Below are 72089 nucleotides of genomic sequence, written 5' to 3' on the forward strand. Positions count from 1 at the left end.
AGTGCCTGATAACAGTTAGAACATTCATAAAGAAAAAATACTACTTACAACTTACATTTCTTTTCAGAAATATCTTTCTTTTGAAAATATAATGAAAATATTTTCGATCAAGCCTTCGCATTAACAAAATGTTATCAGGCAGATTGAAAGAACAAAAGCAAACATTCACGATAGCTTTTATAGTTGACGCAAATATATTTCATTGATCTTAATTTTTAGATAGATTCATACTGTAATCTTGCTTTGTTCTTCTTTTAACTGTATTTATTGTTTAAATATGACAACGCCTCATCATTTATATAAATTTAAGAGTACTTGAAATTTTAAGTTACCAGAAACTATTTCGAAGATAAATATTTGATATTGACATGCATTATATAATGCTGACATTTGTCAATACATTGCCTGTAGCAAACATTCTCAGCATGGGGAGAATGTAATAAAGAAACTGGAAGGACTGAAAATCCATTTTTCTTGTCAAGATGTTGATTTTTATTCTTAACCAAAAGATATAGGGAAGGTTTTGCGAATAATTAAATGGACTTGTCTGCACGTTAAGTACATAAACCCTCCGGAAACAGACCATAAGGTTTTAATTGCTGTAATAATTTTTGATGAGTTGTGATTTAACAATCTGATTTTCAAAAGCTTAAACCCTTAGATTCTCTCAGAAAACTATTTTCAATCGATAAACGTATCCGTTAGTTTTCCCGGAAGCCCCCGTACACCCGAATATTTATTTTAAATCTAAATCATGAGGAACAATATGCGTAGTTGATTTCGGTTGAGGTAAGGCATATTTTCTTCAAAATCATTCAACATCAAAAAACAAATACACCGGTGATGAAATTGTGGTGGACAATATACTTGTTCAGTTTGCTGGACTGTTTTTTTTATCTTTCAAGAGACAATAGAAATTCCAAAATGTACAATTTTTCATCTGTTCTAACCGATCTGTTTCTGACTCTTACGAGGCTGCTCCTTCAGAGTTTTAAAATGTAACAAAAAGAACGCAGATGAATCCGGTCTTTCAATTTTAGTGTGAATATCTTTATTCTGAAATGAACAATAAAGAAACATTGACAACGATACTCTACGTGATGACATTAAATCTTTCGATTGTCAACTACAAATTTCTATGCATTAACATTCAAAATGCTTCAGCAAATTGATTGTCCATTTCATAGTTGATAGGTTTGAGAAAAAATTATTGTCACTATGCCAATTATTAAGTTAGGGAAAAACAGATTGCACTTATACTATTGGAACAAGGATGTCTAATTTATGTCTCCAAAAGTTTTACACTCATCACCATCTGTTCCCAGAATGACTAATGGATTACATTTGTCGTAGATTTTTTATCCCTCAACCAAACTCAATCAAACAAACTTAGCTTCATCGGGCGACACGGTTGGTGTTTTGCGAGAAGCAGTAACTGCTCGCTCTTTTAGAGCATATGAAATCAATCCTCTTTTTTGTAGTATTTGTGCTGATTGCCTCTGCTTGTATTTATATTTTTGTTTATTTTTATGTATACTGTTTGTTCTCGATCGTGTTTTTAACAAAGCATAAGCAATACTTATTACACATCTGAAAAAACATTGCCGTTGTACTATACTTATTTGCACAAAGAGCCAGAGTTTGATATTGAGTGAGGCAAAGGTGTATAGCTTTGAAATAGCAAATATATATTCTCTGTGGAGGATATTGCTGTGATATTAACTTGGAACATGGTCTTATGTTTAGGCATTTGTTAGTGTTTATAAAAATAGTTTAACAATGTAAATGGATGAATTGTTTCCACTGAATGTCAATAAGCAAGTTAATTTTCTAAAAAATGAGATTATATATCCAAAACCATACAGTATAACTCTTATAGTAATGTAAATTCAGGTAAAGTGTCGGGAAATATAGTACCCATGATACATACATCAAGATGTTGTTCCAAAACTTTAAACCCCGTGCAGGTCCGGGTGTCAAAAGAATAGGCCTGCAGCAGCGCTAAGCTTGTCGTATAAGGCGACTAAATAGTGCTCAGAAACCTAGCCGGGGCTAGGCGCTCTGCCCACAGAGCAACTGGGATGTGTGCCCCAGGTGGTGGAATGGGGTACCCCTGGCATGTTACATGCTGGGGTTGTCAGGCTATAATACGGAAAACCTGACCGCAAATCATAGTGGTGCACCGTGTTGGGGAAAGATGCCACGTTCCTCGCACGTTAAGAACCCTGCAGTGGTATTCGATAGGAGTAGGAACCTTTGCGCTCCGCCACAGGAGGCTAAATTGCCCGGCCTTACCCATCCCCCCTTTTTCTAGTGGCAATCAAAATTTGTCGACCTTATTATCCTTGTGACCCATCTTTTTTTTTATCATTTCATGTTCATTTTATTATCCATTTCATGTTCATTGTCTGAATATAGCTGAAATATTGCTGCTCGGACGTTAAACCCCAACAAACAAACAAACAAACAAACAAAACTTAAAACACAGAGTAAAAACCGCACTTTATAGGTACTATAAAAAACAAACAAACATTTTTTATTTAACCCTACCAAAACAGTAAGTACCGAAAATGGAAAATAAAATAACAAATATGTGACAAGATAACAGTTCAGAGCAAGTTTGTGATGCGAACAACAAAGAACCATGTGTGTTGTGAGTCCAGTCTTATTATATCCTTTGGTACAGCATATACAGCAAGAAAAGTTCAACGCTTAAATTTGAGAGATGACAAAAGAAGAACAAAAAAACAAAAACAAAACTGAATATCATTGGAATACGTATTAAAGGATGCAAGGAATTTTTTGTCCAACAAAATTAGAGTTTTGAAACTCTACCACCTCGAAAGAAACTCATATTCGCAGAGAAAAAATGAATGTATAGAAGAATATGTAAGGGAAATTAACACACAACTCCATATATCGCTGCTATTGTTAGTTTTATTCAAAACAATTAAACTGCACATCATATTAATTCGAGTTTTCTACTGGTTTCAAAAGATCTAGTACTTATGTACGAAGATTAATATCAAAGATTTCATATTAAAACACGTACAATAGTTTTGGTGTTTGAATTGTATGCGAGCTAATAAAAATACATGTCTGTGTATATATAATGCCCCATATTTCATTTTTATTACCCGTTTAAATGTCGTTTTTTTCGTTGGTTGTTTTGTTCGTGCATTCATCCTTTATAAGTTTACATTCAGGTTTAAAATGGTTTAGTCTTGATTTGTTCAAATTATCACATTTATAAAAGATGTCTACAATATTCGTTATATGAAATCCAATCAATTCACAAATTATTTTAATTAAAGCATAATATTTGACAAATTACTATCTTAAATGTGCGAGCAATTTGGATTATGCCTTTCACTATTTTTGTAAGGGATATTTATTCCAACTCCAAGGTTCCCTAATCGCAAAAATCGCAAAAAGAATTTATCATGTATTCAAATTGCCTGTGAATGTTTATAAATTCAACCATTAATTATGTGATAAGAGTATCCGAAGCATCGGTTCACGCTTATCATGAAAATTAACGTGTTTAAAATGTTTAAAAATGTTGTAAATTATCTTTGGTTTTATGTACATTTAACCTAAATATAAGATTGGCTGCTTTAAGGTTCTCCGCTTTTTTAGTTGAGGATTCTTTATGTATTTCATATTGTCGATTAAGTTGATATTGACCTTAGTATTTGCTTAAAATATCAAAATGTATGACTACTGGATATGAAAGAAAGCGTTGTCAATTTTACAAGTCAATCTCTGGATAATTGTATTAGAGAGCATTAATATCTAAAATATTGTCGAATAGGACAGTAAGCGTTTTCGACATCATATCTAAGATGTTTTCATGATATTATTAAGTATTAGATTCTTATTTCTTCCTTTTGGCAGTAATCAACGGAACAAAGATTGTAGCGGAAATCAAACGAATGTATTCCAGGCATGAAGACTAGACAGCGAAAACATACACACACAACAAAGCAACACGTACAATGAAACAAAAGTAAATGAGCAACTCGGACCCCACTAAAAAGTGTGTGCATTGGCACGGTGAGTGTCCTCTGCTCTTCTAATAACACCTACCGAGTTGCTCACAAAAAGTAAATTCCGGGTAGACGAAAGATGAAAGGAAAAATATGTCGCGGGGAATAAATCGGTTCTTATGGTGCAGATGAATACACAGTAACGATCCACGAGTTCATGATGACGACCATGAAACTTCTATACTGATGACTTCAATCTTGTAACAACATAATCATGTTCAAGAAGTCTAATTGTTAGAAGTACAAATTTTCTCTTGCATAACATACGTTAACTCCATACGCAGGTGCTGAAGGGATGTTGCAACAGACGAAAGGAAAATTGACAATATGGAATGAAAAGTCTTTGCCTCTGTCGTATAGTTGTGTCAATAGTTTTCCTTATCGTCGATCTATAAGTGTAGGTAATTTGTATTTGCATTAGGATACAATATGTGTGAATTACAAACTTTTTTTCATTTGAAAATGCTGATCACAGGTAATAAAGTAATTTTGTAAACAAGGATGTAATCTTTTTGCTGAACAAACCTTTTCGTGGAAAAAGTGAAGTGCATTATTACATATTTAATGACATATAACTGTCGGTATAGTTATAAGGACAGTTCCTTTTTTATAATTTTCTGATAATTTGTAATATTAAAATTTTAATTTGACCTTCAGAACTGAATTTGGTGTAAGTCTTTATTCGTCGTAGTAATTCAATGATAACAACAAATACTTCATTTACGAGAATAGAGGTGTTTTAACTCGTAGCGAACGCTCATGACAATGCTTGTTTGTAAATATATGCCTTCAATTGAAGAATGACTCTGTGTTATTTGTATTTTTATTGAAATTCGTAACCTCTTAAATGTTTCTAAACAAGTTCAAGTATATTATTTTGATACCACATATTGTACCTTTACAATTGTGGTAAGGAAACTACTACCCGTAAACTAGAGTGGTTTATACAGTGCAAAATTTTTAAACAGCATAAGTTACATAATGTAAGTTCGGCCAGTGAAAAATTTTATTCGTCGTTTATTTTTTTTCCATAAAAAAACATATTTACTTCTTTATTTCCATCTGAAAGGGATCACTTCTTTTGTAAATGACTGCTATGTTACCATCTTAGTTCGTATATGGCGTTCAAATGTCTTTAGACCACAGCCGTGATGAAACAATGTAAACATATGTCCAACTTTATATGCATGCAATGGTCTTATTTCCAACGTCATAGATAAGTCTAACCAAATTTTAGCGACGACACAGTAGAAATTTCTTCCACAAGGCTCGCCATTTCTTGCAACATAAAAATGACTTTATGAAATTCATTTAACTAGCAATAAGGTGAAATCAGATACTACAAATTTTACCTAAATATCCTGATAGCAATATTGAATACAACATGTTCGGGTGAATTCAAATTCAACTTTTCGAATTATAGGCAGAAAATAAAATTATATTGAAAACCTTGGATTTTCGATAAACTGTTCAAAATCGGGCAATAATTACTGTAATAACTTTTGACAAGTATATTGTGGTCCACCAACTATATGTTTGAAACCACTTATTTTCCCATCGAATAACAATTGTCAATTCCAAACTTAATATGGCTGCAAGCATGTTAATAAATATTCTCCGGATGATTTTCCATAGTTTCAGTTATCGTTTGTTTATATATTATCATACGGCTCATTTAACTGAACGGGTTTTTTCTAATTAGATAACAAAAAACAACAAAATAGTTTTCAGACAATAAGATCTAGTAATGCTATTTATCTTACACAAATAAAAATTTCCTTTTGTGCTTTATTTTCAAGGATTGACGTCGGCGTGTTTCTAAAAATTGTTTCAAAATTTCTGTTTTGTTTTTTTTCGAATTAATTGTATGCAAATTCAAAATTTAAGGACAGTATCATATCTAATAATACCCTACCGGTGCACCTGGTCCATGCTCCCAGTTTTTAGTGGAGTCCGAGTTGCTCATTTGCTTTTGTTACTTTGTATGTATGATTTTAGTTACTTTATGTTCTTTGTTGTGTATGTCTGTTTTCCATGTTTGGTCTTTGTCCCTGGATTACTTTCCTTTGATTTCCGCTATAACCTTAGTTCCCTTGATTACTCTTTCTAACCCAAATATGATATTCAATAATTAGATGCTTTAAATAATCTAATCAGAAAAAGGACCTTACATATTTTATTTCTTAACATTATTCAAACAGCATACATGCAATTAATACTATTGTTTCTTTTTTGTCTAAAATTATTGTATATGTAAAACATTTTCATAAAACTGAAAGCAAATACTACTTTTGTACATCAAATATGCTTATTTACAACGCGATTAAAATTCGGTAAACGAATTGATAGGAGTTTTATCAGCTTATCTGAGTTGTAAAATTATCTTTTCTCTTAGAATAAACAAACACATATTTAGCTTATTTAATGATCCATGCATTAATCAAACGATAAACATAAATAAATTTTAAAGTACACAAGTACATTTCCTTGCCTTAAGACCAAAATATTTTCGGAAAAATGTTATAAACTCATGCTTTTAAGCAAAAAGCATTTGTCAATTCCAAGTATTTTTCTCCAAAAGAATTGTTTTACCTCTTCTTCGACCATTGGAATGTAAATCTGAATCTTTAGGCAATTAGTTGTATTTATAGAAGAATATTGTACAATGCAGAAATACGATTTTGTTCGAAAAAATTAAAACTGTAATACAGAACTCAAACAATCTTTCCATTTAAAAATAAAAAAAAACGTTTTGTAGGAGTTGTTATTTTAACAGCTTGGTAGCATACATTCACTGTTTAAATTATGTAACTATACTATACTATTATGAATAACTTCCTAAAAGACTTGATTCATCACACGACAATCCTAGTCAATGAAATAAGTCATCCCTAAAAGAGAGAGAGAGAGAGAGAGGGAGAGAGAGAGAGAGAGAGAGAGAGATACGAAAATAAGAAAATTAATGGTCTTTGTCACTGGATTACATTCTTTTGATTACCGCTATAACCTTGGTTTCCTTGATTACTTTTGCACAGACAACACAACACTCTGGTAAGTAGGTAGCTTAGAAACCCGGGTAAATTTCAATCGGATCGACCCAACTTGTTTATCTACTTATCAGGAAGGTTTGTATGCAAAAAGCAAATATTATGACTTAAATTCTAAATTCTGATATCATGTATTGTTTTAGACCTCTAAATAAACGTTGTACATGGTAAATAACTAATTCGAATGTAAAATGGGTTCCTACCATGCACGTTAGCTTTGTAAATGCTGTCCTTATATTAAAGTTATTAAGTGTCGGTCTTTGCAAGAATCAGGCAGAGAGTGAAACGTGTAATGAAAAAAATCCATCATTTGACAATTTGCACGATCAGATTCAATGGGAAAAACAAGATTTTCCATATCATGTTGCTGCATTGAGTTATCATTTCATTGAAATGAATTGAAATGTAAATGAACATTTAAAGCGCAAATGACTCTGTCAAAAATCTAATTTTCTAACATTCTATTGAAAAATTTGCAATGAACAAATGCAATGTCTTTTCAAAGAGAGAAAGCATCCTTGAGTGAAATTATATTGTCAGATTGGTGGGGTTTTGACATGAATGTTTTTGATTTTCCCATTTTGCCTGTTTCTAACAAATACTTACACTTAATTACTGAATGGATTTTTTTTCTCAACTAAATGGAATAATCAAGTCGCATATTGAACTGACTGAGTGAGTGCATAACATTCTTTTCCAAAGAAATATGTGGTGTATGACCAACAAGAGAAACATTTGATTATTAAATATTTCACTAAACTATATATGTTTCCATTTTTTTTATTAATTTATTAGGTGATTTTGATCACCGAATGCACTGCATTATGGAAAGTAAAGGCTAAAACAAAACTTTTAGTGGCAGTCAGTCAGCATCATGTAAAAGTATTAAAGCGTTCGTTTTACAACTTTTTTACACTCTGCCCTTGTAAGACTAATTTTGCATTGTATGTTACCTAAGATAGTTTTTTTTTCTTTCGTATGTAAATGCGTTATAAATTTTAATCCTTGGTATCATGATGCGTTGACCTCACGTTCAAGAAGAACTATAATAACTGCTTATTTCTTTTTTAAGACTTGTACATTACATGTACATGTACATTAAAACACTACATGTCGTAGTAAACCTCATTCAATATCAAAATGTCACAAGTGATCATTCCAGCTTCATTAATAAGATTCTGTATAATTTCAATATCAACTCATCGTTTACCATACTTGTATTGAACCAGGAAAACAACTGTACTTTTTGTGAAGTACAAACTCGAGACTTGGTCAAAAATAAAAGTCATCCTCAGATCTCGTCAAAAATCCGAATTCTATACTTTTCAGAATATGGAATCAATGCCCATCAGGAAAGCATAGGTATGAAATTCATTTGTTGCAACGTTTTGATAGACACTTAGCCATATATCGAGGACAGTTTAGATTTCAACTTAGGTGTCAATCTTCATTCGTTGATTAACTTACATTTGTGGTTTTATTCAACATAAATTTAACGTCGTCTCTGTTTTCTCTTTTGGATTTTAATGCCTCTGAATTGTACTTTTATTTTGACGGTATTTTTTTCCGATATTTATCAAATCACATACAGTCATTAATGACTATGGAAAACTGCTAATCTATTTCCACTCAAAGTATTGTAATGTAATTCTTTATTTATGAAAAAGTGAATTTAAACACTTAAAATCTTTCTAAATTAGTTTGTTTTTTCAATCATAGTATCACACACTAAGCCAGTATAGCGTACAACCACCCCGGTTTACGATCAATTCGCGAACCCACATGTTATTACATGTATTTTTTAAAGAATTTTTTTCAAGATTATACACCGGAATACAAGGACTCACCTTTATTAGTGTAACTGTCAATCATAATTACAAATTTTAAATACAATATGCGGCGATTTACTTTCGCGGGCCTTAATGTTTATTGAAGTGATTGAAATGGCGTGGAAAATGCACCCTATTTCTTATAACCTCAATAAATTGGCATTTTCCAAAAAGTGCATTTTTAACAGACATTTTTAAATTTAAAGAATTCAAACAAAACAATTTCAGAATTAAGCCTTCTAAAGCTGTGCAATTTTCAACATTATGCAAAATTAAAAATCAGAATCATTGCGAATACGATATCTTGCCAATTGTAAAATGAAATAAGTGGACATGCTATGTCTGCATATCAAATATCGTATGCTGAAGTCAATACACTCTGACGTTCGTTTTCCTTTCCTGGGGGTATTATCTGTTGTATGGACTACGCAGTATTGAAATGGATGTTGAATTACTATAATTTACTTCGAGCTAGAATCAACAAATATAATGTACTATTTAAATTACAATTAAAAGTCAACCTTTATAAATTATAACACATTCCCTCCCTAATAATATATCTCGAGGTTATCTTAATAATAATAATGATAAGGTTCGTTTCCGTTAGAATTATATCGCCATTCAAAACCTGATGACTTTGTTATGTGTTGTAAATCTATTGTGTTTGAACAAAATTATCCAATTTACAACTTCATTCTTCAAGTACTTCATAGGAGTTATGCATGCAAGGACAGTATATGTATTATTTGAAAGCTTTACAGATTCATTGCCAAATGCGTGCACATAGAGTGACTTCATACATATATTGTATGCAAATGTACCAATACCAAGAATTTTAACGATCTTTTTTAAACTGATGTACATTATAAATACGACAAAAACTGGTTCATGTAGTTTTATTTTGATCTTCTTGTGAAAAGTGGGATTATACGAAGAAAAATAGCACGACAAATTTCAAAAGAATTACAGACTAGACACAGCCCCGAAGCATTGGTTTTTGGGGTTCATTTTAAAGCGCCGGATTTTACTTATAAAGCGCAAATTATCATTAGTCTTCACAAAAGGGATGAGACATATGAAGTCTTTTCCTGCATTGTTAAGATGAGAACATTTATTTTGAAGTATAAAGAAACGGCATCTTTTTTTAAAATATCCAAATAATAAAGTATATTAAAAGGGCCAGTCGTAATAGCCATAACACTTTGATGCATTCATAAACTATTATAATGGAACACTTATTTCCTTTAGGATTTTTCTATTATCGAATATGTACTTTTCATAATTTTTTTTGACATGTCTTAGGTATTTTATAATTTTCATGTTAGTAGTTTTCTATCGAAATTGGCATGTTTTGTTTAAATTTTATTGCATAGTTTTGTATTGTAGGTTTTTGATTCGAGTATGGAATCCTTAACTTACATTAAACCAATCTCCAATCCATGTTAAGATAAATATCTATTATCGATGGATTATTACTTCTCAAAACAGATTAAACAGTTCAATTATAGTCACACGCAAAAAAATATGACGGATTACGTCACCGTGGCAGTTTAACTACTCTCAATTTTTCAATAAAATTCGAAGATAATTTTAATATTAAAATAAATGACAAGGTATAGAGAGCATGAAGGTTGTTGTTGGTAGTTTCGTTGATATCGTCACAGAAACAACTTCAGTCCCATTTTTACTGTTCTATGGTACCAACACAATAGAAAACCAAAAACAATTTGCCTTCAACAAGAATCTCTGACCTAACTTCTTGCTACATAAATGTTTATTTTGTATTGAACAATCTACGCTTTGGCGATAACCTAGGCCGCATCTACCCAAAAGAATTTTTCAAGAAAGGATACTCTCCCTTTTTCGTGTCGTCAATTTTTCATTTTACATCCCTTATATTCAGTAATGAAATTTCATCATTTCAGGGCAAGAAAACAATGATACAAACTTTTAAAATGTACTTTACTCCTTGTAGATTTCAGTTCATTATCACTTCATACTTCATACGATGTACTGTCATTTCAAAATGTCACACTGGTTTTCCGTGGTGCTAATTTCTCAACATAATTTGATCATTATACTCAATCAATTATGATCGGACAAATTATGATCGGACAAATTATGATTCCCACACCATGTATTCTATTGAACAGATATACAGTACCCCCTTAAAGAAATTTGCTAAATTGAATGAATTTTATAATAAGTTGCGGAACTATCGTGTAAAAACTACTAAGTATACAGGAACACTGTTGGATTCTAAATGAAAATAATATAACACAGAATCATAAAAGTCAACAATGGTGAGCATTTTTTATACATTTCCATCTTGATTACACGTTTTGTCCTTCTTTAATAATCAGTAATGGTTAGATTCGTTTCAAATTATTATAACATTATTTGATATTAAGTTGTTTGTAGTCATTTTAAGATTATTAGAAATCAATAATTGAATTTACAAATTTACTTCGCTTTTCCATCCGGTCAAGTAAATTCAAATTTAAACTGATCATGCTCAAGAACAAACAAGTTTTCCGTGTCAACGATAAGACTGCAGGTTTTATGTATACAAAATGAATATCTTGAATAAATATAACAAACTTCATGGTGCCGTATACGTGATGCAAGGCGTAATCTCTCATCATCAACATCGAAGCAAATTATTAGGTACGTATAGATTTAAAAAATGTATACAAGAAGTACTCAAAACCAAAAATGTCGAAATAAAGTTGGTCCATCAGCAGGGGAATCGACCCATTAATTTCGCTTTCTAAATTCAAAGATATCAGTTTTAAACTTATGTTGCAAATTTCGGTATGCTGTTCATGTTTTGTAAAGAGTGAATATGTAAATAGTAGGTTTCTAAAAAGTTTTAACTGTTATGTACAACAAACTTTATATGAGGTTTAAGTGTAAAGTGTCAAAGATTGATTGATTGATTGATTAATTGATTGTTGGAGTTTAACACCCGAGCAGCAACATTTCAACTATATTCAGGCGATGAACATTAAATGGATGATAAAATGAAAATGAAATGATAATCAAATGAAAAATGGGTTGGGACAAAAGGATAATGGGGTCGACAAATTTTGATTGCCACTGGAAATAGGGAGAGGTGGGTAGGGTCGGGCAATTAAACCTCCTGTGTCGGAGTCCTATGGTTCCTATACGGGGAGAATACCACAGAAGGGTTCTTTAACGTGCGAGGAACGTGGCATATTTCCCAACTTTCCTTTCATCTGTGGCAACATCCTCTAAGCATCTGCGTATGGAATGTTCATATCACAACACATACGTTATGCCAGAGCTTGCCGGGACTACACAGACTTTTTGTATGACAATAAAATTCTAACAAATAGGCTTCTGGAGCAGGGTTATGTTGCTACAAGATTGAAGTCATCAATGCAAAAGTTTTTTTTATGGCCGTCATCATGACCTCGTGGATCGTTACGGTGTATCCATCTGCGCCATGAAAACTGATTTGTTCAACGTGTCATAGTTTTCCTCTCCTCTTTCGTCTACACCGGACTTTACTTTCTATGAGCAACTCGGCGGGTGTTTCTAGAAAAGCAGAGGACCCTTACCCTACCGGTGCACCTGGTCCATGCTCCTAGTTTTTAGTGGCGTCCGAGTTGCTTATTTGCTTTTGCTACTATGTATGTATGATTTTAGTTACTCTATGTTCTTTGTTGTATGTGTCTGTTTTCCACGTCTGGTTTTTGTCCCTGGATTACATTCTTTCCATTACCGCTATAACCTTGTTTCCTTGATTGCTCTCTCTCCCAACACGTTGTACAACTATGGTTTGCGGTCAGGCTTTCCGCATTATGGCCTGACGACCCCAGCATGTAGCATGCCAGGGATAGCCCATTCCACCACCTGGTGCACACAACACAGTTGATCTGTGGGCAGAGCGCCCTAGCCACCCCCCCCCTGCCAGGGTTATGAGCACTATTTAGTCGATTTTACGACAGACTTAGCGCTGCTGCGGGCCTATTCTTTTGACACCCTGACCCGCACGGGGCGCAAAGTGTCAAAGAGAACTAACCAATTAGGAGTGCAGACCAACTGAAGTTTATTTTATATCATTGATCGGTCATCTGTAGCTTTTGATCGTATTATTTGCGTCACATCTCCTCATTTGTCAAGCAATCGTAACCACAGGTCAGTACTTTTATTTTACTTTCCTTGCCTAAAAATCTAGTGTTTTATTTATTTATTTATTTTTTGTGGTGTTACCTTTTTAATAATGATTTGATTTGATTTGTAACAAGCTTCCTGATTATTTGGTTCTCTTTTAACAAAGCAGGTTATTGTTGTATAACCTAACCTGGTACTATGACCTCATTTACGTCGGTTGGTCAGCACTCAACGATCCAAATAATCCCCGTCGCAAAAAACTGTCGCAAAATAGGTTATTTGATATAACCTGCTATAAAAATTAGAAACATTCCTTAATTACCTTTTTTATTTTTGTCTATTTGTTGATTTGTATTTAATGCAAATTTTTGGATATACTGTAATATATGGTATATATTTTAGAGATAGATATTGTTGTTTCTTCTTTTTTTATTTTAATTAAGTTCTAATACATATGTTCCTGTTAATGAAATGTTCTTTTCAACATGTAAGATCTACTATGACTTGTGATTTCGATATTTAGATTGGCATGTTTGTTTGTCATCACAGTGGTAAGTATTCCTTTGTGATACTTAACAATGGAGAAGTCTGTCGAGTCATCGAAGTCTACACGCATCGTGTACATCTTAAACGTGGGGTTTTTAGGTGCACAGTTGGGTATTACTAACTTCTCTTCTGCGTCCGAATGGAAAATAAGGTTTCAACACATTACCGTTACCCCCCCCCCTCTGTTTTTGCCTCAAATTGCGTCAATTTCCTCAACTCAGATGTTACAGTTCTTCGCCAGGTGGTGTGTGGGATACCTCTCTTTTTCCTTCCATGTGGTGTCTGGTGAAGTGCTATCTTCTGTGTTCTGTTCTGGGGCATTCTCATTACATGTCTAAGCCATCTCATGTTATTGTGAAATGACTATTTTTCTTATACCAATGTCAATAACACGCCAGCATATAAGAGGAAATATGGAGTTAAAAATGAAACGTGCAGTGTACATGTCTTTAACATTTTTCCTGTGGCGTTGACGTCGGCAAAGTCAAGCTTAACAGTGAATCACTTTATCACCTAATATCGTCTCAATGGTAGTTTTTTGCAGAATATAAAATTTAATTTCAAATATGTCATACGCAGTGGTCAATTGTAGAAAATTCATATTCTAACCTATATTTTTTTAATTTTTTTTCTTTTTAAGAAATCAAAACACGTCATTTGAATGAAGTATGTGTTACGCCATAGAAGGTTTATCTTGACGTTCCTTTACAATCTCATTACAGTTGTGTTCAATGGTTCATAAATTCAGTCATGCATAATATAACAACTTCGCGTTGTGATTTTACTCCTTTTGTTAGCAGCCCTACAGTTAACTGGATTTCTATTTCTGTCTCATCTCTATTTGATTACATAAAAGAGTGGGATTTTTTGCGCAAGTTATGTCATTATAGACTCGACACACTGTTCAATCACATCAGTTGCAGTTATGTAACATGCCTCAATAAGAGGATTATATATTCTTACATTGTTGTCGACAATTGTGTAAAGTTAATAAAATACCTTCAAATTACTTTTAACATCATCAGTATAGTATATTTGTATGTTTTGTAAAGAATTCATATTCTATACATATAAATCTTCAACCCGATAAATGCGCTATGTAGCAAGTTGATCTAACTTTTATACATTTTGTTTTCAATCTAATTTCCAAAATAATGTTTGTGGTCGATGTCTTTGATTAAAAAATTCTTTTCAAAATGAGATTGGTTGGTGACAGCTTCCACAATATAACATTTGAAGTGATTGATTGTTGATTGATTGTTGGGGTTTAACGACCAAGCAGCAATTGTTCAGTTATATCCAGGCGATGAACATGTAATGTATGATAAAATGAACATGAGATGATGATGAAATGGTATGGAACACAAATATAATGGGGTCGACGAATTTTGATTGCCACTTGAAATAGGGAGAGACGGGCAGGGTCGGGTAATTTAGCCCAATGTTTCCTACTCCGAGAGAATACCACAGAAGGGTTCTTTAAAGTGCGAGAGACGTAGCACGCTGCACCACTATGGTTTTTCGTATTATGGCCTGAGACCCCAGCATGCAACATTCCAGGAGTACCCCATTCCACTACCTGGGGCACACAACCCAGTTGCTCTGTGGGCAGAACGCCCTAGCCCCCGGCCAGTGTTCTGAGCATTATTTAGTCGCCTTTTACGACAAGCTTAGCGCTGCTGCGGGCCTATTCTTTTGACACCCAGAACCGCACTGGTTAATTGATTGATTGCAAAACAATAGACCAGTAGTACAATATTCTGGTATTTTGAATTTTTTCTGTATTATATTGCAACAAACTGTAATAATCGATCGCTACCAAATTAAAATCGGTCATATTTTACTTATTAGTCATCGATCATATTATCTATTACCTAATTTAGATTTTCAGATCAATTTTTATCTTTTATTTTAATTTATCTCATAGCGATGTAATTCTTAAATGTGAATCCTCGACTTGATCTCGATTTGTCAACCTATTAGTTTAATTGAAATGACTGGGCTATTCTAGACATGCCACAATTTTTGCGCCTGTCCAAAGTCATTGGTTTCTGACCTCCGTATGTCTTGTTTCGTTATCACTTTCAGTTTACTCTATGTTGCTGGAGTATATAGAGGCAACTTTTTCGCTTTACCTGTGTATAATGTTTTGGGGATCAACAGCAGTCTGCCCAGTGCTGTGAGGGTTTCCTCCTCGTTCATTAAAGACCCATGGGTTGCCTTGAGCTGACATTTTTCATCCCGGTAGGGTTGCTGTCTCTTTAGGCTTCTGGAACAGGGTTATGTTGCTATAAGATTGAAGTCATCACTACAGAAGTTTTATGGTCATCATCATGAACTCGTGGATTGTTATGGTGTGTCCGTCTGCACCATGAAAATTGATTTGTTCAACGGATCATGGTTTTCCTTTCCTCGTTTGTCTACCCCGAACTTGACTTTTTATGAGCAACTCGGTGGGTGTTTCTAGAAAAGCAGAGGACGCTTACCCTACCGGTGCACCTGGTCCATGCTCCCAGTTTTTAGTGGAGTCCGAGTTGCTCATTTGCTTTTGTTGTTTTGTATGTATGATTTTGGTTACTTTGTGTTCTTTGTTGTTTGTGTCTGTTTTCCATGTCTGGTCTTTGTCCCTGGATCGCATTCTTTTGATTATCGCTATAGTCTTTGTTCCCTTGATTGCTCTTTGACATATTCACCATATCCATTCTCCTTATATCAAGCTAACCGCGGTGTCAAAACGTAAAAAAATGCATCATACGCCAAACTATGACTTGGAGAGTGAAAAGTTCACGTCAACATATAGGGGGTTACAGTTTGCTCCCATCTACGTGTGGATTAGCAGTGAAATTGTGCACCATCTTCGGCTACGCTATAAATATATAAAAATCAAGCATTTCATACCCTGTACAATAATACGCTTGGGTCTGATATGGACTTTTTTCATAATGTTTATAACATTTATAACACTTCTCGAGTAACAAGTTTTATATTTTCTGTCGATGCATCTATTTTCTATCTTCATATAGATGAAAATAGTACGCCATTCAAGCAAAGTGTTTGGCAATAAAAGCTTATCTTTGACGTCTCTTATAATCATATTAGATTAATGTTTATCAGAATAATTGTGTAGTCATGCTTAAAATGACTAGTTTGGATTGTGCACTTTTAGCCTTTTGTCATTCTCCCTTAAAGTGGATTAGATTTCTTTTTCTGTTTCGTTACAAGATCATAAAATCGTGGGAGACATTGTGTCACTTCTGGCATCATCTATTTTTAAACTTGACAAAAGTTCAACCACATCAGTTGAAGTTATATGACTTGATTTAGTAAAAACGACTAATAATTTGAATTGTCAAAAAAATGAGTATATGTGTTAGAAATGAATTCGAATTCTTTTAACATATCGCACTTATTTGTCAACGGAACCAATCAAAATCCGAGGACAAAGAGCTGACAAGGAATACAGACACACACAACAAAGAACATAAAATAACCAAAATAATACATACAAAGTAACAAAAGTAAATGAGCAACTTGGAATCCACGAAAAAAAAAATGGGAGCATGAACCAGGTGCACCGGTAGGTATGAAGTTATTTTATGTTCTTGGTTGACTGTGTCTATTTCTTCTGTCTAGTCTTTATCCTTGGAATGAATATTATATACTTTCCGCTTGATTCTTGGTCTCCTTGATTACTATTTCAATTTCATGATACAAGTAATTCCTTATTTAAAACAAATAACTTGTCTAATGATAGAAAGACTGAGAAATGGAAATAGGCTAAATGGTGAATCGGTTCGTTCAGAATTTCGCTTTACTTCAAAAGGCTTTAAAAATTCATCAATGAAGCTCACGGATCGGCCAAGAAGAAAATACACCAGTCGACTAAACTGTATGTTCCTGATTTTCGTAAATATGGAACTTCAATTCTGATTTTATCAATATGTATAGAAATTATGATCGCAAACAGTTATTTTTAGAGTTGACGCAATATGTTATGTAGTGAAAATGACTGTTCCTCAAAAAGACATTGTTTTAAATGACACATCGGACTATGTTTTTCAGTCTACTAGAATTCAACGAAGACATATTCACGTAGTCACAGTCTTTGAATTATTACAAAATGTCGACCTTTGTGTCCTAAAAAAAAAGAACGCAATAACTTCTATGCTACTTACATTCTATGTCAAAGCGTTGGCTGAATTGCATAATATCTATCTCAATCAAACTCAGCATAACTTTGCAGCCTTTAGCTCTAATGTGTATCTTACTAACATTTAAAGTGGATTATATTCATTCTAATGTGTTCATGTAAATGCCTATGGAAACATCCTGACATCATGTACTTATGGTTGTAACAGACCTTTGTGAGTCCCGACATCAGTTGTGGATGTATCACATATTTTCATCAACTCCCGCATGTGCAGTTGGTATTTATTTTTTTCTGTATGTCTGTTAATCCTTTCCTTTGTTTACACATGAATTACATCGCTTAATTTGGAATTTTATACCCTCAATTCAGATTTGATGCAGTGGAAGTAAGACTTAAATAGTGTAGCACTTAATTAGTTAATTTTGTCAGTATTAAGAAACATTAGACGGAGGTAATAATAAACTTGATTGTATAAAAAAGGTCCTTATTGCACTTGTGTAAATACACTGGTCTTTAGCTTTAAATTACATCGATAACAAAGCGGCGTTTTAAGCGAAATTTAAAGCGTTGTAGTTCAAATAAATGGTAATTGCCGTGAAAATTGGCGAAGGTTATTTTTCGTAGAACAGTGTATATGTATTCCAGTCGAGACAATATTTTCAAATACCCATGCAAAAAAAAACGTTATACAAGTCAAAAGTAAAAAATGTAAGATTAACAATAGTTATTTTTGAATGTTTTAAATGTACTAGAAATGGACAGCGTTCAGTTTGTTTCATTTCAGCAACAGAATTTTCTATCCGTACTTGCACCTTACTTTGTTAACTTGGATTTCAACACAAATATCAACCTTTTCAATGACAATTTTCTTTTCTGTCCTCTTTTTTCCTCAAATATTATTATTTATGTCAAATATTTCTGCACAGTTTTCTGCTTCAAACAGAGTCTAGACGTAAATAAATTGCGTCTCTGCATGAAAAACATTTCTGAGCATAAACTACCATAGAATTTTGTAAGCATCAACATAAATGTTACTAAAAGTAGTAATTTATAATCAAGCATGAAGTTTTCATTTATTTGGAAGTAAATTTAAATAATTCAATAATTACGCGTGAAATTAGTTCTTGGTTTCATACATAAAATCTTCTTTTATTCAACTTTGAATCCTAATCTCCATGACATAATTTATTTAGTATATGGTGGTATGTGCGATTTCTAGGTGGTAATAGGTGGTAAACGTAAGTACACGTATTTGTAAGAACAAGGCGACTTAAATAAAATGTTCACATTCTAAAGTGCCACGTATGAGATTTTTTATTTGAAATGTAATACAACTCAGACATGAATCCAGCATGAAATAATGTTGGCACTATTTATATTATGATAATTATGATTGTATTTTAAGATACATATAATTATCATGATTGAATTTTAACTTACATATGATAATCGTGATTGTGTTTCAATTTACAAATGGCACGTATACGTGAGCAAGAAACTAGACTAAGTATTTACCCACTAGAAATACAATGTATGTGTAAATATAACAATTATCATGCGATATATATGAATCATGATTTTACTATTTAAGCATCGATAGGGCAATTTTTTTTACTGAGTTTATATTTATTTTTTGTTCTCTTTCTGCAAACTTTTTGTTCAATTCCACACTGAGAGTTGTGTGAAAAATAAAAGATCACCAGGAAGTTTTGCAAACTCCTCTGGTTTTACATTTGTGGAAGTTGCAATTGTGAACTTGTGAACTTGCCTGTTCGTCTCGCATTTATATACAAATCGATTTTGGACACTGAATTCAAAATTGTTTTAATCAGGTTTCTATGGCTAATGACTCTGTCCTCTTGCAGGTTATACCAGTCTCATATTAGTTTTCCTGTAGAATTGAAATTAGTGGTGAATGTCGTTTTTTTTTTTTTTTTTTTTTTTTTGTTTTTTTTTTTTTGGAGAGCAAGGCATGCTTACCCCACTGGTTCACTGGCTCATTTGTGTCAATCACTAGAATATGTCTGCGTCTCTGTGTTCTACTCCTTCTTAGCTTTCCTTGAATTAATTTGCAAAGCACTTATTCCGCACGTTAAAAAATGTACATTGTATTTAGCCTTTAGAGCTCAATTTAACATATTACGTATCATGCAATGCCTGATCTTTATAGTGACTGGAAGGTAAAACTTCATTTTTATGTATTTTTTTTTCTCTTGCATTTTTTTATAGCTGCAAGCATGGCATACAAACGCAGATGTTCTTTTGTTCGGGTCTGTATTAAAGACAAGACATTAACGAAAGATACCTCATAACATAGCCTGCATTACTGTAAATATTGTTCGCTCTGTCTTGTAGTCTTTTAATCTGAATAATGATCTGCATATGTATACGTGTAAGGAATGTTGTAATCATCATGTGATGTTTACCAGTGTACTTTATAATTTATTTTGGAGAGGTATGACAGTTTGACGTTTGGTTTGGGTTTTTTCCTAAAAAGATAAAGTCTGAATGGTGTCGCTTTTTGTTTTTCCATGGTTCCATGGGCCACTCACACTCTGTTTATACTTTGAAAGTCTTTAGGATTCCATTCCAGGGGTCTTTAAGTTTTAGCAAGAATATTTTATCATAATATACGTTTAAGAATCTGTAAACTTGTTAAAATAATGTTATAAAACTTAGTCTCCAGTTTGCATTAATTAGAAGTAGTCTAGTTTTATTATTGATATATGTACTTAACGAAGTGTCTATAGTGTGATATATTTATGTTGCAGGATTAACCGAAACGAATTATTTTTATTCATTTATTTATTAATGTATATTTGTTTATTTATTTTAATGTATTTTGTTTGTTTATATTTGGTTATATATTTGTTTATTTATTTACCTTTTTTGCTTTATGACGTATGTTGAAGTCGTGTGAATTCAATGCATTTTTTTGCTTTTATCATGAGCATCAAGCATAATTTATTGCCTAATTAAAAGGTAGTTCCTTATAAACATATACATTTGAGATCATGTATTATTATCACACTCTTCATGTTGACGTACTCCCAAACAGTCTGGGAGTAGGCCAAAGCGTCAACAGAGCAGCCCAGCTGATAGTTGGACATACTCTGACTGAGTTCTTCGGTCAGGTATCCCGACGGCTGGGCTTCGCTACCTCAAGCTACTAACAGACATCTACTAACACAATCCCCGCAAGGGACGGTCGCGCGAGATCCACAAGGATAGTCAAGACCGTATAAACCACTAATCGAAAACGTTTTATAATCTTACGTCATTAAAAATCGATATCTACGTCGAGAAAGAATATACACCCAACTAGTTTTCTCTTAATTCGGCTTTGGTGTGATCTGCTCGGGTTGCATTTACTATCAGTAATCAGTAATGAAAATCTATCCTCGATTTTTAAATGCATGGTTTTCCTTTGCATCCGATCTTGTGTTTCATAATATACACACCATTTTTATCAAATGACGACCCTGTAGTTTTTTTATTGTTGTCATTTGTGATGCATGATGGTTTTACTTCTATTAAAAGTTTGGTTTTTTTTTGGTGTATTACAAACATTGTTATATTTCTGTTATTTTATTATTTGTATATGTTTTTCTCTCTACTAATTTTCTTTCGTATGCGAGTTCGTGTGTGTGTGTGTGTCTGTCTGCCCTGCTTTAATATATTTTAGGTATTGTATATGCTGTCGTCGTAATATATATCCGATTCAACATGAACTAATGGATCGTTATGTTGTATCGACCTGCATTATGCGAACCACTTCGAGTCATAGTTTTCCTCTGTCGTTTATTTCGGACGTCACATTACATGAACATTTCTATTAAAGTACGGAACGCTGTTCATCCTGGTGTATCGGTTCGTGCTCCCAGTTTTCAGTGGAGTCCGTGTTGCTTATACTTTAACTATCTATGCAAAATTATAACTCTGATTATAATAAATAAAATATTTTTATTTTCAGCACTGTGTCACAAACTTAACAGCATAAAACTTTACATAGTAACAAAAACATCAACACATTATATTAATATATCCCAGCTTCAATAACTATATACCAAGTCCCAGTAGAATATAAATTGCATTGAAAAGCTATCAAAGCCAGAATTCGGTAAAAAGTTTTTTAATGTGAAAAATCAATACAGTTCTGTCACATTCATCATACGGACAAAAAGTTTTACAAATCTTGTAAGCATTTTCCAGATTGAAGAGAACGTAACCGTTTTAAATGTTGAAACAGTTATCTAATCTTATAAAATAAAATTATTTTTTTATTATTTATGAACAAAAGATCACACAGGTAAGTATTTCATAAAAACGACCTAGGTAAGGAAAATGACACAAATCTATATTGACAGATATCTGACTTCGGACAAATGTTTAAGGACGGATATGAAGAGTAAAACAAGTCAGGGGAGACAGACAGAGCTTTACGGTAACAAAACAAAGTTTTAAGAGCACAAAAACTGAATCAGCAGTTTACTGAAAGCTCTGCATAAATAACTTTAAGACATTAAGCATGTGAGCTTCTTCGAATGAATGACCAACAGGGGTAAATTCAGATGAGAAAGTGAAAGGAAAAGGATAGGAAGAATCTTTGATGGAAGATTAAACAAAAGGAGGAATAAGGAAAGAATACATGGAGGAATGGAAAAACAGGGGAAGAATTTGATTTTAAAGGTCATAATACCTTTTAAACACAACGTAATATTCCCACATATATGCCCTTATTTTATAACCATCAATAAAGTAATTCATCTATAATTCATAGAGCCCTACTAATTCTATCAAAACCTTTGTTTCAAAACTGAGCCAAGTTGTAAATCTTAGATCAATACTAAAAAAAAATTCTTTTATAAGTGTGGTTATGATAGGTTAAATGTAAATGATGGAAAGGAGTAATATCACTCGGGATTGTTTTTGCAAATATTAATACTCAAGATCGATTCCTTCCCATTACTGAACGAGTAGCTATCTGGAGAATATCGATTCGTCTGTTTGAAGACAAGATCAGTAAAAGCCAGGATTTGTATGTTCTATGAAGCACTTTTTACAATATCGTTTAACTGCTCGATACGCATCCACCGTCAAATGACAATCTTGAATATTGAGCTGTTCAAGATGGCGGCATTTCTTGGCAATTGCTTTTATACCCTGATCCGTGATGGAATCACATGATTTCAGGCTAAGTTTTCTCAACTGGGAACAGTTACTTGAAAGAACCTGCAGTCCTTCGTCTGTAACGTCACACTTTCCAATATCTAGAGATTTCAACTTGACACAGTTTCGCGCCAAAACATCCATAGCGTCGTCTGAAACAGCTTCACAGGCTCTTACGTTTAAATAACGTAACTTTCGACAGTTTTTAGCTAATTGTATAACTCCTACATCTGAAACTTTATCACATTTCGCTACACTTAAATATCTTAGATTATCTCCTATTTTTGACAGAGCACAAACTCCGTAGTCGGTAACTTTCCTACAGTCACTAATACTAAGTTCCTTAATGTATGGACAGTTTTCGCCTATGGCTTGTACGCCAGCGTCGCCGATCCGTACACAGCGTCTAAGATACAAATGTTGAAGCTGAGTACAATGTAAACTAAGTACTTGAAGGCCTTCGTCCTCAAGCGCGTAGCAATCTGTCATGTCCAGGTAGCGGAGGTAGATTTGTCGCAGGTGGTGTGCTGTGGCTTGTGCTAAAACTTGGTTTGTCAGGCTTACACTAGTTATGCATGGGCATCCTATAAACAAAAAGAGAAAATCTTTTCTAAAAATTGAACAAAAACATGGTTTTAAGTTCACAAATAATTTCATTTTATAATTAACCAGAAATTCCGTATTTTTCATATATTACATTTACAAAACATTACATTACATTTTTATGCTTTTTTTCAGTTTTTGTTGCCTATTTGTTTGTTCGTATTTTTGTTATTTTTCCAAGTTGTAGATAATGAGATATAAGTAAGCCTAAGACTATATTTATTGCATCATTTATTCACTTCAAGTTGAAAAAATGTGTAAGTTACGAAAACCCGGAAGTTTTATTTCTTTGGAACTGCACTGAGCATGATATATTCTATTAATAAAAAATCTTTTTAAATGAAGCTTTTTCTGTGACATAAATTGGCGATAAATCACACATGTTGGCATCTCAAAGTCAATATTTATAAACGGAGATTAAAAATGGCCGTCAGTACTTGTAAACTGTGTCACAGTGTTTGTTTCTTTACAGATAATTCATACAGTTTTCTGCTCACAGTGCCTTACCAATTCATTTTCGCGAGAGGCAATCAATTTAACGACAAAATCATCATTTAATGCTGGATTAAGGCATAATTTTCTCTTTTGAAATAGTACGTCCTGCTATGATCTAAATCCCCAGAAAATGTTACGCGATCGTGTACACTATTTTTGGTTTCTGATTGGTATAAGTGTATTTCCATGCAGAAAATTAATTTGTTTGTCTCCGTATTAATTTTTTTATTTTGGGAAAAAAGACACTCAGCAGTCGCAGCGTTTCAAAAAGTGTATGCAATGAATTTAAAAAGCTAAATATACTCCAGATAAACTTTAAATAGAATTTCGACATATTTTTACATCAATGTCACTACCAAGATTCAGCCTAAAAAGAAAGTGCCCACTTAAACTTTTTGTGAATAATTTGAATATTATATTTTCGTTATAAGATGAATTTTCATGTTTCATGAAAGCAATTGTAGCCATCATTTTTCGTTGCATATTTCCACCATTTTGTTTGTTTGTTTTTGTTTTGTGTTTTTGTATTGTTTTGTTTTGTTTTCTTTTCTTTTCTTTTCTTTTTTTGTTTTTTTTTTTTTGTTTTTTTTTTGTATTTTTTAATTTGGCCCATTCTATAGCAAAAACGTTAAACTTTACTATCCCTGAGGTCAATAGACAATTTCTTTTATGCAACGCCCCCAAATCTGAAAACCTGATATTACTCACCTGTAGCATCTAAATATTCCAGATTGACGCAATATGAAGCTATTTCAAACAGCGAATCATTGGTAACATTCGCACAACCTTGGATTTCCAAGTGCCGTAACTCTGGGCAGCGTTTTGCAATTGTATGTAACCCTTTATTTGACAGTCGCTCACAACCACTCAGAATAATCCTTTCCACGATAACACAGACTGTTGGAGTATTGTAACTTAGACGTTTTGTCAAATATTTTAATGCTTTGTCTACATTTATTTTGTCACTATTTATCACAATTCGTTTCCATAACAACGGGTCCCATGACAGCCGATACCATCGGCTACAAACACGGGAACATCGACATAGTTGATCCGTTGGCAAGTTCGAAAATATATTTACAATGACGTCATCCGTCAAGAGGTCAAAAACAGAAGACTTCAAGTGTCGCAACTTTCCAGATTTTGATGAAACGCTCTTTTGAGAATCTTGCAGTTCCATCCGTTTAATATTGTACTGAATTTCTTCAATCACTTTGTCCAACTGATATTCATAGGCAGGATTTTTGTAGCTGATCACAGGCGGTGGGGTGGGTTTATGAGATGATGACATCTGGGATGATTTTGATGATGACTGTTGAGATGATATTGTTTTTACTGATGACGATGATTTATGAGACATAGGTGACGGCGTCGACATGCGATATTGCATTTTCAAGTCACGAGGGTTATAATGAGTTGGCTCCCTTTGTGGTCCAGTTCTTGTTCCTGACCATGGCGGTTCTCTACAGGAGGCGCCACGTCCTGACTCGCTGCTGTCTGAAAAGCTGCCTTTGAAGGTGGACATACTCGTTTTCGAGTAAGTGTGGCTCGGAGCATCTGAGGCAAATCCCGAGGACGAATCATGAGTCGAATCTGCACAGGTTTGATTAGGATCTGTAAATAGAAACAAAATCGTGAATATATTCAAGTCAAGAAACGACAAAATAGCACTAAATACGCCTTGAAGATGTAAAAAACTTAAATGCAACAAACATAAATCCAAAAACAAATTGTTTAAAAGATGACGAATTACAATTTCCTTCAGTACCAGTTAAGATCACAAACAAGATTATGCTTGGTCACCATTCCAATTTAAAGTACACTTTCTAAAAACATTTTATCGACTTAAAAACAACAAAACACTTGAAATTCTTTCTCACAGAAACAGAAAGTTATAAACAAGTGATAAACTTGCAATGTCAACAAGCACCATTAAAATGACATTTTCCATTTATCATAACCTCGCATAGTTTCTAATATACCATCTCTTTTTCAATTAGACTAATCATTAAAATGGGTCGTATAAATTCAATTTACCAGCCATGTAAAAGGAATAAATTCTATATTTATATAGATAAGAGTCCTATGTTTGATCCTTCTCCAATTTAAGTAGCTAATCAATGAGGTTATAGATAGTGGTCCAATCTGGTCATTATCTAAATGTTCAAAGTTTCCTCAGTCAGAACAAACTGTTGATAAAACTACATGAAATATAGATGGTAATTTTGAACATTTAGCCACTGTTTTATTGTGAGCGTTTTTTAAAACTTAATATGGTTTTTTTTTACTTTTGGGTACAGAAAACCTTCACCTTGTAAGTGAACCCGACCACCAGGATGCAATGCGGATTTTTTAGTGGCACTATAAAAGGCAGAGTATTTCAAAGGTTGTGTCATTTAATTTACCTAGTACATAAAAATATTTTAACGCTTTTCAGCTAGTTAAGCAACTTTATGAATGAACCAATTTTAATAAAATTTAAAAAAGAAAAACATCATTCTTAATGCACAGTTTTTGACAAATCTCCTGTGCAGAGGGAATATTCGTTACTTCAAAGCTTTACCCTATAAGCTAGCGGAGTTGTGTGTAGTAATTCAGGAAGCGATTATAGGTCTGTGGAGGAGATTGAGTTTTTGACATATGTAGTTCCTAGGATTTGTAACTATGCTCCCTAAAGAGGGAACCTACAGAAAACCTTGAATGTATAGGCTTAGAATTGGAAAAGATCAAGCATGTTTTCAAAATTTGAAAAAAAAATAGGTTTTGAAACAAGGTTTAGATTTTTTTGGAATGGGTTATATCATGAACTTATTTGGAAATGAGCTCATCTTTTTGATTTTTTCACTTCTAATTACACCAAGTAAATACGTCGAAAGGTTTTAAAATCAATGAACATTCCATGTACATTGTACATTGATATTATATCCGTCACATGGAGTATAAACAATCGAACAGTAATTTACACAAGACATAGTATCTGTACTAAGAACGGCCTAAAACATGGTTCCGTATACCGCGCTAGCAGTTCATAAAAGATTCTTTTATTACCACGTTTAAAAAACGTTAGATATTGACAGTATTATCTACACGTAAGTGCTATTATGTCTCCGTCGAAACTTGCTTAATGTTGTATTGTCGATAATCACTTCAGCTTTAACGATTTGCATGTAAAATATGCTCAAACTATAGAAAAGGCTCTTGACACCATTTTGAATTTTATATCAGTGAGATGGCTTTTCACTTCTGGACAATTTATTTCTTTTTTGACTTTGAGACAGTATTGTGACTTACAAATGTAAATTACTGTCAAAAATCTATAGTTATTGAATATTCTTTAGCCCCGTTTAATATTTTTGTTCAACTAAACCTTTCAACGTTGCAAAATTGACAAGGGTTTTATTCTGATCGTTCATAAATCCTATCAATTCTGGGGCATAGTAGTAAATGGAAACCACTCAAGGGCTTGGAATTCTATACTTCCAATTTATATTGTAGATTATTTACTTCGACAATGACTTTTGCCTAGGGGCTGAAAGGGGAATCTGGAATAACATTTTCCAAATCTTTACTAGATATCCATGTAAAAATTCTTACTTTTGTAACAAATCTATGCATTGTGTCAAGTGTGAAACGGGATTCGGGAGAGTTATCGGCTTTTCTTGTCTCCAGAGTAAGAAATACCACCCTGCAATAAGCAAAGGTTCGCGTTAAATGTACGCACGTATACCCAAATCACGATTAGGATTATTGAGTAACGTGGTAATGGGATAATTATACAATATTTCATGCTTTTAGATGAGAACATAGTAGATAGGTCGGCAAAACAATGTCGTATAAACTTTTTCTTAATAAACGGCTGACCCGGAGAGAAATAACCCCATACTGAAATTTCCAGAAAAAAAAACAAAGGAGGCTAAGTCTCAAAGCGTTTTGGTCAGCCAAAAAATACAAGTTCTTAAATCACTTTTCGGCTCGTTATTATTGCTTATTTATCGTCCCAGTCGAACCAATTATCGACACTAAATCACAGTTTTAATAAGGTAATAAGAATAACAAGCCCGGAGGGTCCAGTTAGGTCAATGGTAATTTTACAAAATTAAACGAAAGGAACGAAACTATCGGAAGTCCGTTAGAGTATGTTACTGTAAGTATCCTTTTGACAAAGAAGTATCGTGAATGTTGTGTAGGAAAAAATACAAATATCATGTACATGTATAGAAAAAAGATTAACCCGGCACCTTAGTTTTATATTATACTATTCATAGAATGTGTTTTATAAACATGCATACAATATTCATAAAATATTGTCCACTGAAATTGATCTGCATTAGACTTTCGGGTACACCAAACCACAAAAAATACATGTAAAATACTAGTCGCCAAACTTAATAAATCAATAAACCTAGAATCAGAAAAAGGGAGAGTAAGTTCAATATCCGACCGAGTATCTACTTTATTTGTCACACCGAGCAAACTTGGTAAATACTGCAATAACATTTATGTCAAAATTATTCAAACAGACCGCACAATGACAGCTTTACAGTTATTATCTTAAATTACCCTTCAATGACAGATATTGAATCTTATAATTAAATATCAAAAACGAAATGCATGTATGGGGTGATATAAACACAAAGCACTCAAAAAGCCAGAAACGCAAACAACCAAATATTAAACGAATAAAATTGATATATGGACATTTTTTTGAATGGGCACATATGAAAACGAACGTAATTGAATATATTTACGTGGAAAGGGATGAAAGTATATCTTGTATTAAATACACATAAATTTTGTCTTATCTTTGTCTCATTGTAAAGTTCAGGTTTGTGTATAAAATGGCTTACTCTTCATTAAGCCATTCGGAAACTCCTATCTTTTTCCCATTAATCCGAGAAAAAGTAATCAGAATTGCACCTGTATAAAGATTTGTACATTGTATAATTTGTTCAACATATCAACACGAAAATTTGCATGTTAGTTCCCCTTTTGAAGTAGTAGATTATAGTTACAAAGATTTTCGACAATATTGAAATTTTTAGCTGGTAATAAATTTTCTCTGTCAAGATAAATGATATGAGCCACTTTTTCGTCACGCACAGTCCCTATTTGGGTCATTATATCATTGTTATGGAAAATAACGGGTGTATCATTCAGACAGACAGTTGTAAATAATCGAAACTCAAACTAGCATTTTCTCACGAATCTGGAAATGAAAAGATTGTTCAGAACTCAAAGTGCAAAGGGGTTAAAATATGACAACTCTTGGTTTTCTTGGAGATTGTCAAGCTTGTTGTAACCAAATCGTACGAAACCATGCATTCGGCAACTTAATGAGTTAAATCAATAAAGAAAAAAAAATAATACAGTCTTCAAGATAATGAGTAAAAGAATATCCTGAATCATTAAAATTTTATGCAAGGAACACCTTTACATATAACAAGGGCTCATTAGAGTTAATTGTAGATGTGCATCCAAATAGTCGGGATCCCAAGTCTCAAGCCTTTAAGGAGCTAGACAGGCCACGGGGCAAGCCTCACGGGAGCTTGAGTTTACGAAATCACCGAGTCGAAAAACCTTTAACTAACGAAAAACTGTTTTGTGCTTTCAGATTTTTAAAGAATTTTACAACAAATCCTGCAAAATTTACGGTAATCAAACATAAAGACCCCATCCAGCACAAAGAATATCTGCTTACATTATTTACATATATATGTACTTACTAAAAACTGGCACTATACGCAAGAATTGACAAAAATGTCAGTAAACCATGATTTAAAGGCACTCACCATAGAAGATAACATCATGCTGTGGGAAACACCATTGTTTATACTGACTATCAGTGTAAATTTCTAGCATTGTCATTTCATATAAAGTCATAAATATTCCAAATCCAAATTTATTTTAACAAATCTGTATTCGTTCCAGCGCAAGCACTTTTTATGCCAAGAAGTCTGAGTTAAATCAGTTTCTTTATTAGTGGTTCTATTTTTTTTTTAGTCTGAGACTCCAAATTACTTTGTGTATTTTTTCAGTAGTATTCACAGAATCGAAAACACAAACAAACAAAAAACAATCGTCACAATTTCCTAACATGCAGTGTCAAATATATTCTAATTGAAAATCGTGCCACGTGCACTAGTCGAACAGAAATAAAGAATAAAATGTTGTGTCCAGGCAAGAAACTTGCTAAACCTGCGGTCAGATAAAGGCAAAAATACTAAATCCTCTGATCAATACGTCAAGCTAATACTGTTATACTATCAAATCACACGCAGGCGAACCTTTAAATATACAGAGGCCAGCCATTTAAAGTATTTCACTGATAACTACGTTTCAATATCATATATACTTTCTTTAAGTTACTCAATTGGAAGTCTATTTTAATATAGTTAAAAATATTTGTTTGCAACTAAGCGATTGAATCAATGGAGTATTTTCTCTCGAATAAGTAACAAGTAACTCCCAGATTATCTATGTGCCACTTGATCAAGGGTCAATTTTCACTCTGTTGCCATTTAAAAATTTATTTTTAGAAACACCACTTTTGTATTGGCGGTTTTCCGAACAGTGGCTGTTATGTATATTACTCAGTGTGGTTTAAATATTTTGTCAATAAAAGAATTTCAATTTTTCATTTGTTGTTTTAATTGGCAATCCTAAAATATCCGAACAAGTTAGGGTTGGCATGTGAATAAATATTTGTCGAATGTTTATAAAAGGAAGTTGAAACAGTTGCAGGTCGAATATAAAAGCGTGACCTTATTTAACTTCTGAAACAATAGAAAGTGTACGATGAAATTTAGACCCAGTTCGATTAATATTATAATATTTTTTTTTAATAAAAACTTTTCAATTCAGGGACAAAACAAAATAAGACTTTAGATTGTCTATGAAACATTAACTAGTTGATATCACTATTAATTGTCTTGAACCTCAAGAGTTCTGTCAAATAGAGTGTCATGTTTCATAACACGAAAAGTTAGTTAATAAACATGTGTATTTCGGTTCACATTTTTCAAATTGGCTATTTGTGTGCATATGTGTTGTATTTTAGGGATTGATTGCGATTTTTGTGTTCGTTCGGTGTTCTGAAGATCGCTCGTTCCATAATTTTCTTTAATATCACTTTCAAATTGGAAGTTCATGGCCCCTAAAGATGAACTAACCTTACACTTCAATATCTACATTGATTAATATCGATATAAAGTTGTTGCAAAATATGTCTGGTATTTTCATTGATTCATAATCAATAGTCTCTCAATCGATGAGCAATTCCATACTAATCGTTTTAGCTTAAATCGGGACCGCAAAACAGGCTGGTTACGCAAGTCATGTTACAGACAAAGAAAAAAACGTAACAATTTCGCACTGAACATCTGTTTTCCAATGCAGTAAATCTGGACTATAGTAGTCCACTGGTCTTGAAAATCCTTGAAATATACACAAATAGACAAGATACAAAGAAAAAGGCGTGATCATTTTTCCAAAGAAATTTTGTTTTCGATAATTGCATTTCTAACTGATACCAAACATATAGATAGCGTGCTGCAAACTAATTTTAATTTCCAATTACCCATTTCCGGTTTAAAATTATTTTGTAAATAATGGCGCAGTTAAGTGAAATGGCTGTGGTATCAATTATTCAAGAGAATGTTCACGGTTGAGACGATTATTGGTATTATGTGTTGCATTTATAGACATGTGAATATTACACATTTTAATATGGTCATATATAGCAACATTTCGGTATACTGTTTCTATTTTTAGAGTTGAAGACCATGGGACAGGTTTCATGGTCCTATGTGAAAGTGTACGTTTAAGAACAGTGACATTCCCAACAGAGTACCATTCTAACAATACTCCTATATTATCAGTCACGTTCGCATGTTCCTAACTTTGATACATGTACAATATAAATTTATTTGAGATTTGAATCTTTGTTACCCCTTTTTTCTTTACAAGAATAAATTAATTCTCTAAAAATTTGTGTGAATGCCGCGGTAACGCCACATAAAAAGTACATTAAAGTTATTCATCTTTAACTGGGATAAAACGACGAAGGATTATATTCCATAAGAAAAATGCCCTTATTTTCATGTCATTCCAAACGCCATTCAAAAAGTAAACCGCGGAGAATTTCATCATTAACATGTAAATTTATCTTTTTCTGACAAATTAAACATCCAGTATTGCACCATTCAGGAATGTTCTTAATCATTTATGCGATTAACTACACCCGAATTACTGTCGTCAATACACAAGTTAAATTAAAAATGGTCACATCAAAGAAGAGCTGTTATGGCGACGTCCCGCTGTCACCGACCACACCATCATCATTCTTTCCTACGTTTAATCCTATTACAGCTTTTGAAATTTTAAAATAACTTGAGTGACGAATGACAGTCGTCAGGAAAAGATCAACCCATAAGAAAATATTGGGATTTCTGTTTAACTTCCATTTCCGGGTGTTACATGTATATATGGAAATTTTTATAACTAAAAGTGATAAGAAAGGTACATGAATTACAAAATATGGATTCCATAGACGTTTATAGTGCTACTAACTGGTACAGTTCATTGAAAATAGGAGTTACTTTCTCTGATAAAGCCCAGCTCATAGTAGTACATACCATGGTGTTCCATAATGTTTACATCGAAATAATTTGCAAACTTTAGAGTGTCGACGTGCAGATGAGAACAGTAGTAGTTCATATGAACGTATATCGTCTAAAGTGTCATTTACAATAGGACACTTTCATTACATGTACGTACATGAGTAAAGTTGATAAGAAAGGCTTAAAGTCTAGTACTTTAGAGATCATTATGAATAATGTGAATTAAAAAATACACATTAACATTGTACATATTATATACAAAAATGTATGTCAGTGGTATCAAACCACGGGCTTTCTTAACCACTCTAAAAAACGAGACAGTCAACTATTCAGACTCGTTAATCAACAAAGGCCTATGTACTACAGTATATGAATGTGTACATTCCTGCACATCAAAAGTAGATAATAAAATAAAGCTTAATTTTCAGTAATGATCATGCATGTGACAAATCCATTAATAAGCAGTAAATATGGTAGCCAGGTGAGACAATACCTGGCAATAAACGTCCGGCAATACACAAATTTACTGCTTGTCATGTCTTAAGTGTTCTTACTAACTAGTATATTATACTAGACACCTGACAAAAACTAAACATTTACGTGTGTACAACATATGTTTTGTTGAAGTGCATATGAACACGGTTCTCCTGTGTGTTAAATGACAAATGGAACATTGACATGGTGTGCAAATACGGTACACGGGTAATTGAAACAAATGGGTCAGTTATAATAGCTTAACTAGAAACTTAAAGTGTATTAAGAGTTCCGGAATTAGAGCAGTAGGTCTGATAATACAGAAACGGGTCGATAAATTTACAAAAGAAGGTCCCGAACCACGAATTCATAAAAAAAGTATAGAGTTCTGGGACATCATTTGGCCCAAATTTTCCAACAAAAGAATGGTTCCAACCCCTGGAACCCTCGATCTGAGTCTGCTGGGGACCAACCAAGACACCAGTGACCTGTAAAATACTTAAAGACGACGAATATTACTACCAAGTCAAAATTATGACGCACACTGAACGAACGGTCAATAAAAGTTTTTTTTCTCAAATATCTTATGTGAAGTTAAAAAAAATCAAAGACATTCAGGATTTCCCTTAATGAATGTTATTTTACAAAAAGGATCCGTGCACCTGTAAAATGCATTATTATGTTCAAATATGTATGTCTCAAATGTTTAAGTCATCTGTGAAATTGAATTTGGTAGGTTTCTTTACAGCTTAATAGTTTACAATCTAAATATGAACATTTATATATCAATAAAAAGACGAAATTCTTTTGATCTTTTGATTCAAAATCGAATTTGAAACATTGTATGCATGTAAAGTATTATATATCTGTATTTAGCCTTTTGAGTCACATTAATTTTACCCTATGAAAGCAAAAATTTGAACTTCTGAATACAGCTATCACAGCACCTTACAGATATTAGAATTTGACTATGTTTGAGTTGTAAGAGTTTAAATATTATTCGCATGCTGTTTCAAAAGTTCTTAAACTGGACGCAAAGACGAAAATGTTGTTTCAAAGCTTTCGAACAATCTATCAAAATTTTCATGATCGAACATGTAGTTTTACAGGTGCATGTCAATGCCGTGCTTAATAGGCAGGTGAGCTTAATAGGCAGGTGAGCTTCATCTGTGGACTCGGACCACCAAAAGTATTTAAAAAGCGAATCTTTATATCGTTCTTCGCGTAAACAGTTTTATAATCAAAAACAAATTCAGTTTTTAAATGAAAGTGCCTGGAGTTCAAAGTATGTACAGATCAAAATTATCTTCCACTCAAAAAATAAGAATATTAGTCTTGTGGTTTGTTGTATTAAATCGTGTCAAACTAAAATAACACACGCATTCTCAAATTTTGACAATTTTGTCTAAATATATGTTAACGATATTTAAAACCTGGTAATCTCATGTAAACTCTATTTCTGTAAGTTGTAGTTTAAATAAATAATCTTGAATTGGAAGAAATTGTACCCAGTAATTATAAAAATAATTGCATCTCAAAAATAGATTGACAATCACTGAAATCTATGATAACTATTACAATATGGAAGAAGTGCGCGAAACTTATACCGCCATGAAATAGAAACCCTTAATCAAACAGGGTCAAAGAAAAGCAAAGTAAACATGTTTTGTTACAAGAACACGTGTAACAATATAACACATTGCTGACACCCTAATCAGTCTTGTGGATTAAAGTACTCAAACATTAATCGTATTTTGGCACATATTTTTTTCTCGTTTACTTTGAGAATAAGTATGTAAATGATGTAGTAATTATATTGATATAAATGGATGTTTAGAAAAGAGGTACGGGAAATGTTGATTTCCGAAGGATCCCGGTATTTCCTAAGATGTCTATAAGAACACCATAAGAATATCAGATCATCATGAGCCATTATGATTTATTAAAAGGCAATGCTAAACGAATTTTGAATTACCATCAAATATCACACAGTTTGTTGATAGGTAGCCGAAAACATTTAAAAAATTATAAGTTACGTATGTTAATCGCACTTGACTCAAATATGAATTTGATGTTTTCACCATAATAACAAAGTGTACAAATTAAGGGCCGATTTTGGGGCTGTCAAATATAAACCTTATTGAAGTTAGTTATCCGACATACCTCAACGAATATGCTTGAAAATTGATTTTTACAAGACTACAATAATACTTCAAATTGAGTCCGTCAAAAAATAAATAAATAAAACTACAGTCCGTAAATATGCATATTTCACGTGTTGAGTTACTTTACTATGAAAATCATAGATGGTCGTCGAAAAGGAAAAAAATATGAACATGCAATTTATCTAATACCCAACACTTCATAGTCCTGAGCTAATAAGTGCAATAAATTATCATAGAAAGTCAACAATGTCTCAGTGACACATTCTCTGAACTCGTTTCCCCGTCTTCTTTGACAGTGTTTAATTCTTTGAAGGACTAGTAAAATTCATTCATTTAAAAACTTGAAATTTAATTTCAAAATTTTAAAAATCTTCCTTTTTCAATGACATTTTCAAACAAATACTATCTCCAAATCAACAAATTTTCGAAAGCAGTCGATATAAAAATGAATACAATTACCTTCTCACAAAAGAGTTGTTGAAATAATTGAAATCAACCTTAAAACCATCGGACCGAGGTCTAACAAAAAACAGGACAAAATGGGTTATTGAGAAGGTGACATGACAAAACCGTTTTTCAGGACAAAAGATTTCTCGTTAGCGTCGGAAATTCTACTTTCTTGTCAAAGCATAATGATTTGTTATTGTTGACTCAGTTTTGAATGAACCTAGGGCTGTTGATTTTGTTAATGTGTTTGAATAGATACTTTCTTGATCAATAGTGTGTCTACAGTCTCTCAAATATTGAAAATCTACGTTGCGTTTAGTTTTCAACAGAAATCATAACAGCTTCATACACAATTCATTGCCATTTTCTCTCATTTTGTGCGTTAAAAAAACCAATATGCAAGCTGACACCTGACGCCCAATTTTTTAGCGCGCGTCATAATTTTAGTAATACTATTGAGTATTGTAGTTAATAACAAAAGAGGGTAAATGTAGTTTCCATTTAAATTGAAATAAAATATACGCCCTTCTTTATAAGACAAAGAGCATCATTAACTCTGCAAAAAAACTTTAAAAAACACTTTTCATATATATCCACACTGCCCTTACAAACATGCATTCAAACATCTGTCCTTTTATCTACAATTTGCTTTTTAAAAGCGTGTTGACGCATGTAAGAAGCATGTCATCTTATGAATTACATAAAGACTGCATGTTTAATAACTAACCCAATATCACAATATATCACGAATTACCGAAGAAAACTTGTAAAAGGCAATGTACCAGTAAATTTTCACATACAGAGAAATGAAAAGATGCTTGGAAACACATGTTACACAAATTGATTTCTAGTTAGATTTTTCATTCGCCATTCTGTTACCAAGTTTCCTTCTAATAGGTCAAGTATCGAGAGTCGACACAATTACAATATTCTCTCGTGTTACACCGAAAAGAGTTATTACTTGCTAAACAAGTTTCTAAACAATATTCTTTCTGATAATTACCTAGTACTTTACATGACTTGAAATGTGATATCACCCAGTATGTTACCGTAACATTTTTTCCAATGATGTTTCCGTCCCAAGTAACAGTAAGACGTTTAGTCTTTTTCCCATCTATCTTTTTAATCATCAATCACATGAGTTTAAACAAATAAAGACGCAAATGTTTTATTAAATCCAATTTATTCCTCTTTCAAAGAGGTGCATGTAACTCGAGTATCACGAAAGGTTGGGATAGCAGGCGGCATTCTGGTGCTCTTTATCAATTCATGAGATGTTAAAACTGTGGGCAATGCTCATTTAAGGATACGCCCTCTTCCCATCCCAGAAACTATGGTCAACATATAAACTGGAAGTTGAAGTCGTTTTGTCGAATCCCACGATATAACACAGCTATATAACACAGCTATATAAGATTCTGTCAAAATAGCAAGTTGTTGTGATCAATAGTTGCGTAATAGAAAGCTGTCACCCCAAAAAAAGTGTAGATGGACATAAATGGATGGACGAACGGACAAACGGACACCATGATCATACCATGTACCTCCCGCTTCCAAAGTTGTGGGATAAAAATATTCCATACACCATCAAACAGCGTAGTAAAGACAAGATAACTCAGAAGTACCCGCCTCTCGTTATGAACGAATGACTATACTCTAAACATGTTAGCATATCTAAAAATCTATCAACATTTATATAACACCGCAGATGAAACCACTGTCATTAATTCACATTTAATCAGAATTTAATCTTGTTCTGCGCAAGATGTTAATAAAGAATTGCTGGAGGTATCTGGATGACATAATATTAAATTTTCCCTTTTAAGCCCAAGAGAAAAACGAAGGTTTACTTCTTCAAACAATGATTACACGGTACACATTTTTTCACGCTTATTGTCATATGCACCCAATTTACTTCCCTGCTAAGGGAATGTAGCCAAGTACAATTGAAGTGGGCTTTTGTAGTGCATTTTTCAATTTTGTTTCCTAAATCGTACCTTGAAAACTTCAAACGCATAGAAAATCAAATAGTTTCAAGATTTTAATATGTGAACCTACGAAGGACGCTTAAAGGGACCAAATGTTGTCAATCTATAACACCGTTCTATTGACGAACAGTATGGCAATTGAAAGACTTGCATGTTGCGAGGAGGAAGATGAGGGGTTCCATCGATATTTACATTTAGGGGGTAAGGCATGGAGATTAAAGGCCCTCTTAACCTTTTCAATAGATTCAACTATGTCTGGTAGAATTAAAATTATTGAAATTATTCATATATACATATAGCTTGTTGGTGAGATGAACTGTATTTTCAGATTCAAAGAGATTGTAAAATGTCTTGCGGCTAAATCAGATGATAGTTTTAAAGAGTTATCGTGTGGTTTTCTGTTAACAAAAATAAACACAATGTGAATAGACTTGTACCTTTTCAGCTACATATTTTGTAGTCTGTAATTTAATTAATGGTTTTCTATTGTTGATTACCTCCAGGTGAAACAGACACGTTCATCATGTCCAAATATGCTAAAAATTTATAATTAGATTAAGAAATAGCAGGTGTCATTATAGAAATTATCACAAAAATATGTCAAGTAGTTTGAATAATTTATACCTTTTCCATACTAATGAGATTAAGTGAAACAAGTGCCAATTCACAAAGTATTACTGAAATATGTTAAATTCAATACTCAAAATTACTTACCAATTATATATGACAGTTTGACTGAATGTAAAACAATAGTCATTGTGGAAATTTTCATTGAAAGTAGTCAAATGTGGTCAGTCAAATATACTAAACGGTACTACACCATGCCTCGGTATCAAAACACGATCTATTGTTAATCAATATTTCATAAAAAGTTTCAAAATCAATTTTATTTTGACACGCAGTTTTATAAGCGTAGCAACGGAATAATGAAACAATCGAATATTTATTTCTATTTGATCTTAAAATATTAAAATGATGTCAAATGTTCGCTGCTCTAGCTAAATATCATTGAAAAGTTGAATCAACACCCTCTGTCATGTTGAAAACATTTCACAATTTTACATTTTTGTAGCAATAAATGTCACTACGAAAAATAATTTATTTGATTGTCGCTCAAAACAATAATATTAAACGAAAATATTTATTTGATGAAGGTTTTTGTTTGTTCTCACAGTATTTTCTTGTCTCTTGTCAAGTAAAAAAAAATGCGAGAAAATTGACAAGAAAACCAAGGTCGCTAAAGACAAAATATAAGACATTTCAGGGAATATGATGACACAGTTTGGTTTAGATTTAGTAAACTTTTAAAAAATAAATAAATATACACCCAACTGTACATGAATCTAGCATAAAATGAGATTTAAAATTATTTTTAGCACACATTTAAAGTCGCGAGTACAGATGTGCGTATTTTCAAGTTACCAAATGTACAAAGAAACATTTATTCAGAAAACTTTTTTCTTCAACGCAGAAAGAATAAATACAGAATAGTACATGTACTATATTTGTGGAGATATGCATGTCATTTCTACATGTACATGTACCTACAAATAATTTCAAAAATATGTTTAAGTTTCTAAAGAAATTGTAATCTGGAACTAAATATATTGCATTTGAATAAATATAAAATGATAGTCAAAAACTTTTGAAACCAATACCAAATTCAAAAATTCCGAATAGCGAGGATAATTATTCCTGTATTTTAGTTGGTTTTTTTTTTGGCAAATTTTAACCAAGATATTTCATGTACTATAATAACCATATTAAAACTGTCATAATGACTGCATCTTTCAATTCTAGATACTACAATAATGACGCTTCAGAAAATATCAGGAATTCCAACTTACCAATTCCGAAGAGATCCTCCATAACACCGTCCCAGTCCGTTCTAGGTTTGTTAATTAATTCAGATGGCATGATAAATGTCATAATTGTAAAACAAATAAAATCCAGAAAATTTCACAAATTATTGAAAATCCATTTCATGAATGAAATAACTATATAAGATCCCAATACATAGACAGTTACCTTTACAAATGTAAACTAGACAGCGTGCGTTTACAATAATCTAGACCACGTGATTGATAAAATTAACATATGGACCACCATTTACAGGTGAAAGCAAGGTATTGAAATACCTGAAGAAAATCAATGATCAGATTAAACCGTTTCCGATCGATCATCGGTGATTATGGGGTTTCGGTCTTTTGTATGGTATTTAACGTCCAGTCTATTAAATGTACCCATAAAAGGAAAATATTAATTCTAACAGTTCATTATTGATTTTATGTTTCCCTCAAGGATTTAGAGATAAACTATTAAACGATTACATGCATCAGGTAATTTCTAAATTACCGTTAAAAGTTTCGAATTTCGCTACATGCACTGGTATGTTGTATACTTGAGTCGAAGATCAAAAACCTACATGAAATCCAAACCCTAAATGCAACAAGTGACTTGCCTAAATGAAGACCTCAAACGTATTAATTTTAGAACGATTATGCCAATGAGAGGAAATTTAAAAGAAATTAACGCCGAATAAGTGTAGTATTTTGGTATCAGTTTTTGTTCAATAAGCTAAAAATCTAAAGATGTGTGACAAGTAATTTTCGGAAATTAGCGACCTAACAACTTAAATATATTTTGGTAAGAAGATTAGTATAACTAAAGAAAAAACTGTGGGCCGAATGCTCACTTTACTAATACCCCCACCCCCCATTTCATAACATTTTGACCATAAAATTGATTTAGGTCAATATCTGAAAAAGAGGGTGCATTATGGTAATATGTACAAGTAATAATGATTCTGTGAAAGTTTAATTAAATTCAATTCAAAATTGTGTAGAAGGAGTTACGGATAAGAGATATACGCCCTTCGTCAGGAAATGATAAGAGTTCACATTTGTTGATGTTAGGCTTAAAAAAAACTTTCAAACCAAAATCTAAAATAGGAGGTGAACATATTCAATAATAAATTCAGGATTAATTGAAAATGTATGGTTATTCCCACGTCCCATATTCATAAATGACAAAGCCCATGTTTTGCTAATATATTGAAACCACCCCCACCCCCAAAAGAGTTGGATGAAAATCTGAAATAGGAGATGCACAATGGGAACGTGTACAAAAGACTCTGTGAAAGTGCTCTTAAATTGCATTCAGTGGTGTGTGTGGATTAACAGATAAGAGATGGTACCCCCCCCCCCCATATCCCCATATTCATATGTTTTGGTACATGAAACACAGAAATTGATTCGGATCAAATATGTAATAAATATTTTGTGGAAGTTTCCATTAAATTCCATTCAGCGGTGTATGCGAAATAACGGATAAGAGATTGGCACCGCTCTGTGTAACGGAAAGAAAGAAGAAAGGAAAGAGGAACAGATATTTACAAACTGGGGCATTTAAAAGAAACAGAAAAGTATTATTTAAAAATCCTTTTTAGAAGTGGGACGTTCTTATTTTCACTCCATCAATTGTTTGTTTGTAAATCATAATAAGGCCTTATATAGAACAGACACATGTTGACCTTTGATTTGTACGACTTTGTTGTAAGAACAAGGTTTTGCTGCCAGCAACATTTTAACTCTCAGAAATAAACCCCCTTTTTCACAATCAATCCTATATTTTGGATAATGTAACATGCAAGGACGACATTAAGGTGTGCACTTGATATTCAAGTTATATGGTACTGTTTCGATGAATGGATTCATTATTCGTTCTTTCATGTGCACAGAAAATGTACCCATTTCACTTTATCGTTCTGACTATTTTGAAAGGAATGCGGGTATGACTATGTAATAATTGGCCCGTCTTATCAGGTGTACACACGAAGTGAAAATTGATTTAAATTGATTTATTAAAAGTAAAAATTCATAATTATTTTAATTGCTTAAAAGTGAGCTTATCTATGGTTGTTAGTAAAAACATTTAATTGAAATAGACAAATTAACCTCGCGTAAAATTACGACATAATTCTGATATTATTGACAGCATTTTTTTCTATTTTTAAGCAAATGAAAGAAATGTACTGGCAAACCTACCAGAAATAGCACTAAAATGATATTTGAACAATAACATAACAAACACCTTTATCGGTTTCTATTATGGTGACAAGTCTCCCAGCACCCGAGTATTCTTAATTGAATATTATCTGTTTGTTTAAAAGAAGGTAGGACGAAAGGCACAAAAAGTGCATCAAAAAGTAAGCACATGAAATGTCCTAAAATATGATACTTGGACACACGAGTAGCTAGAAAAGTCAAATTATAACTTCTTATCAAAACAAATCTTTCTTCCTGAAGAGTCTAAGTCCGTGCATGCTTTCTTCCTTAAAAGTCTAAGTCCGTGCATCTTTTCCGCGCGCATCTATGAGTTGTATTGAATAACTTTGAACGGATTCTGTGTAATCCAATAGATACATGTACAAATGGAGATATAGCGAAATTAATATTCGTTTCTAACTGACACAGACAGACTTTAAGAACAGATCAAAATTTCTCCCCTGGATATGTATGAGACATGCATGTTGTAACCGACAAAAATCTGACTCCTATGGCTGTACTCTATACTTGTCCTAGAAATTAGCTTTATCCACTATTCATTAGTTAACTTGAGTAAATCACAAACAGACTGAGCAGAAAATACGTTCAATCCTATGCATACTTTTAATCTTGATTGGAGAAATCCAAATTGAGCAGAAAAAGTAATATAAACCAGACCTACAAACACTTTGATCCTGGCCTTACATTCATTTCGAATTACCTGATTTTGGTCGACTTGACTGTATCAAAATATTGCCTTGATTCAAATATAAACCAGAATCAATCGACCAGCAAACCATATTATCTATAACACCTCTTTTTAGAACTTAACATGATACATCACTTTTTCTGACCTACATCCCTTTGAATAGCTTTTGGTATACAGCAATGTTTGTAATACAAAAAGTTCCGACTACTTTATTATGGTTCATTTCAAGGTGACTACAAACTTGTTGGGGGTAACAAAGAACTCAAATACCCTCACCAAACAATGACGATCTTATTAATTAACATACATTTACGCTTTGTCAAAGTCCTTGGGAGAGTCTGCTCCTTGTATAAACCTATACAGACTATGTACATATATTTGTAATTTATCAAATCGTCATTGGGTACAAGACATCAAGTTTTCAATTCAACTCTTAGACATCTGTACATATTTCAAACGTTATATAATCAATAGTTTTGAAGGTCTTTGTGTCAGTTATAAATAAAAGAATCCTGGAAGTTTTTATATTTTAATGTTCTTTATTGCAATACTGCAATGCATGAATGAATAGTGCGATCATCTTAAATCCTTGTGCATTCCCGTGGTTTACGATCTTAGAATTTATATCGAAGCTTTATCAACGCTCTGATTGGACTTCACCAAAAATCCATAGAAAACACATACATGTAACTTAACAGTGATACTGAAATTAGCAACTCGAAAATTCTTGGTCTCGTTGATGGCCTCTGTAACCACGCAAAATGACAAGTTGTACATCACTTATGATGGATGGTAAATGTATTGCATTAGAACTGGAGCACAGCATAGTACAAAACTATCTCCTATGCTTTTTGAAAAAGTGTAAATGTACATTGTGTGAATCATTAAGTTTGCAAATACATGCAGCTTATATAACTGTACTTAAGATTGATTCTTGTTTTTCGCCAAGGTCATGGAAAATGAACAATCTGAAAATACGCATGTTCGCTTGCCTCTGTTGTCTCATGCTAGTCTGAAACTCTTTTCTTGACTTGATTTAAATATTTACACTGGAGCAAATGTTCTATAATAGAAATATGATTTCTAAATCCTAGATGCTAGATAGTAAACATGGGATTTTAAATATTGATAATACTCATATATCGATTTCATCTGTTTTTTCCTTTGTTCTAAATAAGGAAAGTTTGATCTTTCTATTGTACTTCAATGCAAATCCGATGATATTCCTATATCAAGATTATATTTGGAAGGAATTGTTTATGGTAACACAAAGGGAAGTTTTAATATGCACGCATGAGTGCTCTGCCAAATTATATAGAAAAAGTTCAAGGCAGTATTATAAGAATCAACTTCATATGCAAATATATTTTTAACACATCATAAACCAATGGAATATAATTTGTATATAATTTTATTGTAGGTATGCTGTATTTATGTTATAAAATATAACGTCGGAATGTTACACCTATAGACCACTACACAATTTCCTTGTTCTCTTCGTATTGTCACTTCTTCAATATAGATCTCTGCAGAAATGACACAAGTGATAAATTTTAGAAGCTTTCATTATTTGTCGTTTTTGTGATGTAATTGATCGACAATTACGTAGTTAGCGCTTAACCTAAAGTAACCCTTATCTATAAACCTTAGAAATAATACGTCAGTGTTCATTGTTCCTGTGCCATCGAAGCCATCTTGTCAACTTGGTGTTTGATAATATCTCTTTGGAAAAAAAGGCACATTACTAGTATAGGATACCCGCTTTTGTTAGAAGCTTAGTTTATGTATGTTTTTTTTTTGGTTAGGCCGGGATATGTAAATATGCAAGATAACAAAATGGAATTTAATATAATAGTCAATGGAAGACTGAAAGGAACTGATTATAATCTCCGTATCAACGACATGCAATGGTAAGTTCTAATAAAAGCAAAAAGATGTTCGTTGTTTTGTTTATGTTCCCAGTACATTAATTGGGATTTTAAAGTTGAACCGTGAAAAATGCCGTGTATAGCACGGTTAGAGCGATATCAAAAAGCTCAAAATTCTAGGGATAAAAAAGGCGAAGCAAAAAAAAAAACAAGCTAATACAACAAACAAAACATAGAAACCGGAAGTAAACACTTGAATATTGTAGGATTAATCCGGACTCATATACATGCGAAAATGAACCAGGTGCGCCAATAGAAAATGATTTGACCGAAATTCAAACCTGTTTACCTTATTAAAGTTAAAGAACTCTCAGTAGGCAATATACAAATTTATTACTAGCATCCTGGAGATCTATCGCATAACCAGTCAACATGCACATGTATATGTTGATGAACGCAACTGTATCATTAGTGTTTAAGTTTTTAAAAGATAAGACAAAAAAAATCGGAAGAAATATTTCAGAAGCCAGGACACATTACTAGAACCAAACGTTTAAATAAGAAAAATAGGAAAACGAAAAAAAAATGGTCCAACCACAATCTAGATCTTATGTATACAAATCAATCAATCAATCAATATCCTTCAAACGCTACCTATAAACATCATTCAGCTTTCGGATTACCACACCAGTCAAACTGTTTTCAGTATCCTTAAACTAAATTGAGAATTACTTTGATGACACCGGAGTATTGAACGACGAATTATTGGTTAATACAGCATTGAAAAATTTATTCTTTGATCATGGTGAAAGCGGTGTCATAAATTCAGAGTTTGTACCATCATAAAGTATTAAAATACGATCGAGGACCATAAATCGAGATATAAACCCTTAAAACGATATTAAACTATCTCTCATGTACAAAATAATTCCATTCTGATATGGGGTCCACAGAGGGGAAAACTGACTTCTTTTTTTTTTAAGTACACAAAAGTGTTTGATAACAAGAACGACAACAATTCCATGGACAACACAAAACAAAACATCTGCTCGCAATGTGTTAATTTGACCCCCAAATGTATATTTCTTACTATGACCCTGACCTTTAAATTTTGTGCTAAAATCGTATTGATGTTGCAGGGGATAACTTTTGATAGTCCATTGACAGACGTTGATTTTAAAGAATTACGGACGGACGAACGGTAGCGATCCATGTCACTGTTACAGCATTGTCAGTAGGGGAGTAAAGAAATGATAAATCGATGTTCACCGTAATAATATTCTTCATTAGGCATGTTTTCATTAGCATATATACAAATACAATTTAAACAGAAAAGAAATGCTAATTATTCGTGAACACATGGACCCAAAATCTATACACGTCATATTTTGTCGGTTGCCAAGCTGGAATCCAGTGCTAAAGCACTGATGAAGAAATAACCTAAAACGTCATTCTTAACCGTAGCAAGGCAAGCCAACTGTACAATAATCAAGTTACTTCATAAATATTTAACACTTCACGATAATGATCTGTTCCCAAATACTTCTATCCATAAAGTTAATTCCAGTCAATCAAAGTTTTAATTCAGATTTTACAAGATATACCAGATAAAATATTATGTCATTTTCATAAAAGCATATTATTCACCCATCAAATGGTCCGTTGTATAAGAATGAATAACAGTGAAATAAGTTCTATAAAATTATGAGAATAAGCAGTGTAATATTAAAGACCACCCATACATACTGACAATATTGTATTAGCAACTGCTAAAGGGATGACGAACAGATTATTTTAATAGTACAAGAGGTAAAAGGTAAAATAAGTACTTTCGAAATTTCTTTTTAATTTGGTTCAACATGGAAATTTACACATGTTATTTTCCAATAAAATAGACGTTAACATCGTTAAGTAAATCGATAAGTTATTTATTTTGAGACCACAACCTATCTCGGACCATCTTGGCCTATCAGTGTCTAGCCATGTTAACATCGTTAAGTAAATCGATAAGTTATTTATTTTTGAGACCACAACCTATCTCGGACCATCTTGGGCTATTAGTGTCTAGCCATATTATCTGTTACTTGCGAAACAAATCCCAAAGTTCCATGCGGAAACAACTAGCTTTTTTCGGTCCATAGAAACTTTACTTTCTGAACCTTCCATGGTCTACAAATACTATTGTATACATGCATGGAATTCAAATGAAACAGACCCATACCCCTTTATTTGAATCGAAAGTTGTTTTTTGCTAACTTTTTAATGTGTTTACCTACTCCACAGCCTACAATAACGATACTTAATTCACAGAAAAATGAAAATTCTATAGGAATTAAGCCACTTCAGTATAAAACGAAAACCCTAAACATTGGCGATTTTGGCGAATCTTTGAGCATTAACTAAGGTCATTCGAGCTTTTGACAAGAACATGTTTGCTCTTTATGATAATTGAAACACATTACTGCATTTGTTTTACCAACAAATAACTTAGTGAAAGAGCTTAATGCAAATATTAACAGAATATTAACGCCTACCTCAAATTTCCGATCTCGTATCACATTTTAACCATTGAATGTAAATTAGACTACTAAAACACTGAGTTTCTTGTGTACAAAAATGTAACCTTCGTTTGTGCAGGTGATATATTATGGATCGAAACCCAATCTACTGTACAAGTGTGCCATTGTTTTCAATGTTGTTGTATTTTAAAGCTTACTGAATTAAAAGTTTGCGCAGATTAGATTTCCGGCCTTTGTTCTTGTCCGTGTTAAGTTTTCGTTTTACAATGTTTGACCCATTTCATAGTTATAAATTTTGCAGAGTAATAATTATTATTTCGTATTAGCTTTATGAATGAGTATACGCCAAAAGGGAAATCTTTCAGCTTAATTTAAGTCCGGCGATTAATCGCAGCTGGACTATTACCAAAACCGTGGTACATAAGTTATGTCATTCGCTGTCGGTTGTCGTCTTGCCTCCACTATCAATGTAGATCTCGTTTTATGAGAAGCGAATATCCCGGGCTCACATCGGCCTATGACGTTCTACACAATACACCAAACAAACATAACATCTTTGACATTCTTGAAGCAGACAGACAAAAAAGTTGACGCGTTAATCCAGCAAGCTCTTTCAGATCATACCAATCAGATTTTTATTTTAATTTCTAGATCTCTTTTTCCCAAACCTCAACAAAGTGGTCAAGCGACATATTGGTCATCTAAATGCAACTATTACTAGTGTATTTTATATCGAAGCTCCACCCACGCGACTTACAACATGACGGGCGTCGTAGATATTCCTGATAAGGACTAATGATATGGGGTTCATCTGCCTTTCCGATCTTTATCTCCCCCAAATTACACGATTATCAGTATATTACAGTGATTATCTTGATATGACAGATCATTTAGAGGCTATTTAATGTGTGTCATTTGTAATCTTGTAGACAATTTGTACGCTTCGGTTTACGGCTTGGAGGTAATTGAATATTGACGTTAGAGCAAAAAAAAGGAAAAAGGTCGGACACACTGATTTTAATTTCATTCAGAATTAATGAAGTTCAATGATTTCAGTCTGTTAAATTAGTGAAATTTATTTAAACCATGTTTGAATTCGTAAAATAAGTTTTATTTTTACATTTCAATTGAAGATCGTGCGAACTCGGTTTCAAATCAAATTGACCGTTGGAACGAAAACATACATCAGAAAATTAAATAAAATTAAGCCATTTCGTTATTTTGTGAGAAAACAAATTTAATGCTTGCGCAAATATTAAACAGCGAAATTTAATGGATTTATGTTACTTTAAATAATATATTTTCTTCTATGTAAACACGAAATAATTAAAAGAAAACAGTTTATTTTTCCTGCAGGAACTTTCTGTAATCGCGGTTTTTGTGCCTGGTTATGGTGGACGTTTTATTTACAAGTTGACCAAATATTACAATTTATACCCTATTTGCACAAGTACGTGAATACTTGATGATATCAATTAAGTGTCAGTCCCTGAAAGAATCAGGCAGTAGGTAAAACATGGTATGAATTTTGATAGTGCTATTTGACTACATGTATTTGTACCATCAGAATCAAGGAAAACAGACCATATCATGCTGGACCATTGGGGTGCAATGAAAATGAATATTTCAAGTGCAAATAACTCTGTCAAAAACCTCATTTTTCTAAGATTCTATTGAAAAATTTCTGAGAAAGTATCTTCGAGTGATATTACATTGTCATATCTGGGGGTTTTGACATGCATGTTTCTATTTTTTTCCTATTTTGCATGATTCTTAGAAATACTTACACTTAAAATAGATAAAATAAAAATGAAAGCCAATATTTAAGAATAAAAACAATCTACTTTGCATTACTAATCTAATACATTCGAAATTATTCTTTGCGTAGAATTATAATATCTTTTTGGACTATTTTCATCATGATAATGCAAATTTTATTTGAACATTTTTATTTCTGTCTTGAGCCGCGATAAAAGACCTTTCCCATTAAAGAAATCACCGGAAATGGGGAAAAATATCATTTAAACGTCGCTTTTTTCTCAGAGATAAAATAAAGAATGTTTTTTCAGATGTGCAAGTTTAAATAGAATTAGTTATAATCAATGCATTATTATATTAACAAGATAAAGGCTCCTTGGTTATATAGAGTACTGCAAATAAACACACACACACATATATACACCGTTATGATTAAGTATGAATATACTTTTACATTTTTACTTCAACAAATTGAAATTGCAAAGTAAGAAATATTTCCATGTTTTTACCTCTTATGTTATGTTAATTGAACAGAAAGATATCAATATTATAATAGCTATTTTGAATGATTCGTGCCAGTTATCTTAACCTGACTTACCACTACACGTAAAGCCAAAGAAATCACTTTCGCTCTCCGGCGTACATGTAAATGTCATTGATGAATCTGTGTCCGTCTGACCGTCATCATCAGTTTCAACGAAAAACAATAATCTGTCTTCTTGTAATACCTGTTTGTATTCTAAAGTCATACCTGTTGCCATTTTAATTTTTTTTCGAAATTCTACAATTGCATATTGAAATATTGAATTGTCAACAGTGCCTCAATTCCTTGATCTCGGGTTATCAACGACAAAATTTTATCACAATATTTTGGGTCGATTTCTCAAATTTCTATTTATGTGAAGCTTACAAGTTTTTGTTTTTGTTTTCATTGACACTATAACACACTATTCACATCCTGTTAACAAATATCCGCAATGTCTAGAAAAAAGTCTTTTCGCTCTAGATGCGCTTGGGTAAAATGTTGGAGAAGATGCAAATTTAAAATTCAAATTTTAAATTGTCACAGTTTCCTAGACCTGCATGTCAAATATCTAGGAGTCAGAATTCGGCAACAGTTTCTCATGACCAAATGCAAAAAATGTCCAGATAAAATCTAATTATGTGAATACTTCACATTCATTAAAACGTTAATCCATCTCCTTTCAAGCACTGCCAAAAATTTGAATTATCTTGGGAAAAATTATAACTTACTAACAAGTAGCATTAACTTTCTGCTTGACCGCTACATGTATAGATTTGGAACTCCCACCGACGGGGAACAATAGATGAAGTAATTATTTATTGAAATCTTAATCTAGTCCAAATCTGATTAAAACGGATATCAATGGATTTAGAAAGTTTATGACAGGTAATAAAGGGATAATTTTATTTGGATAAAGGTATATCACACTCGACCCAGAAAAAAATGATTAAAATATGATATAAAATGATTATATAAAATATTCATTACGATAGTACCTATGCTATATTTAGACTGTTTTCATCCAAAGTCGTTGATCTTTGCTGGGATTGTACATGTATTATACCATGCATGGACCTTTCTAATCGGATTCTTTCTGTGTGTGTGTGTTTCATTTATGAGTATCTAGGATTGTTTATTTTAGAATTTGTCCACAATAATACCCAATATGTATATTAACATATAAAAAGGGTATTTATATCAGACCTCCCAAGACTTGATTCATTGTATGAAAACATTGACAAAAGTCAATCAATGCACTGAACGATTTGAAGCTGAGAAGTAAACGATGATTACAATGCATGTAATAGGAAAACCAACAGCATTTACAGGACAGACTTAAATAATAAAAAAAAAGACAAACATCCACAGGAAACAAAAACCGGATTCTCAATTTTCCGTATCTAAATATCTAAATCAAGTGCAGAGGTTTTCCAAACGTAAATCGAGTGCTGAAGACTAAGATACATAAAGGACACCGACCGGATATACTAACTTATCTTTATCTTGTCCAATGGCGGTGAAGGATCGAGAAGCTCGTTAAAAGAGGAGCAATGAATGCTTTCTTGTTGATATTCCCTTTTTACATTGTACTTTGGTTATACATACAATAAAGAATTGGCTCTTGGGGAACCTTCTTAGACCTTGCTTCTTAAGCCAACAATCGTCAAAGCAAGACTGACAATTTACATAATATATAGGAATGAGCATATCAAAATACTCATCTACTAGGGAAAATTCTCAATGTGTATTCGAGTCAAAAACTAAATTTGTCATTCAAATTTCTGGCCTAGATCCAATTTACCCCCGTAACTAACTCGTACGAAAAATAATTCGTAGGAAAAATATCAAACATTCTTTTAATCATAAGCTGACAAAACAATTACGTGGGTTTATGTCAACCGTGTCTTGAGTGGTGTCAAGCGAGTAATCCTAAAACCCTGAAGTGTTCCTAATGAACTCATTCAATACGTCAGTCAATAGCTCTTTTGCATTATCCTAAGAAATAACAATTTTTTATTGTTAAATTGTCAAATATTACATAGAAATTAAGTACTAAAAAAATATACTATCAATGTGTCAAAAGTGCATGATTTGCCTTTAATTCCAATTTCAAATCAGTTGAAGAAGAGCACTGGTGTCGACGGACGCTGACGAGTTGCTGACAGACATATAAATGACGAGTACTTTATTTGTATTAATACTGATTTGGTCAGCCTTATGCACGGACTAGAAACCATACTTCAATACAAAATGCAATAATGATTTATTTGCATAATTATGTTAATTGGAATAGCAAATAACGAAAACATAAACACAGTATGTTCATTGATAAAATTTGAAAAGCCTTCGACCTATGAGGATCCCAGGAACACATATTATAATAAACATCCTTACAGATTAGATGGTATGTATTATTTGATTTTTATGTTGCGCATGAAATAAAAGATGTGATTTTAAATTTAAAAAAAATCTTTCTTTAACAAAGTGATGTGAACAAACGTATAAAGAAACTAGAAAAACTGTAAGCAAAGCTCACTAGGTGATATCCTTCACTCCACCCCAGAAACAATAGGGAAGCCACACTCATTCATATGAGAAAAGGAGTTGCACGATGGCATAATGGGGTTAAGAATTTATAAAAGTTTCATCAAATTCCATTAAGTTATTTTCGAAGAGGCGCGGATTAGAAGATGCCACTCTTTTGTCGACCAATGACAAAGTCTATTTTTTGCATCAGAAACGAAATACAAGGTCACAATTGTGTCTTGCAGTAAATAAATACAATTTGTGAAGGCTGTAGATAAGAATTTGGGACGGACGGACGGACATCATAATCAATATATACCTCCCACTGTGCACAGAGAATAATATGGTAGAGATAGAGTAACTGATCATTGTATGAATTCAAAGCAAAAATGCGTTTCAGTCAAGTTTTGAACAGATCTCTAAATGCAAACTCAATTTTGAATGACAAGAGATTTCCATTTATGAGATTAGCGATGATTTAAATCAATGGTACACATAAACATGCTAGTCACATATTCCCATTAATGTTAAATTTTGTAGAAATGTTCGAATCTTAAAATATCATAATTATTTCCATAACTATGTTTACAGTGGTTCATATAAAGCTTGTTATAATCACGAGATTTATACTGATTTTTATTTACATTAATACATTGCAAATCGCATGAACTTATCTTAAGATCTAAATGCATATTATATACATATGTCTTTTTAAACGATTTGACAGACAGTCTTCAGTCTAGTTTGTGTTTCTTTATTAAAGATTGAAACGATAGTGTTAAAATACAGCTCTTTGTAAGAAAACAGCTGATGGTGCTAATTCTAGGTCGATCGTACGTAAATCATAAAACGGATATGCAACACATGATTATCATTCTTTTAGTATGGATTTGATTATCGCCGTATTATCTTTTCACAATCATTTGTTGATCATATGTTTCCAAGCTAAAATTAACTTGAGAATCATATGATAATCATATGACCATAATAAGTAAATTATCATATGTGTACCTATATCATATGAATCGAGCACCATATAATTATCATAGATCATATATACGTGAATTATATTACCTCGAACTTGAATTTAATCATCAGTTCGGTCGCCATCATGGAATATTCAATCTATAATTTATTACTTTCTCTACAATTCGGAATATTCATTTTCCCCCATACTTATCATTATACCACAAGAAAGATCGATGTACATGATTTTATCAGTTCGGTGATGGTTTCTAAAGTTGCAGGAAAAATTTTGTTTGCGGGTGAATGGTCGTCCATGGTCCCAGTTGTTTGTTTTGTTTTTTTTTTTCGTTATTCGGGTAATTAATGATCGTTTATTCTTTAAATTGCGTTTGAGTTATTTCAATTTTTTAAAATTTTGTCTTCGTAATAGTGCTTCGACTCTGTCGCTTGCTTTTGTGCTTTGAATATCGTTCTGTACAAGGGTATTCCTATTGCAACGAATAACAGTGAATAACAACTAATAAGACGAAAGCAAAACGAATGCTATACGAAGTCCGAACGAACTTGACAAAATGAGCATTCACTAAACGATACTATTACGTGAAACAAAATTGCAGTTCGTTCCCAGTTCTTTTGTCAACTTAATATATTATAAGAGCCCTTAACTTCATTTCAAAAAAACATTCCGAGTTAACTAGAGTATCTTGCATAGTTATAACCGCAGACTAGATAGAAAAAAAACAAAAACAAAAACAAAAAAATACACAATTACCGCATTAAAATCAGATTTGCCCTCTTTCTTTGGTAATATTATTTGTTATACCATTAGCTTTCGAACGCATGTTAGAAACGAACAATGGGTGGGGGGAGTTTGGCAGATAATCCCACCAAAATAGCTAGGATTGATCAATAGTGACAATTTTCCCGTGAAATGTGAAAAATGATCATTTCAAATAGAGAATACTGCTTTGAATTGAATGTAGTTGTATGTACGATTTCTTGATCAAGAAAGATTTTGAGAGTTTTTGCCTGATTCTTTCGAAGAGCTATACTCAAGTATACTGCAGTTGACATAAACATTTTACAACAAGATCTCGTCACTTATTCATTTGGGTGATTTTTTATTTTATTAAGCTTTTACAAAATCCAATAATAAAATGATGTGTTTACGTCGATATATCAAGATACTATCTAAAATTGAATACATAAAAGTGAGAGGAAAATAGCTTATTAAAATAATCATTTCAGCAAGACGAGAAAAATGGATAGAGATAGAAAAGATGAAATGACAGCTAATGATCAAAGAAGAGACGCTATACGTACATTCCGCTAAAGTTAATAGATCTTTCAAGATATTAATCATAACGATTCGACTGTCTATATTTCATCTTTTTCTCTTTAATACTTGACTGGACCGAGCTTAGTTCCCAGATGATTCATAGCATAATTTACATTATAAGAGACTGCAACTTCTAAAGAGGCTACCGCTATGAAGTTGAAAACTTTAACAAGCATATTTTTAATTTTTTTAAATATATTTTCTTATGTCGTCAAAACCAAAATCGGTTTATAGTAGACCTATAAAAACATTGTCAATAAAAATCAACTTGGTCTTAAAAAACATAATTGATATTATAAAAAAAATATCACGGCATTTCAGTTTGTCATCTGTAGAAAAAAAATTAGCTTTCCTTGCTAAAAAATACATTCACAAATCAACTCATTTGGTGGCATTTTGTCATAAATTTATGACTAATTTGCAAGCAGACATAATGTTAAGTCTTTGAGCTATTAGTCGAATCTAGAAATACGCTATTCATTCAGACCTGCAATATGGTTTATTAAAATATGTATACTGTTTATTCCCAAACAATTTACATGGTGAATTGAAGAAGATTCGCTATATAGGAAAATTCCCACTAAAATAAGATTACATTCAGTGTAAGTTTCTTTGGTGTAATTCCCGGACTTTGTGTCTCAATCATCAAACATCAACTATAACTATTATTAGTGTTTCATTATTCATTAAAACAAACAAATAATAAATGACTAATTAATCTTACTTTGTAGTTTCTTCAGCCATAGTAGTTGGGGTCTGGATACTTTGATGTTGACGATGGCAAAGTCTGCACAGTCAGAGGTGAATTGGATGCCATTTTCTACAAAGAAAGGTGGAACTTAAAACTTATTCAGTTATATGACTTTGAAATTATATGATCAGGCAGTAGATGCGTAGTTATAAACCAAAGGTCAAAAACTCTCGTTAATTGGTGCAAAGAAAGTGCTAAGATACCTTGGTTGAGAGAACAAGTTTCACTTGTTAATTAAGTTCTAAATATCGCGGCAAAAATTTGTTGTGCCTTTTAATCAATTATAATTTTTTCATGCTTGGATATGCAGTGTAAAGTTTAAGAATTGTTTCTGTGGCGTTTTGATGCATTTCAGCAATAAAGAGCAAAATGTATTTGATGTACCACCTTTACCATTGAAGCTGTCTAATTCTTATATTGATCAGTACTAAATATCATGGACAGTTTTTCTATAATTATATAGTTGTTTGCTGGTTGTTAGCTACCAATATACCTATGTATCATTCATAAATGGCATCTTCCATACCAGAACGGGTATCAGCCGACCGAAACTATACCCTTTTTCTCTTGTTTAACGATAAAAACTGAGTAGTTCCGATTGGGGAATTAATTTTCGTCTACCCCGCACTTCACTTTTCTATAAGCAACTCGGCGGGTGTTTCTAGTAAAGCAGAGTACGCTTACTCTACCGGTGCACATGGTCCATGCTGCCAGTTTTCAGTGGAGTCCGAGTTGCTCATTTGCTTGTGTTACTCTGTATGTATTATTTTAGTTACGTATGTTCTTTGTTGTGTATGTCTGTTTTCCATGTCTGTTCTTTGTCCCTGGATTACATTCTTTTGATTTCCGCTAGAGCCTTGGTTCCATTGATTACCCTTTTACACCTTGTTGCATGGTATATATTTCATTACTGACTTTTGACGTAAGTGAAAGTATATATTTACGCATTTATCATACTATAAACTATTATAAAGTATATTATATATACTGCTTAATGAACGATGACATTTCGTTGTAAATGAAAATTAAGAAAGTCATTCTTCTCACAGTTGTAGTCCTCTGTTCAGCCTACTCGAAATATGATTTTTCCCGTATTGAATTAATTTAATTTTTAGTTTACATGGTTATAATTATACCAAATGAAAATAATGATGTTTTCAGTATGAGAAAGGGTTAAAACTTTATTTCATAAAGAAATTTAAAGGCAATAAAAATAATGGCTAAATTAGAAATATGTGAACTTTCAAAATATTTAATAGTACAATTAATTAAATTAATGTATTTGCAAAATTTGCAAATTAATGAACTGCTGTTTTCAATTGTTATCTCTCCTGTTCCCCTGCACTAAAATAAGGTTACAATCAATGGAACAGCTAGTAGGAAGGTCGCAAAAAATGAAAAGAATCTTCCTTATTCCATAATCTTCTAGTTATTTAAAGACTTATCCATGCTTTATCATATAAACTCAACGGTACTTGCCTGTGCGCTTCCCTTGCGTTGAACCCATGGTCGTCGTCCAAAATCAGTAAATCCCGACCGCCAGTCCAGATATTTTAACAAAATCAATTATAGAACGCAGTGGAGGTGAAATATCATAGAACAAACACCAACCACCGACACAAAACACGCCAAAAAGGACCTTAAATGATGTTCCATTAACGCTTAATTAGATTTTTAACATGCTTTTTATAGTATGGACATACTTCCATTACATTACAAATCATTTTTGTCATTTGTACATCTAATTGAGTGTATTTTCCTGTAGTAAACATACACCTATTCGATGTATACGTACTAATTAACAAAACAAACACTTAATCTGCTGTTTATACTTATTTTTATCACTATTTGCTATTTGTATTAAATATTTTCTTACTACTTAAGAAGCAATGAATGTTTATTAGAAACATTCCAATTCGGAACATGAAGAGTCAATAGAACACTGATTATTTGCACTTAGTATTTGTACTTCTTGTTTGGTCAGTAATAGAGGTCGGTCAGTCTAACATATCTCCTGGCAGGAATATAATCACAAATTATATATTCCAAAAAATCCAGACTATTCAATACACAATATAATAGCTGTGTAAGTTGACCAGAATTGATCTTTGGTTGACACTTTAACTCCGTTTTTCACGAAGTATTTTCAAGCAGTTATTATGCCTTTTGAATATCTAAAATCTTAATATACATCCCTGACCCTTTTGAATATATAAACTCTTAATATACATTCCTGAAAGTCCGAATCTTTCATTTATTGGCAATACTATTGAAATTGTAACGGTTGATGCACCGCCAAATAAGAAAAATGCAGGTGACACTAACATGAAAAACTTTAGCTGCGCCGACATGACCTGTATAAAGCAAGTAGTAAGTTTTAGAGATCGTTAGCATTCAAATGCAAGAGTCATATGATAAATCGAAGAATTTTATATCTGATGTAATTGATGTTGCATGGGAATTTACTACAGGATTGTGACAGTCTTTTGTGAGGAAGAGCAAAGATTCTATAAACATAAGAATGATATGGACGTTTATTATGCAACTATAGTACATGTATCTCTTTTATGGTAAAAACATTCAAACAGATCAGCATAAAAACTGTTTAAAAAGAACAACAAATCCGTTATAAAATTGGATTACGGATTAGCCAATACTGCCCATTTATTTAAAAGATAGAATGACAAAGCGACATTACTATGACGGTTGTTTGGAATTTATATTTTATAAACATCAGTATTTGTTATGATCACTCATTCAAGTTAATGACAATTTTATGTGTCCTGTTTGAAATAAAACTGTTTCAGTTGATTTAATATATGAGCCATCTGTTACCAAGTTTAAACTTTTAATAACAATGAAGTTAAAATTCGAATAGCCTGTCTATAAGGTTTTCCCATTGGTACACTGTACTGGAATAACAACATGCCTAGATATACTGTATAACATTTTTATGACCATTGAATTTTACTGTCATGTCAGTCATTCAGTGTCCTTTTTTCTTTTTCTTTTCTTTTTTTTTTGATTAACTTTGAAAGTAGTGTGTTTATCATCATATATAATGAATGTCTGAAAAAAAATTCCGATTCATTTTCCAAATTTAGACCATTTTTGAACGGCTATCGTTAATTGTGCGTGTTTTTTTAATACAATTTTAGGCTTTGGCTATGAGGGGCAGAGATATTTCACTTAACCTTATTGATAATTCACATTATGTCGCTATATAGCTGATATTTCGACCAACAGAATATGCAAGAGGTTGTGCCATGCGTAATTTCATAACTGCATACGTCACTTCCGACAGAATATTTCGAGCCATTCTAACTCGAATAATTCAGCGCCCTCTATCGGTCAAAGTCCTCTCAATGGAGCAATCGGAGATCGGCGGAATATAACGACTGATGTTAAAGCTATTCATGTTCTGACATAGGATCTACATATGTAGGACGCTCCGGTCCGTCCCTATTAAGCGTTGAAAAATGTGTTAAAATGTACAAAATACGGTAGCCTGTACGTGCCATTGGGACTTTATTTTAACTCGTAACATAACGACTTAGTTCACTGGTTATAACGGCTAAGACGAACCCGTTATATAACGACTCATATTTTCCGTTGTTATGACTTAGCGAATTGATGTAACGAGTTGCAACTTTATCAAAAATTCCCAATGACACCGACAGGTTTCCATAACAGAACTCAGTACTTTCCATAGACAAATGGCCGTCTTTTTCCAATATATACACGTAATGCACCTGATCGCCTCTAAATATCGAAAAATGATGTCGATTTTCTATTAAATGTTTATATGAACTTAACTTCTCACAGTTCTCGGGAGAAGACTATTTTTTTCTACAAACTAAAATATAGCCATCCAGACATGATTGATGTTACTTTTGTGTAAGTTAGCTTTGTATTACATTGTTCGAGACCTTCCGAGTAATACATGTACCTTTTCAAACAGATATTAGTTGAGAGATCTTTGGTGGAAAATATTCCAATTTAATCAAACAAGATCTTACAAGACCTGAATTGCCGAGTAACATTTCTTTTTTTCCGATTTGATTTAAACATATTTTTTTGATGATTTTTATCTTTTAGTTATTAACAGCCTAATAAGATTTGTTTCTCGTCATATGGCGAAAAATTTCAAATAGCTTAATATTTTGCATGTTAAAGGTGTTGAATACTTCTTGTAAACAGGAATGGAACCACCCCTCCGTAATTACCGATATAATTTTACATGTGGTCAAACGTCGACAACCTGTTTAATCCGCACTTCACTATATCAAGCATTAAATCCAGTATTATAACATCAACAAAAATAAATTTGACTACAAGAATTACACACACACACACACACACACACACACACCGCTTGATCACAGACTTGTAGTTCCAGGTCTTTGGAAAAAAAGAAAGGCTATGGGAGAACGAAACAAACGCATCAGCATATTCTAACTCAATCCAAAATAGAAAATACCAGAAGGTTTTCAACAAGTATAAACATGGTTTACCGCTTAGAAAGCTATGAAACGCCATGTCAACTAAAGTTTTAACAAATCATGGCCAGGGTAACAGAACGATGAACATTCTTAAAAATCAAACTAAAAAGTATTAAAACGAAACATAGACACATTAATGACCAAAATCGTCTTATTGTGGACATGCGCATGAAATATGTGGTGGGGTTAAACTATGTAATTTAGCCTAAACCGTGTCCCTTCGATGTAAGGTCACAAATCAACTGAAACAACAAACCAACCATGATAAAATTCACTCAATCAAACATCCAATTTTCTCCACTGAATACGTCAACATACATTATACACAATATAGACAAAAAGAGATATCCACTAATATATTTAGTGAAACAATGCTTGCAGTTACTGAAAGGTAAGCCCATGCCGTATTTAAGAGGGACAAAACCATCTTTGGCCAAATGTTGAAAAATCCTAACAATAATTGAAATGTACATATGATATAGTGATTAATAGCATCAAACACGATATTTTACATTTTGGCATTCCGGACAGTCTGGGTTATTACTATTGGAATACAATTCCGTTGTTAGTAATACGAGTCTAATGTGCTCTAATCTAATATTTTATGATAAAAAGTACCAAGGTCGGATCGTCCGATACCCTCACTTGATCATAATCTTTTAAGAGATTTAATGATCATATAAATCACTTGTGTCATTAATGCAAATTCGGGATATTAATGCATTTGTCACAAAACATGCATTACCTTTCATATACAAGCATACTATACTTTGTTTCAGGTTTACTATAATGTATTGTGTTTTATTGCAGCGGTGAAATAAGGTATTTATTATGACGATGCATTATTCACGGGTAGTGTGTAAAACTAGAAGATAGGACGGAGTGATTTTCCTACCTTCATCTACATGAACTGTCAGAGTCGTAACCGTTATTCAACTCTCCCGTTGTGCATGCCTGAGAAAAAAAAATAGATGTAAGACCAACTATTGGAAAGGTCAAAGAAAAACTGTATACAATAGAATAAAAGCATGTAATAGGAAAAGAGGTTTCCATTCACTTTTCAATCATCTGGTGTAAAAAATCTGGCTTCCGTGGCGATACCAAGGACTGAATCCCCACTGGCATAGCTCTAACCAATCATTTGACCCACTTGGTAAATGGAGAAAGACAGATTTAGGTAGTGACTGTGGCGGGCTACTAATTGAAGGATGCCAAGGAGGAAGCCTCGGGTACTTTAGCATGGAAAGAATTTCCGACGGGAACTGTTCCCGGAAAGAAACTATTCATCAGTTTGTTGGTCCTGGAGTGGTATTGAATGTACTTCTTGGAATGTGCTGATCTAATTCTAGCTGTTGACGGTGTTAGGTATTGTTTGCATTTGGTGTCTATAAGATTGTTGACCACTTTGTAAAACATTTTCATTTGTTGTTTTGTCCTCCTACTATCTAGTGTTCGCCCATCCTAGTTCATCTAGCACACTGTCCTTACTACTGGTGTTATTTTAGCGACTGGTGGTAAAGCGTGCAGCACGCCGTTGTACCATCTCTACCTCTATTCCATCCTTGAGTTTTCTGGTGGGGGTTCCATACTGTTGCGCAGCAGTCAAAGTTGGATATGACCATTGCTTTCGTTTTAGTTTCCTTGTTTGTTGTTTTCTGGTTCCAACGCAAGAATCCTACCATCTTGGTCATTGTGTCTGTGTGGTGTTTGCATCCAAAAATCGGCTGAACTGGGTGATCTAGAAATACGTATCGTTCCACAATAGCCGATTCTTTAATTTCAAAAAGTTTTAGTAGGAAATATTGTCTATTAGGGAATTATGTTTCAAATTCATATCATATGTTCAAAATATCGTAAAAAGCTAGCATATAGCATGCTCGGAAAACTGTCCGAACTGAGGGAAAATTAAAGCCTGACCACTGATGCTACCTTGCTCCTTCCATGTCTTGGGTGTTTATATATATGTAGTCATGCAGGGTTTTCATTTTTGTCTCATTTGCCATATTGTATTGATTACTATAGTTGTCTCTTTTCAGAGTAAAAAAAGCAAAATGGTAGGTGCACTATAAACCTTATTAAAACTACACTCTGTTGGGAATGTTTGAATTCATTTGTACCTTTGGTTTGTAAATTAGATTTCGGTAAATAGATTGCATAGTTCTTTTATCTTCAAGTAAAATCTTACGGAATGCTGTTAGTATTGTGAACTATAAAGAGTAACAGAAATTGTTCTAAACTAAAAGATATTGCTTCAATTCTTTATTTTTTCAAAGATATGAATATTTGAACAATGAAAAAAATGCTCTAGGCATATATACGCTGGGCACGATTTCGGGTACACTTAAATATGGGTTTAGAAACGTATTGACGTTCCAGACAAAACCTTAACTTTTAACTCAACGAATGAGCACAGATGCACTCACATATCATGTTTAATGCGTCAGCGGGGTCGCGCGATACATTCTCACACTCTTCCCCTTTCTCGCGAAGTAGAAGTTTCCTTTCAAAAAGATATTCAGGTTTACTTTGATCTGATGAGAAGGATTGTAAATTCCGATCTCAAACCGCTTTAAAATATTAAATACCCATCATAGACATTAAAGTAGAGATAAAATACTTTATAGGATAATAAACTTCACTTACATTTATAGTACAATATACGAAATTTTGGGATTTATTGCTAAAAAGTTGTTATGAAATTAGAGGTAGTTTGGAGCTGTGATTACACTATCTCAAGAGTATAATTTATTGTGGCTTTTGAGAATTCAGGAAGTCAGCCATTTTGTTTTATCTACCACTAAAGTAGAATTTATAGCTAGTAAATGATTGTAAAATTATCTTTATATATAAACATCTGTACTTGAAACATGTCATGTTTTGGTAATTAATCATTTAAAAATAATGAAGTAATGTCATCCTCTGATTCGTTAAAGAGCTAACATAAAAATCAGATTAATCCTGTAGTTGTAACTACTTTGTGCACTGTGCTAGTTATATGCTTCGGGAGCAGGAATAGTCTACCTCATCACGCTAAAGTTTCTACCGTCGCAATAATCACTGGGGTAAAGCGGATGATCGTAACGATCGTTTCGATCATCCCAAGATGGAGGATGGAAATTCGGGTTAGAATATTTTTCTTTAATAAAGTTGTATTTTCAAGTTATTCAACAAAATAAATATGAAAAATAGTTAGTCATTCATCAATGCTTGATATTTGAAGCATAGCGGTAAAATGTATGATTAATTACAAGGTAAAAATATTGGCGGAATGGCCGTAACGAAGAATCTTCTTTTTCTAATGATGATCGTAACATGCGACAAGGGATGTCCGTAACATTAGAAACAAAATTATTTCGTGATGAGAGTTGTACTTTACCATAATGAAAAATGTTTAATGGCAAAATATTTCACTGAATTATGTTAAAATTGATATACTTGTTAAATTCATGCAAAATGGCTTCTACTACAAGCGGTGTTTTGTACGAAATACTGAAAAAAAACATTAAGCACGCTGAATCAATGGATTCGGCGATCCCTTTTTTTTGAAGAATTTCCTGATCTTTCCGTGGAGCAAAAATCTTAAACGCAACAGCCGAACAGCAAAGTAAAAAATGTATCATGTAGTGTTTACTAATGCAGAAACATCGTGATGATGAATATGTATGGCTGCCGCATGTGGTAGGCAATATTGTTGGCTTGCATACGTCAGGGAGTGTATGTGTGGCATACATGTATAATTTCTAATTTCATAATATAATTTTATGTGAGATCTGAACTGTCATGAATATGATCATAAAAGAGAAATGAGAAACAGCTGTGATCAGAAAATAAACACAAGAGGTAAACATTAGCTTTTGTTCATATCAAATAATATGAGAGAGTAATCAAAGGAACCAAGATTATAGCGGTAATCAAAAGAATGTAATCCAGGGACAAAGACCAGACATGGAAAACAGACATACACAACAAAGAACATAGAGTAACTAAAATCATACATACAAAGTAACAAAAGCAAATGAGCAACTCGGACTCCACTAAAAACTGGGAGAATATTAAGTTGTAGAGGTTTTTGTGATTCAACAGATTAATGTGGTAAATTTACTTGCTACAAATCTTTTGGTTCATGTTGGTATAATTGTATGTAAAAGTATCGGAATGCATGTTACAAAATATACTGTATAATTGAAATTGCTGACTTTCTACCAAACTTTCATTAACTTTAATAGCATCTTATGGCCAAGAAAAAAATTGTCTGTCAAATGTTACATTACCGACCCAATATTTTTTGCCTACCCTAGCACATTTATTATGGTATTTTTGAAAAAAAATCTCGCTTAACTATCATTTCTTAGTTGAGTACTATTACAGTTTAAAAAAAAACTCCCATAAGTGTCGATATAAAATGATTTTTCCTACCTACCATATTTTTTTTATATGAAACCTTAAACAAACGTGTTTTTTTTTTGCCTTAAAACAGAATAATACCTATGTACAATGAGAAAGGGGCAGTTGAGGCTCCCATGAATCGCGAACAATTTACTTGAATGCCAACTAAGTTATAGATATATTTACTTCGGTGTAATTCAGTTTTCATATATTATTGTTATATACCTTCTTTATTGCATATAATAAATTATAACAAAATTATTATATGAATCTTTAATACTCCACTTAATTTGAAACTGAGATAAACATGTAGCGATCAAAAGAGAGAAAAGGAAGAATTTTTTTTAATAATAAATTTAAACGCACAAAAACTCTCAAATATTAAGACGTAGCGTACGGTGTTGGTGTCATTTTTGGTCACGTTGAAATCGGCAAAATTTGACGTCTTTTTGTATTGCGACGTACATCGTTCTATAATTGTTACATGTAAAAAGAAGTGTGCTTATTTAATTTTTTTACATAAAATAAGACACACGACATGTTTTATTATTTAATTATCCGATTCGATATTAATTTTTCGTACGTTTTGGTCAATTGAAATGAACAGATTATATCCTGACATGGTAAATAGTTTGGCATCAACCATTTAAAAATGATTTGAAGGAAATTTTATCCTATGAGAAAAATGTTAGGAATTATGAAAACAAATTTCATGATGAGCTAAAAAAAAAAGTTAAAACACCCTCACTAAAACAGAAATCCAACACACCTACAAGCAGAAAAGTCAGTAGCAACCACCCCCCCCCCCACCCCCGAAATTCATATTGTGAAAGCGTATAAAGTGTATCTTTGGTTTTATATCTCTGATGTAGATGTAGGTTGATATTTCTGAATACATATACTCGTTTCGGAATTTTATAAGGTCTGTTGCTAAATATAAAACATTGCTAAACATTTCGAGAAAACAAAACCTTGGCAAATCTCCCTCTTTGAGAAAATTTGATAGCAAAATCTCCCGTTATTATACGACGAAAAAAACTTGCGGTAGTATAATGTTATGGCGCAGTCGACGTCCGCGTCGTCGTTGTGGTTGACCAATTGTTCTAAAATGTTGATATAGTTTTACCAACAACTATGAAGATTTCTATTTAATTTGGACTTTGTTGCCCTGCCGCTTTAGAGAAAGGGGCCAAAAAGGCTAAAAAAATACGTATTTTATTAAAACCCATGTATATTATTTTTTTTGTTTTTGTTTTTGTTTTTGTTTTAATTTTAAATATTCTATTTTTAATGTGTTCTCTATTTAATTCGGCTAAACAAATGTACAGCAGTTTTTATGTGTTTTGGACCGTTTTCAAGTTTTCAAGGGATCCAAATTTTCATTTTTTTTTGTCCGGTTTCGAAATTTGTTATTTCATTGAATTCTTCATTGGATTCCTCATTAATAATCCTGCCTGCATTTTTCAATCAGATTTCGGATATCTCTTACGGTTTTCGAGTTATAAGGCCACACCAGAATAAATCGGTTTTTTTTTGTTTTTTCGTCCGATTTGAAAAAAAATCAAAAAAAATATTTTTGCAATATTTGTACTGCTTATTATATCTTATAGCTAAAATAATTGTCAAGAGGAAATTAGATGAAATACGTTGATTTTACAATATTCCACTGGTGAATGTGCAAGCGCGTGTCTACACATTTCAAAATACTTTGATGCAAGCACGCTGATCCCGATTTCACCAGGACATCATTGCATATGAACAGACAGAAGTGCGCGCAAGGGGGCGGGGGTGTGCTTTCTTTTTCCTGATTTCTTTTCAACATTTCTTTCATTATTTTATCAGATTCGTACTTTTTTTTATTCATTACGTCTACAGTCGTAATAATTTAATCTAGTATCGTAACTTTTCAATACGTTTTATTGTTTTTAAAATTAACGTTAAAAGATTTTTACGTCGCAAAACAGAACGTTACTTTGGAAACGTAAAAATGCACTTGAAATGAAATGATATAACCATAGAGGAGGATGAATACATTTTTAAGTATATGAAGAAATCGACTCAACACCATTTGCCTATTTGAACAATTCGTTCGAATTTCGCATGGTGTACGCGTGAATAAATAAAATATACAAATTTTACATGTTGTGACATTTTGGTTAGACACAGACAAAACGCTGCGCTTAGATACATGTTCAACCAAGTACCATTATTTTTCGAATATACTATCTGCAGCATATATACATGTAAAATTCAAAATTTCATAGTTATTAGTTCACTCAGAGCTAACGAAAAAAAGCTTTTGATAAAGACAGGGTAGCACGCAATGTGTACAAAACGTCGGGAAAAAGACAACGTGACATCATAACATACGTAACTACTATTAGACAATAAAACTCATTATTTTTTTAGAATAAACATGATATTCTGAATATTTATACATTCCTTTAAGCGTGAATATACTTTGGTAAAAATGCTATTCGTTGTTATATTTTACAACCGTAACCGAGAGATCTGTGACGTAATTGAAATACGGACAAAAAGGCTTTAAACAGAAAGACTGATTGAACATTTTATATATTTTTTTCATTGGGGTTATGTAATAAATTGTCAATATAGTTAAGAAAAGTCCCGATTAAAAAAAGCTGTTCGCATAACTTAAAAAAAGGCTAACATTTTGTCTTGTTTCTTTCCATTTTTACAATGTCCACATCAAAGGGGGGGACATTTGTGATATTGTAATACGCTTTAATCTTATCATTACGTCATGACAAATGTGACATCGTCTGCAGCACAAACTGCTCTTTCCAAAAAAGTTGGTTTTATCAAAATACGCCAAGAAAAAACTTAGATATATTGGTGAAATTGGAAGCAGGCATTTCTTAATGTTACCCCTACACGTATGAAAAAGGAGGTTCTTGTGATCGAATAATGCTTTCCCTCTACGATTAACGGCATCTTTCAAAGATTTATGATTGTAACCCTAAAACAACAACCATTTTCGAATTTATTAATATCTATATTGCCTTTGATAACTCCACATTCTAATAGCAATATTTAGGTTTTCGTAACCAGCCTCGTTTCCATCGAATGTGACACCAACAACGTACGCAACGTCCAACAAGTATAAGAATGATTTAGTTTCTTCTGTTTTCCAAATCTAATTTTAGTTGTGGATAAACACCAAACCTATTAGATCAAATCAGTAACTATTTTACCCATAGCAATATCTTGGTCAATATTTCGTATTTCGTATCAAATAAACCCGTTACGGTCATCCCGTTCGTTAGTCTCTTTATCTGTTACGGTCATCCAACATTCTTCGTTACGGTCATCCCGCCGATATTTTTACCTTGTAATTTCTCATAAATCATACATTTTACTCATATGCTTCCCGCATCAAATATCAAGCATTGATGAATGAATGACTATTTTGCATATTTATTTGTTGAACAACTTGAACAGACAACTTTATTAAAGAAAAGACATTCTGACACGAATTTCCATCCTCCATCTTGGGATGACCGTGACAGCCGTTACGGTCATCCGCTTTACCCCAGTGAATAATGTTCTTGTTGTGTGATGTCGTTATTGTGTTCCTCAAGGATTGATTTGACATGACACTAACAAAACTTATACAAGATGTTTTCAGAGATTCGATGTTTTATAAATTTGTGTAACAAGTTTATGTTCTTAGTCTTGGTTCAGCTCAAGTTGCTCTTCGATTTTGATGTTATATTTTGTTTTGAATTTGCTTGTTATCGTTTTTGTTTTTGTTTGTTTTCGTTTCTGTTTGTTGTCTTTCTCTGATGCGTTTGCTCCTTGCTAGCCTTGCCTTTGACTTTCTCTGCTGTGTTTTGCTCCTTGCTAGCCTTGCCTTTGTCTTTCTCTGATGTGTTTTGCTCCTTGCTAGCATTGCCTTTGTCTTTCGAGTACATGATTGCTTCATTACTTTATGGTTATGGTCATCTTTGATTTATTTTACAAATATCTACATAAAAAGGAACTCGGGAACCTCGGATGTAATTGTTTCCACACAACATCTACCAGCTGGGTAAACTAAATTTGTCCATGCCACCGTGGTCTTTTAACCCATTTTTATTTCCCATATACAATCTGAAGGTTATCTTACACAATGGGACAGTAAACTTATAAAATGCACTTCGTACCGTCGACTACATATCTTAAATCCAATTAAATCCTCCGTCACTTGTTTGTAATCCGCTGAGTAAACCGACATATCTGTTTACAAGGGAAGTAACTGGCGGTCGGAGAATTTGCACTGTTAAGTTTAAGGGCAAAGTTTTGTTTTATCAAAAAGATGACTGTGGGAAGGAAATGTGACTTCAAAAGATTTAAAGTGGAGTTTCGTCTGTTTAAGTGTCAGTCTTCATAAAGATCCGGCAGTTTAGGAAACGTTGTTGGCAAAAGCTTTTGTCCGTCTAAGTGTCAGTCTCCATAAAGATCAGGCAGTTTAGGGAACGTTGTTGGTGTTGTTAGGTGATATTGAAACCAGCTTAAACTCAAAACACAATATAAGGCGCTATCCATCATATGCCCTACTCGACCTACATTATCATTTGTAACTAGTACATACATCAAGCTTGTGTTTTTCGTGTAGTAAAAGCACTGATAACAAGGCACGATTTGATCATAATTTTGTTATACATTCTAAATGCTTCGGGATCAAATGCAGTTTCTTTACCTTGAACACGTGGTTTATACAAGTAGTAAAATTAGTACTAGTATTCTAAGTTCTGACTTCCACCGACTGATAAAATGTTCTTTCAGAATTTTTTTCAGAAATTTGTAGATGACACAAATAAGTCAAGTATGGTACCTTATTGACCTGAAGGGACAAATCTTATGGACCCCTTTTAATGCTTTAATTGTTTTTAATAGTAAGTCTTGCAGATCGCAGCATGATACGACCAATAATGAACCCTGGACATGAGGACGCAAGGTTCATGAATGGTGGATTGACTAAACATTTTTTTACACAAAAACTGTCTTAAATAATCGATTGGTAAGGCATTACTTTGTTTCAATCAATCAATCAGAGTCTATTTTTATTATAGAATAATGTGCAAGGGTATTGATCACTCTCTTAGTGTTATAGAATAGATGGAACAAAGTATGCACATGTCTGAACGTCAATGATTTGAAGGGAAAAATAAAATCAAATGATTCTCTCAAATACGGTCTTTACAAATTTGATCCCTTGTACTAAAGAATGGTAAGAGATATTCCAAATCTGGTCGTAGAGTAGGAAAGGATTTTCATGAGGAATCCAAATTGAATGATGTATATTTTCTTTTAAATCGGATCAGATTTTTAGCGCGTGGTACCTGAAAATATGTTGATTTGTTATTATACTATTGAAACAGACTTTTTATAATGAACATTTCTTTTTTTGAAAATTGAAAAAGAAATGAAAATTGAAAACGAAATAAAAAAAAAGAAATGTTCACATCATTTAAAAGAATATATATATTTTACCCCTTTTGACACTTTTTCAAAACGGTCGGAGCAGTACCCCATTTCAAATATATTTTCGTATCAAGTTTCCCCTATTAGGAAGTATTGATTTAGCCAAATTCCATTATCTTACGTTAGGTACGGCTAAAGTTAGAGCAAGGAAATGAAAAGGGCTCTAAGATTTGTTTATGAAGACTACATTTCAACATATGAAGATCTTTAATCAAGGCAAAAACGCCAACAATGTATATAAAAAGAACAAGAACAATGCCAATAGAAATATTCAAAATACTTAATAATTTAGCACCTCCTGTCTTATCAAATCTTGTTGAAAAGAAAGACCACAAGTATAATTTTAGATACACAAATTTATTGCAGATTCCAAGTGTGAAAACTACTAGCTATGGTAAGAGATCTTTCAGTACGCTGCACCTGCTCTTTGGAATACATTGCCAGAATCTTTCAGGCAAATTTCAAATTTCAAAAGTCAGTTATCTTTCAGGAATGGTAAAGAATGTACTTGTCTTGTATGCAAAAAATCAGACTAAAACTTTCTTACTGATGCAGCATACCAACCACACTTACTAGACTTTTTTATATTTTGGTTCAGTTTTATTATTATTTTTTAGTTACTTTGTTTTGGTTGCACGATACTTTATTCCTTATCTGCTTATTATTTTATTCTTTAGCTAGTAGTAGTAATATTTTTTTAGTGTTTGTATGCTTCAACTGCTTATATTCTCGTATCATAGTACTGACTGATACAGTTCTGTACAATTACTTATTTTTATGTTTGTCTAAATGTCTTCTGTGTGTATATGTATGTCTTGTTTTACTTACCTGCATGATTATGTATGACTGTAAATATTATGTTTGTCTGTTCAAAGGCTCATAAGAGCTTATGTTGTATGTTTATTGTTTATGTCTTGCCGACTTTAAATAAAGCTTGTCTATGTCTATGTCTACAAAATCATAATATAGTCGATGTCGTACACTGTATAAAAGTAAGCTGAACAAAGAAGCATAACTCCATTTAATTTTTCAGATTAGTATAAGTAGTGAAATGAAAATTGTTATACCCTTAGAAATGAACTTTCTACATAAGTCAATATTTGACATGATCCAAAAAAGAGAGAAAAATGATAAAGCAGTCCAAGCTTTGGAAATTTCTGATTAAAGAAATTTTTAAAAACGTTTCTCGCGAATTTTCGTAATATTGATGTTTACTATTTTTGACTTGTATACTTTGAACATTTAATTTCAAACTGCCAATTCTGTCTTACATACATGCATTATTCGTGTCCCTGAAATCCATGTATCGACACAATCAACATTAAATTATATTTTTTATCATGTTCTCTTCGTTTCGATCATCAATCGACAGGGACGGATCCAGGATTTTAGATTAGGAGGCGCACAGTAAAAATTTTACCGAGCGGAGCGAGGCGAAAATTTTTTTAGGTTAAATTTTTGAAATATTCTTCTAGACTGGGTGCAATGTAGATATCTTTGTGGTAAAATTAGCGAGAAATTAAAGTTTCAACCTAAAACTGCCTAAATCTACCCCTGACAAACCATGCTTTGCAAATTTTAGGGGGCGCGCACGCCCGCCACGCCCCCGCCTGAATCCGCCCCTGATCGACCATAACGTGCCATCAACATTTGCACTTCTCTCATTCATCACAAAAATGAAAAGAGAATCGATAGAGGAAGTTCAGACGAAGTTTGTATATTAAAACAAGGAATTAAATATATGCATAAATCATTGATTAAAACTATAAGTTAACAGTTGGTGCAAACGAATTTCATCAAGAAATTTGATTCGTCCAAAAATTTGTACCATCACAAAATATCATGCCAAGGATATTTAACTCCCAGTGACCGGGCCGTGTGTTTTTTCATCACACTCCTGCTGGAAATGTTTCTTTGAAATCAGATTTTTTTTACAAAGAATGTAAAAGAATGGTCCATTGAAATTCTGACGATCATTTAAAATGGCCCATGCTCAGAATTTTTATACCAGTCACTTTGATCATACTAACGTTTCAATATCATCACCTATATTATTTTCCCGTTTAAGAATATTACAAATTGTGTGATATTTTAAAATATTACTAAATCTGGAATTTGTAATATTAGGAAATGAATTTTTAATAGTTTTTTTCCGAGGTTCCCATTGCCTAGCGGGCATATATGTTACTAAAAATACTCACCAAGCCTCTGTGCTTCATAGTGCAACACTGACCCATTTTGACATATAAAAAAATTCACTGCTTCTAAATCAATAAAATTTCACCAATATAGAAACATGTAAAAGCTGATTTCTATAAGAGTGTCCGAAAAAAAAAAATCAATATAATGTTTTTATTTTTATCAACTAGAATAGTTCAGGGACCCCGTATACATGAACGTGATCTCTGCCAAATTGTCCTAAATTTTGACCTTACACTAGACCAAATCACAACTTCAACATAAAATTGCAGAATGAAAAAAAATCCCTTGTAAATTTGATCCTTGCCTTACATTTCTGTAGCTAATACTTAGCAATTTAGTTTAGATTACCAAAGCAAAAAAATCAAGAAGAAACTGACTAAATAAAGGAACTATGAAAAAATGTGATCTGGAAGGTAAAAATTGCCATGTTGTTCCCCTGTTCAGAAACAACCCAGTTAAAGGTTAATAACGTTGGTCCGTTGAAAAAAAAATGATTTTGACAGAAGACCAGGTTAAAAAGGTAAACAATCATGACACTTCATAAAACTCTTTAAAACATTTAAACCATGTATGTAATGCACTTTTAATGTCCATTTCGCAAACAGCTGTGCTTAGTTAGATCATTACTACATTACCAATATCCATACCTGCTAATCTTTGCCTTTGGAACAGTTTATGTGGGAGATTCCCCTATTGACATTGTCTCCTGTGGGAGATTTTTATGTAAAAGCATTTTTTTAAAATAAAAATTCAATTATTTAGTACTATTCTCAGAAGTCAAGGA

General features: G+C 32.7%; 2 protein-coding genes and 1 long non-coding RNA gene across 6 annotated transcripts in view; 1 reads left to right on the forward strand and 2 right to left on the reverse strand.

Moving 5' to 3' along the window:
* Nucleotides 1-294: 294 nt before the first annotated feature.
* On the reverse strand, nt 295-17930 carry LOC148612507 (uncharacterized). Its single transcript, XR_015923936.1, has 3 exons — nt 17787-17930; nt 15747-15880; nt 295-1056 (listed from the first exon to the last, which is right to left on the reverse strand). It is a non-coding gene; the product is annotated as an uncharacterized LOC148612507 (long non-coding RNA).
* A 3774-nt stretch (nt 17931-21704) lies between these two features.
* Nucleotides 21705-47020, reverse strand: LOC148612508 (uncharacterized). 4 transcript variants are annotated; one of them, XM_088594013.1, is made up of 3 exons: nt 46878-47020; nt 24737-25642; nt 21705-23514 (listed from the first exon to the last, which is right to left on the reverse strand). In XM_088594013.1, the coding sequence occupies exons 2-3, from the start codon at nt 25551-25553 to the stop codon at nt 22781-22783; spliced, it is 1551 nt and encodes a 516-aa protein (XP_088450139.1). In that variant the 5' UTR covers nt 25554-25642; nt 46878-47020; the 3' UTR covers nt 21705-22780. The 4 variants fall into 4 exon arrangements, with proteins under 4 accessions (XP_088450139.1, XP_088450138.1, XP_088450137.1 ...); XM_088594012.1 differs by lacking the exon at nt 46878-47020 and adding an exon at nt 39568-39828; XM_088594011.1 differs by lacking the exon at nt 46878-47020 and adding an exon at nt 29818-30438.
* Nucleotides 47021-71679: 24659 nt separating this feature from the next.
* The window catches only part of LOC148612509 (phytanoyl-CoA dioxygenase domain-containing protein 1-like), a 9234-nt gene continuing 8824 nt past the window's right edge, over nt 71680-72089 (forward strand). The window contains exon 1 of the mRNA XM_088594035.1: nt 71680-71825. Within this exon, the coding sequence (XP_088450161.1) occupies nt 71796-71825 (30 nt within the window). The 5' untranslated portion in view covers nt 71680-71795. The remainder of the gene's footprint in view (nt 71826-72089) is intronic.

Source organism: Perna viridis, chromosome 7, assembly GCF_037379345.1.
Source record: "Perna viridis isolate PV_CMFRI_1.1 ecotype Kerala chromosome 7, ASM3737934v1, whole genome shotgun sequence".
Taxonomy (NCBI): domain Eukaryota; kingdom Metazoa; phylum Mollusca; class Bivalvia; order Mytilida; family Mytilidae; genus Perna; species Perna viridis.

What these genes read in the sequence shown, in the direction of transcription:
- LOC148612508 (XM_088594011.1), bottom strand. Translation starts at nt 29,908, where the DNA reads ATGACTTTATATGAAATGACAATGCTAGAAATTTACACTGATAGTCAG. An exon ending in GCATGATGTTATCTTCTATG is followed by an intron (nt 25,643 to 29,817) that starts GTGAGTGCCTTT and finishes TTCTATTTACAG; the next exon opens with ATCCTAATCAAACCTGTGCA. An exon ending in GGAATATTTAGATGCTACAG is followed by an intron (nt 23,515 to 24,736) that starts GTGAGTAATATC and finishes TTTTGTTTATAG; the next exon opens with GATGCCCATGCATAACTAGT.